This window comes from Lacerta agilis, chromosome 14 (genome assembly GCF_009819535.1).
Source record: "Lacerta agilis isolate rLacAgi1 chromosome 14, rLacAgi1.pri, whole genome shotgun sequence".
Classification (NCBI taxonomy): domain Eukaryota; kingdom Metazoa; phylum Chordata; class Lepidosauria; order Squamata; family Lacertidae; genus Lacerta; species Lacerta agilis.
In genome coordinates, this window is record NC_046325.1 from 129,638 (window position 1) to 190,585 (window position 60,948).

At 46.5% G+C, this 60,948-nt stretch overlaps 2 protein-coding genes, 2 long non-coding RNA genes and 1 pseudogene across 4 annotated transcripts; all 5 read left to right on the forward strand.

Moving 5' to 3' along the window:
• The window catches only part of LOC117058261, a 7,819-nt pseudogene extending 1,396 nt beyond the window's left edge, over positions 1-6,423 (forward strand).
• A 6,225-nt stretch (positions 6,424-12,648) lies between these two features.
• LOC117058266 (gastrula zinc finger protein XlCGF7.1-like) lies at positions 12,649-28,529 on the forward strand (the record flags this gene model as incomplete). The annotated part of the gene is made up of 3 exons (XM_033169324.1): positions 12,649-13,004; positions 13,565-14,109; positions 28,209-28,529. Coding segments are annotated over exons 1-3 (900 nt in total), but the record flags the coding sequence as incomplete, so codon positions are not given.
• On the forward strand, positions 26,780-27,751 carry LOC117058276. The gene is made up of 2 exons (XR_004427851.1): positions 26,780-26,996; positions 27,610-27,751. It is a non-coding gene; the product is annotated as an uncharacterized LOC117058276 (long non-coding RNA).
• A 6,835-nt stretch (positions 28,530-35,364) lies between the features above and the next one.
• On the forward strand, positions 35,365-40,695 carry LOC117058784 (zinc finger protein 260-like). Its single transcript, XM_033170152.1, is given in 5 exon segments — positions 35,365-35,425; positions 35,621-35,703; positions 38,053-38,179; positions 38,807-40,115; positions 40,117-40,695. Coding segments are annotated over 5 exon segments (2,085 nt in total). The 3' UTR covers positions 40,622-40,695.
• A 14,018-nt stretch (positions 40,696-54,713) lies between these two features.
• On the forward strand, positions 54,714-57,448 carry LOC117058275. Its single transcript, XR_004427850.1, has 4 exons — positions 54,714-54,750; positions 54,903-54,984; positions 55,189-55,271; positions 57,411-57,448. It is a non-coding gene; the product is annotated as an uncharacterized LOC117058275 (long non-coding RNA).
• The last annotated feature ends 3,500 nt before the right edge of the window (positions 57,449-60,948 follow it).

The window sequence follows — 60,948 nt, forward strand, 5'->3', positions numbered from 1 at the left end:
GTCACCCGGGGCAGCAAACTGGGGGCTTGTCGGCATACCTACGTGGTACGGCGTTCTACAAGTCGTGCGTACCATGCAGGCTGCCAAGCAGGTTTGTAAGCAGGCTGCGGGGCAAGGCTGCATTGCTCCGTGGCTTGCTCTGGGCCCACCGGCAGGGTTCGGCTTGGGCATCACAGGGCAGGGAGCACGCCGAGTGTCACGTGGAACACGGGGCGTCCCGCCCCCATCGCCCCCACCTCGCTATGCCACTGTGTGAACTTTTTAAGCTGAGGTTGGATGGTCCTTTGTCAGGGATACTTTAGTTGAGAGTCCTGCGTTGCAGGATTTGAATTATCTGACTCTGAGGGTCACTTCCAATTCTTCCAGTTCAAGAATTCTATTATTTTATCAGTCATTTCATCAGTGATCAGGATTCACCTAACCAGCCCCATCAGCTGCACAACAGGGCTTTCTTCCACTGTTTCTACCCTCTGAAAGTCTCCCCTAACCCCATCCCCAAGAGCAGACAGAGAGAGGAGGGAAGGGACTCTTCCATCTGGCAAATGGAAAGCTTGAGCAGACAGTATTGGAGTTCCATCCATTTGCACAAAGATTGATAACTAGCATTAAAATACACAATAAAAGAATTCCATTAAGATGTTAAGATGTTGTGGTTCAGTTGTTCAGTTGTGTCCGACTCTTTGTGACCCCAGGGACCAGAGCACACCAGGCACGCCTATCTTTCACTGCCTCCTGCAGTTTGGCCAAACTCAGGCTAGTCGCTTCGAGGACACTGTCCAACCATCTCATCCTCTGTTGTCCCCTTCTCCTTGTGCCCTCCATCTTTCCCAACATCAGGGTCTTTTCTAGGGAGTCTTCTCTTCTCATGAGTACTGGAGCCTCTACTTCAGGATCTGTCCTTCCACTGAGTACTCAGGGCTGATTTCTTTAAGGATGGATGTTTGATCTTTTTGCAGTCCATGGGACTCTCAAGAGTCTCCTCCAGCACCATAATTCAAAAGCATAAATTCTTTGGTGATCAGCCTTCTTTATGGTCCAGTTCTCACTTCCATACATTACTACTGGGAAAACCATAGCTTTAACTATACAGACCTTTGTTGGCAAGGTGATGTATCTGCTTTTTAAGATGCTGCCTAGGTTTGTCATTGCTTTCCTCCCAAGAAGCAGGTGTCTTTTAATTTCGTGACTGCTGTCACCATCTGCAGTGATCATGGAACCCAAGAAAGTAAAATCTCTCACTGCCTCCATTTCTTCCCCTTCTATTTGCCAGGAGGTGATGGGACCAGTGGCCATGCTCTTAGTTTTTTTTTTATGTTGAGCTTCAGACCATATTTTGCGCTCTCCTCTTTCACCCTCATTAAAAGGTTTTTTAATTCCTCCTCACTTTCTGCCATCAAGGTTGTGTCATCAGCATATCTGAGGTTGTTGATATTTCTTCCGGCAATCTTAATTCCGGCTTGGGATTCATCCAGTCTAGCCTTTTCCATGATGAATTCTGCATATACAGTAAGTTAAATAAGCAGGGAGACAATATACAGCCTTGTCGTACTCCTTTCCCAATTTTGAACCAATCAGTTGTTCCATATCCAGTTCTAACTGTAGCTTCTTGTCCCATGTAGAGATTTATCAGGAGACAAATGAGGTGATCTGGCACTCCCATTTCTTTAAGAACTTGCCATAGTTTGCTGTGGTCAACACAGTCAAAGGCTTTTGCGTAGTCAATGAAGCAGAAGTAGATGTTTTTCTGGAACTCTCTAGCTTTCTCCATAATCCAGCGCATGTTTGCAATTTGGTCTCTGGTTCCTCTGCCCCTTCGAAATCCAGCTTGCACTTCTGGGAGTTCTCGGTCCACGTACTGCTTAAGCCTGCCTTGTAGAATTTTAAGCATAACCTTGCTAGCGTGTGAAATGAGTGCAATTGTGCGGTAGTTAGAGCATTCTTTGGCACTGCCCTTCTTTGGGATTGGGATGTAGACTGATCTCCAGTCCTCTGGCCACTGCTGAGTTTTCCAAACTTGCTGACATATTGAGTGTAGCACCTTAACAGCATCATCCTTTAAAATTTTAAATAATTTAGCTGGAATATCATCACTTCCACTGGCCTTGTTATTAGCAGTGCTTTCTAAGTCCCATTTGACTTCACTCTCCAGGATGTACGAGACCTCCATATCTTTCTGCTATAATTCCTCTGTGTATTCTTGCCACCTCTTCTTGATGTCTTCTGCTTCTGTTAGGTCCTTCCCACTTTTGTCCTTTATTATGGGAATCTTTTGACGAAATGTTCCTTTCATATCTCCAATTTTCTTGAACAGACCTCTGGTTTTCCCCATTCTGTTGTTTTCCTCTATTTCTTTGCTTTGCTCGTTTAAGAAGGCCCTCGTCTCTCCTTGCTATTTTTTTGGAAATCTGCATTCAGTTTCCTGTATCTTTCACTATCTCCCTTGCATTTTGCTTGCCTTCTCTCCCCCGCTATTTGTAAGGCCTCATTGGACAGCCACTTTGCTTTCTTGCATTTCCTTTTCATTGGGATGGTTTTCGTTGCTGCCTCCTGTATAATGTTACGAGCCTCCAGGCACTCTATCCACCAAATCTAAATCCTTAAACCTGTTCCTCACTTCCACTGTGTATTCATAAGGGATTTGATTTAGATTGTATCTTACTGGCCCAGTGGTTTTTCCTACTTTCTTCAGTTTAAGCTGGAATTTTGCTATAAAAAGCTGATGGTCTGAGCCACAGTCAGCTCCAGGTCTTGTTTTTGCTGACTGTATAGAGCTTTTCCATCTTTGGCTGCAGAGAATATAATCAATCTGATTTTGATGCTGCCCATCTGGTGATGTCCATGTGTAGAGTCATCTCTTGTGTTGTTGGAAAAGAGTGTTTGTGATTACCAGCTTGTTCTCTTGATGTTAAGATAAGTATCCATAATTAAAATGAAAACAATCCCATTAAACAATCCCATGAAGACAACAAAGCAATTAACAGACAGAAAACAACAGCACAATGTGTAGTACTTCATTTTATACTGTCTAAGAGGAGGACCTTTTCCTTTTAGGGTTCATTGTGCTTTGAAGATGTCACTGTTCATTTCACAGACGAGGAATGGGCATTGCTAAACCCTGACCAGAGAGCTCTGCATCAGGAAGTCATGGAGGAGAATCGTGGAATCATGGCCTCTCTCGGTAAGGTTCCCTGTTGGATCATTACAGTATATCTGTTTTGAAAGTGCATATGTAATGCACTCTCATGATTTTAATTAACTGCACCACCTACAGCATCTGAAGTCCTAATACCTCCACAGGCCACCTTGAATGGAGGGACTATTGACTGTTTTGTCTGTGAAAATGTTTTGTCCAGTTATGCCTTTCTTAAGAATGATCCGGCTAGCCTAAACTGCCCTGGCCATTTTAAATGTTGGCTTCAGAGTGATTAGGGAAGTGGAGGGAGCTTTTGTCAGGCATTGTGCTTTTCCTTCTGCTGTGGTCAATTTTTGGTTGACCAAAGAGACTACTGACCTTGGAGATAGAGCGGATTCCATGATTGGGCCAAACAAAATCCATTCCAGAGGAAATCCAGGCTTTTCAGGTTCCCATAAATACATCCATGAATGCACGTCAACAAAGGATATGAACCCGGTAGTAGCACCTCCCATGTAAAATCTATTAGTTCTTCCTCAATCACAAGCATTAATCAACATTGTTCATGGAGCTACATTTCTTCCCGAAGTTCTAATCTCTGTCTCTTTTCATAAAGGTGGTTATGAATTGGAAATGAAGAACAAAGGAGACCACAACAAAATCCGCAGAGTGGAGAAACCACATAAATATTGGGGGCATGGAGAGAGCTTCAATCAGAGTAGCCATCTCACTTCTTATCAAGGAATTCATACAAAGAAGAAACCTTATCAGTGCTTGGAATGTGGGAAGAGCTTCAATCAAAAGGGCAATCTCACTTCCCATCAAAGAATTCATACAGGGGGAAAACCCTACAAGTGCTTGGAATGTGGAAAAAGCTTCAAAAATAGCTCCCATCTCACTTCCCATCAGAGAATTCATGCAGTGGAGAAACCCTATCAATGCTTAGAATGTGGAAAGAGCTTCAATCAAAAAGGCAATCTCACTTCCCATCAAAGAATCCATACAGGGGAGAAACCCTATCAGTGCTTGGAATGTGGAAACAGCTTCCGTCAGAAGACTGATCTCACTTCCCATCAAAGAATTCATACAGGGGAGAAACCCTATCCATGCCTGGAATGTGGCAAGAGTTTCAGGCACAGGGTTAATCTCACTTCCCATCAAAGAATTCATACAAGGGAGAAACCATATCAATGCTTGGAATGTGGGAAGAGCTTCAGTCAAAAGGGCAGTCTCAATCTCCATCAAAAAACTCATACAGGCGAGAAACAACATCAGTGCTTGGAATGTGGAAAGAGCTTCATCCGGAAGGAAACACTCACTTTCCATCAAAGACTTCATACAGGGGAGAAACCATATCAGTGTTTGGAATGTGGAAAGAGCTTCAGTCAGAGAGGACTTCTCACTTCTCATCAAAGAGTTCATACTGGGGAGAAACCTTATAAATGCTTAGAATGTGGAAAGAGATTCAGTCAAAAGGTCAATCTCACTTCCCATCATAGAATTCATACAGGGGAGAAACCATATCAGTGCTTGGAATGTGGAAAGAGCTTTAGTCAGAGTGGTCTTCTGACTTCACATCAAAGAATTCATACAGGGGAGAAACCATATCAGTGCTCAGAATGTGGAAAGAGCTTCAGTCAAAAGGGCAATCTCACTTTCCATCAAAGAATCCATAGAAGGGAGAAACCATATCAGTGCTTGGAATGTGGAAAGAGCTTCAGTCAGAGTGGCCTTCTTGATTCCCATCAAAGAAGTCATACAGGGGAGAAGCCCTATCAATGCTTGGAATGTGGAAAGAGCTTCAGTCAAAAAGGAAATCTCACTTTCCATCAAAGAATTCATACAGGGGAGAAACTCCACCAATGCTGGAATGTGGGAAGAACTTCATTCGGAAGGAAAATCTCACTTCCCATCAAAGAATTCATTCAGGGGAGAAACCATATCAGTGCCTGGAATGTGGGAAAAGCTTCACACAGAAAGTCAATCTTACCTTCCATGAAATAATTCATACAGGGGAGAAACCATATCAGTGTTTCGAATGTGGGAAGAGCTTCAGTCAGAGGAACAGTCTTATTTATCATCAAAGAAATCATGGAGGCGGAAAACTCTATCAGTGCTTGAAATGTGGGAAGAGCTTCAGTCAGAGGAACAGTCTCACTTCCCATCAAAGAGTTCATACAGGAGAAAAACCCTACCAATGCTTGGAATGTGGAAAGAGCTTCAGTCACAGAGCCACTCTCACGTCACATCACAGAATTCATACAGGGGAGAAACCATATCAGTGCTTGGAATGTGGAAGAGCTTCACTCAGAGGGGCCATCTCACTTTCCATCAAAGAATTCATACAGGGGAGAAACCATATCAGTGTACGGAATGTGGAAAGAGCTTTAGGGACAGCCGTGCTCTTACTTCCCATCACAGAATTCATACAGGGGAGAAACCATATCCGTGCTTGGAATGTGGAAAGTGCTTTAGTGAGAGTGCCATTCTCATCACTCATCAAACAATTCATACAGGGGGGAAAGCATATCAGTGCTTTGAATGTGGAAAGAACTTCAGTAAGAAGAGTAATCTTACAGCTCATCAAAGAATTCATACAGGGGAGAAACCATATCAGTGCTTGGAATGTGGAAAGAGCTTCAGTCAGAATGGATCTCTCACTTCCCATCAAAGAATCCATAAAGGGGAGAAACCATATCAGTGCTTGGAATGTGGGAGGAACTTCAGTCAAAAGGGAAGTCTCACTTCCCATCAAAGAATTCACACAAGAGAGAAACCATATCAGTGCTTGGAATTTGGAAAGGACTTCAGACAGAGTTCCCATTTCAATTCCCATCAAAGCACTGACAGTGGGGAGAAACCATAGAGTCACGGAATCATAGTGTTGGAATGGACCTATGGCAGATGGCCATCCAACCTCTGCTTTAAAGGTCCCAAGGAAGGGGAGTCTATCAACTTCTGGAGCAGTCCATGCTGCTGTCAAACAACTCTTATTGTCACATGCGCAAGAAAAAGACCTGACCACAAGACTGGCAAGAAACAGTTGAAGAGGAACCTCGTGGTGAACGGCCCAGTGAAAATCACTCCCCATGAGGTCTATGGAGGGTTCTGACACATACAGCAAATGAACCTTGAGTAAGCTGTTTTTCATGGACTGTGGTTAAATAAGGGATGGGGAAGGGTTGGTTTGCCAGAAGGTGCTTCGGTGGAGGATGAACAGCTAATAGGACCAGTTACAGGTAGGTAGCCGTGTTGGTCTGCCATAGTCAAAACAAAATAAAACTAAAAATAAATTCCTTCCAGTAGCACCTTAGAGACCAACTAAGTTTGTTCTTGGTATGAGCTTTCGTGTGCATGCATACTTCTTCAGATACACAGTGTGCATGCACACGAAAGCTCATACCAAGAACAAACTTAGTTGGTCTCTAAGGTGCTACTGGAAGGAATTTTTTGTTTTTGTTTTGTTTTAGCTAATAGGACATCCATTTGTTTATATACGACTTGCCCCAATGGAAATGCTCTTGCATTCTTGAATAAAGTCTGGCTGATGGAGAATCTGGCGTGAGCTTCTCTACTTGAACCACCAAGGGGAGTCTCCCCCCCCCCCAATGGAAACATGCCCCATTGTTCCTTTGAACATGAGAAGAGTTCTGCAGCTGGATCAGGTGAAAATCCCACCTAGTGCGTCATCCTGTCTTTGGATCCAGATGCCCATTGAGGAAGCCCAGAAACACAATTTGAGAGCAACAACACTCCCCCTCACCTGTGATTCTGGGCAACAGATATAATAATAATTAACTTTAATTTAACATTTTGATTGATTGGTTGGTTGATTTATTAATTAGTTAATTATACTTACTGGGCAGCCAGTGTGGTGTAGTGGTTAAGAGTGGTAGACTCATAATCTGGTGAACCGGGTTCGCGTCTCTGCTCCTCCACATACACCTGGTGGGTGACCTTGGGCTAGTCACACTTCTTGGAAGTCTCTCAGCCCCACTCGCCTCGCAGAGTGTTTGTTGTGGGGGAGGAAGGGAAAGGAGAATGCTAGCAGCTTTGAGACTCCTTCGGGTAGTGATAAAGCAGGATATGAAATCCAAACTCTTCTTCCAACATAATATATACAAACACAACAACACAACAGAACATCACACATGAAAAGTGTCCCGATACAGGATTGCCTACAGAAGATGGTATACAGTAATTATTTATCTCTCTGGCATGTGATAGGAGGGTGTTCCACAGGATGAGCATGACTAGCAAGAAGGCCTCTGTCTGGTTCCCTATAACCTCATGTCTTGCAATGAGGGACAGCTGTGAGTCCAAAATGACTTCCGGGCCACACACCTGGTCCTTCAAGGGCACAGTTACCCCGTTCAGGACTAGGGAGTCCCCCACACTCAGACGTCCCCTCTCCGAGAAACAGTACTTCTGTCTTGTTGGGATTCAGCCTCAATCTGTTGACCACTATCCATCCTCCAGACACTCACACAGGACATTTGCTGCCTTCACTGGTTCCGATTTACATGGGTAGAGCTGGGTATCATCTGCATACTGGTGAACACCCTGTCAATTCCCCTGATGATCTCTTCCAGCAGCTTCATATACTGTAGATGTTAAAAAGTGTCAGGGAGAGGACAGAGTCCTGAGGCACCCACAAGTAAGTGCCCAGTGGTCCAAACACTCATCCTCCCACACCAGTTTCTGGACAGTCCAGGAGAAAGGAGCAGAGCCACTGCATAACAGTGCCCCCAACTCCCAACCCCCTTAAGTGGTCCCCAAAGGATATGATGGTTGATGGTATCAAAAGCTGCCAAGAGATCCAGCAGAACCAGGAAACTGCTTTCATATTTGTCCCTAGCCTGTTTGAGAACATTGAGCAGTGCAAACAAAGCAGTTTCTGTTCCATGATGTGGCCTGAATCCCAACTGGAGGGGATCAATATGGTCCACATCTCCCAAACGTGAATGGAGTTGTTCAGCAATCACCTTCTCAATCACCTTGCCTAGGTATGGAAGACTGAGATTGGGTGGTAATTGACCATAATGGCCAGGTCCAAAGATGTTTTTTTAAGACCCTTCTTTAAGTGGGTCCAGGAAGATTTTCCTCACAGTGGGAAGCATTCACCACCAAAAAGAGCCCGTTGCTTAGCCCTGTCTAGCTTCTTTTATGAGCTGGAATGGGTAACGATCAAGGAGATTGGTCAGTTTCACTTGTCCAAGCAGGGGCACAGGGATGCGACCTTCCTTGCATCAGGAGGTTTGGCTTGTGCAAAGAGAGGGGGGCATAGTGCTGAGAGCCACTAGGCCATACATTGAAATGGAGGAGTAACGGAGGCACACAGCTCCCCACTGCGGGGGTAAGGGGGAGTTCCTGCACCTTTTTCCCTAGAAAAAAAGGACTGGTCCTAGAACAGATAATTCTACAGTCCGGTCTGTGAGCATTCAGAAAAAGATGCTGTGATTAATAAGAGCCTGCATGGGTTTCTCAAAAACAAGTCATGCCAGATGGATCTCATTTCCCTTTTTTGGATGGAATACTAGCTTGGTGAATTGGGAATGCTGTGGACACAGTTTATCTTGATTCCTGTAATACTTTGATGAAGTCCCTCATGATATTCTTGCAAGGAAGCTGGTAAAAAGAAGAAGAAGAAGAGTTTGGATTTGATATCCCGCTTTTCACTACCCGAAGGAGTCTCAAAGCGGCTAACATTCTCCTTTCCCTTCCTCCCCCACAACAAACACTCTGTGTTCTCTCTTCACCTGTGATTCATGGCAATGGATATTCAGAAACACACTGCTTCCCCCAGTGATGGGGAGAACATGGCCTTATCCTCTAAAACAGTGGTTCCCAATTAGCTAATTGCTGTGGACCCCCTATTTTTCAAAAGCTAAGCCACGGACCCCCTACTTTTGAAAATTTTGATAACTCTATGGTTGTTACCTCTGCAATGCAATTTTTTGAACAAAATGTGGGATAGCCCCTAATAAACAAAGGATTTTAGGTATACAGTTGTACCTCAGAAGTCCAACGCAAACTGTTCCAGAAGTTCATTCGACTTCCGAAACGTTCAGAAACCAAAGAATGGCTTCTAGTTGGCTGTAGGAAGCTCCTGCAGCCAACCAGAAGCCGCAGAACCCCTGTCAGATGTTTGGCTTCCAAAAGAACATTCGAAAACCAGAACACTCACTTCCAGTTTTTGATTGTTTGGGAGCCGAGGTATGACTGTACTAAAAAACAGACTGGACTGAGTGATATCTAGTTTTCAGCATTGTGATGTATCGGGAAATAAACATCATTATATTCCAATATATCGGAATGTCTGAAACTGGAGATCAGGCGTGGGGCTGAGGGATAATAATAATTTTATCTTTTACAGTTCCAATTCCAGTTTAGCAAATTTTGCAATTGTTATGAGGTGCTTTGTACACAAACCCTGTTTTTGAAACATTTGGCAGCACCCCCAAAACTGACCTCCACAAATTCCAGAAGTGTAGATGTGCAATAAGTGAATGAAAACAGAATAGAGGGGGGGTGTAAGCATTATTTCCACAGATTCCATATTTTAAAAGCCCAGAGGACTTACTGTGCTTTTTGGGATTTCCATTGCATGAAATCCATTTTAGGGAATGCTGCCAAATATGGGATTTTCACTGGAAACCCCCACAATATGACTACAGAGTGAAAGGGACTATGTTGGGCCTTGAGAAGATTCCTAGGACCTGTTTGAGGACCAGTTACTCATGTGGGGGCGGGTTTACAAAACGAATACAAAACCCTAGGAAAGGACTTCTTCAGTACAGGTGTTACTGGTAAAAGTGATATTTCACCAAGAAAGTGCTTTTCATCGGGATAACAGAGCAAAGTGAAAGCATCCTCTGTAAACAGGTGCCTCTGGAGACTTCGTTTCCATTTAACGGAGTCCCGTGATGCAGCCCCACTCCGGATTAACCTGTTGGGCTGCTCTTCAGCTTCCATGGAAATCTCTGGCCATGCTTCCCCGGTACAATACAGCTGAGGAATGTTGTTCAGTCGTTCAGTCGTGTCGGACTCTTCGTGACCCCATGGACCAGAGCACGCCAGGCACGCCTATCTTTCACTGCCTCCCGCAGTTTGGTCAGACTCATCTTGGTAGCTTCGAGAACACTGTCCTACCATCTCATCCTCTGTCGTCCCCTTCTCCTTGTGCCCTCCATCTTTGCCCAACATCAGGGTCTTTTCCAGGGAGTCTTCCCTTCTCATGAGGTGGCCAAAGTACTGGAGCCTCAGCTTCAGGATCTGTCCTTCCAGTGAGCACTCAGGGCTGATATTCTTCTACACTATTCCTCAGCTGAATATCAGCTGAACTTCCATACCAGAAGAATACATTAAGCAATTGTGCTTAAATGCGCGTGCCTGGGGCTATTGCCGGGGCTCGTCAGGAGGGTGATTGGCGGCTGCGCGCGCGAGGGGCTGGAAAAGGAGCCGGGGGAAGGGTGGACTGCCAGCCTGCCTTCCTCCTCCTCTCCTCGCTATCCTCTGGACTAGGAGGAGGAGGAGGAGGAGGAGGATGGGCGCGGGTGCAGGCGCGCTCTGCGTATGCTCGCAAATTGTGGCGGGATTCTCGGATTCTGCGATTGGCTTTCCTGCTTCTTGGCCCTGCAGAGGCCTTCACACACACACACACACCCCAAGCTGCTCCTCTTGTTTCTAAGGGAGGGAGAAGCTCAGCACGTCTGCCAAGAGCCCCCCCCCCCCATAAACCCTCTCTGAGGGTGCGCAACGCACACGGCTCCTGCCGGGCTCCTGTTTGGAAACGGAGAGAGGCCTGAACTGGGTGAGATCGGCTTGCCAAGGGTTAAACGGAACAGAGCTGGGTTCCTAGAGAGGACAGGCAATAAAAGAGCGGGGGAGGGGGATCAGGTCCTCCAGAACCAAAGCTCCCCACCCCCCACCCCCGCCAAGTCCCTTCTTGCCAGAGGAGCGGGGCTCTTTCTCTTTGCTTCGCACATTCTGGGATGCGGTGAGTCTCGTCTCTTCAGCCTTAGGGTGCGCTGGGGAGAAGGGGGGTCCTGGGGCTGCATGGGAGGATGCAGGGGGGTGGGTCTGTTCAGCTCGTTGATTGGGGCGATCCCCAAGTGAGGGAGCAAAGGGAACCTGCCCCCTTCTTCTTCTCTGCAAAGCCACGTAGGTGGTAGTTTGTGGGTGGGCTGCAATTTTCAGGAACATCTACAATGTGTAGTGTAGTTCATTATCAGTGGTCAGTGTGTATGTTTTTGTTTCATGAATTGGTTTAAACAGAAGAATGGGGAGCAGGATTGAGCAGAGTAAACAGAGAACAGCCAACATCGCAGAGCCGACGTCAGCAGCCCTTGTGGTTGTGCAATAGTAATGTTTCCTCTTATGTCACCTATGAAACCATATAAAGTATTGGTCTATTGATGACCGTGGGAGTCAACTTCAAAGTGAAGAAAGTAATTCATGTGTGAATTTAAATTTAGATCAACCCGATTGAGCCAAGTGCTGATGGCCTGTGTGTTCTGGGGGCTTCATTTTTTTCAACAGTCTCCCCCCACCCAGCTTTCCTCAGGTTCTTCTGTTGGGGGACCTAAGTGAAGACCTCCTTAAACTGGGCCCAGAAATGAAGGAACAGCCAATGCAGCTGTTTTGAAACAGGAATTAAGTTTGTTCTCAAGGGTCGTTGTGGGGATTCAGTGAGGAGGGGGTAGACCCAGCGATAGAAATGCCATAATCAAATTCAAGGGCAGCTCCACATAGAGGGCACTGCAATAATCCCATAGGAGGAGCCACAAGCAGATATGGCTGTTGACAGTTAAACAATGTTACTACTACTACTACTACTACTACTACTACTATTCTTATTTACCTGCCTTCACCCTAAGTTCCCAGGACAGATATTAAAACACAACATTAAAAACATCTTTTAAAAACTTACAATCACAAAAGAAGGTGAGTCCTACTTACTTTTGACAGCTGTCTTTTGAGCCTACCCACATGAACTTTGGCCCCTCCCACTTGGCCCCACAGGGTGGGGGGGGATTGGGATCTGGATCTGGCCCTCAGAACAAATAAAAAGTGGCCCTACCTCAGGGGTATGTATTGAGCGCTGGAGATTCCAAGTGCTAGAAGATGAGACAAATGTGCCCTGAAGTGGGGTTGGGAGGGAGAGCAGCTCTTGAAGATCCCAGGAGTGGGAACCCAACTATGGCCAAGCGCCACTGAATAAGGCGCTTGCACATGGAGGAGAGCAGGCTTCTTTTCTCTTGCTTTCAGTGGGAGGACCGAACGAATGGCTTCAGTTCTTGGTTGCAAGAAGGGAGAGTCTGACTAACTATCTTGAAGATAGGTCTGATGCTAAGAGCTGTTTGACAGTGGAAGGGACTCCCTCAGAAAGTGGTGGACTCTCCTTCCTTGGTGGTTTTTAAGCAGAGGTTGGATGGCCATAGATGAGATTCCTATATTGCAGTGGCTTGGGCTAGATGACACTCAGGGTCCCTTCCAACTATGCAATCCTATGATTCTTTAAATCAGTCATTGCATTTTTATTTCTATGTTTATTGTTGAAGACTAAAATAGGCTTCATTAAAATACACAATAAAAGAATTCCATGAAGATGTTAAGCATCCATAATTAAAATGTCCAGCAAAAAAATCCCATTAAAGGGACACAGCAATTAATAAGTAGAAAAGAACAGAACAGTGTGTTTTCAATAATATTGCCTAAGAGGACCTTTCCCATTTTCTTTCAGGGTAAAGCGTGCTTTGAAGCTGTAGCTGTGCATTTCATGGATTAGGAGTGGCATTGCTGGATCCTGACCAGAGAGTTCTGCATAAGAACATCATGGAGGAGAATCATGGGATCATGGACTCTCTTGGTAAGGCTCCCTGTGGGATCGTAATATAAGTATTGAAATACCATAATCCTGTATTTCTATGTGACAAACTTCCCAGATTTGGATGGAGCTCAACAGCGCCACCTAGATAACCTGGGATTCTAACACCCCCACAGCTCAACTTGAATCAAGCGGTATTGACTGTTTGGTCTGTGAATATTCTTACTCCAGTCATGCCTTTGTAAACCATGATCAGGCTGCTCTGAAGTTCCCAGGCCTTTTTAAATGTAGTCTTCAGAGTTGTTAGGGAAATGGATGTAGATTCTGTCACGTTTTGTATTTTTGTTTCTGCTTCTGTCTGTTTTTGGTTGACTAATGAGGTGACTGACCAAGGTGGAGCAGATATTATGATTGGCCCAAACAAGATTCATCCCAGAAAATAGCCAGTTTTTTTTTGGATCTCATGTTCCCATAAATATGTCTGTGGCTACTCACATTTAACTCCCTTAGTTCTTCCTTATCACAAGTGGTCTTTAGCATTGTTCAATAATTGGTGGTCCATTTCTTCCTGAGGCAATAATCTGCTTCTGTCTTTGTTTCAGGTGGTGATGAATTAGAAGAACAAGGGAGACCACAACAAAACCCACACATTGGAGAAGCCATATCAATTCATACGGGGGATAAACCATATCAGTGCCTTGAATGTGGCAAGAGCTTCAGTGAGAGGGCCCATCTCAGGGCCCATCAAAGAATTCACACAGAGGATAAACCATATAAGTGCCTGGAATGTGGCAAGAGCTTTAGACAGAGCATCCATCTCACTTCCCACCAAAGAATTCATACAGGGGAGAAACCATATCTGTGCTTGGAATGTGGGAAGAGCTTCCGTCACACTGCCAACCTCACTTCCCACCAAAGAATTCACACAGGGGAGAAACCCTATCAATGCTTGGAATGTGGAAAGAACTTCAGTCAGAGGGCCAGTCTCATTTCCCATCAAATAATTCATACAGGGGATAAACCATATCAGTGCCTCGAATGTGGCAAAAACTTCAGTTGGAAAAAAAGTCTCACTTACCATCAGAGAATTCATAGAGGGGAGAAACCCTTTCAGTGCTTGGAATGTGGAAAGAGCTTCAGATGGAGCGCCCATCTCACCTCCCATCAAAGAATTCATACAGGGCAGAAACCATAGAAGCATAAATTGTAGAGTTGAAAGGGGCACTGAGGGGCATCTAGCCCAACCCTGTGCAATGCAGGAATCTTAGCTAAAGCATCCATGACAGATGACCCAACCTCTACTTAAAACCTCCAATGAAGAAAAGTCCCACCATTTCTGATGGACTTCATCCACTGTTCAATAGCTCGTACACCAGAAAGTTCTGCTGGGGTTTAGTTGGATTTCCTTTGCAGCTGCTCGTTTGAATAACAGTGGGAAGGTGGTGCAGGGTGGTGCCAGCGCAGCTCTCAGTGAAGGCAGTGGTGGCAGAACATTGGGAGACAAACTAGACCTCTGCATAGGGCATTCTGAAGCATTCAAAGCTCTTCATAAAGACATTCTTACAGTATCCCTATAAGGTGGACCAGCAGCCCTTCCCCAATATTGCAGGAAGTTGAGAGAAGGGATGGAGAGTGGAGAGGGGTTCGAATCATAGACTCTGTTCTCTGCAAGTTGCACACACACAATCCACTCTGAATTGTGTGGCTTATTGACATCTATATTGCACACACACAACTGCCATTGGCTGAACCAGTTTTTGTCTTTCATAATTATTGCTTTCTTAAATTGTGATTTCAAAGTGGGGGTGTTTTGGAGGGGGCATGGAGCTATGTATGCTGCCTTGAGCTGGAAAGGTGGCTGTGACCTTGCTCTAATGTTGGAGCAGAGGAAAGGGAGTTGCCATGAAGAAGGGCAGGCAGACCTCTCCCAGCAGACAGCCTGAGGTCCCAAGTTGGTAGCCTGAATATCCTGGGTGTGTCCCAGGTTCTTTTTCATTTGGTTTTTAGGGACGGCTTTTCATGAGTCCATTCTTGGCCACACACACAATTAATTCAAAATCAGGGATGTGGGCTGGAGACACATTTTTAAATATATTTTTTGTTCTTTAGCTGCATTGCAGTTATACCTATTCCACTTCTCCTGCATGTTGCTCAAAGAAGTATTCATGGGTCTCCTTTTACCAGTGTTGATCTCAAGCCTTGGGTGTCATGGGCCCAGTCCTGTGGAACCCCCTGCCACTAGAGATTCAGGGGGCGCCTTCTGTGTCAGCTTTTAAACACTTGCAGGCCATTAAGATGACATCCATCACAAGCGTATTGATGCTTGTGTTTTAGATATTTATTTTTGCTTTTAACCTGTTGTTAAATTTTAATGATGTTTTGTTTGGTTTATGTTTTTACATTGCTGTAAACCACTGGCATATTGTTCTGATGCAGCTGTCCATGAATATTGACATAAACAAGCAATCCTGTGAGGTACTTTAGGCTGAGAGACAGTGACTTTCTGGTCCAAGGTCGCACAGTGAGCTTTGTGGGTGAGGGGTGACACACTCTTCCCCCCCTCCCAACTCCCTCTTGCTTAATATGACACATAATCTTTAAAATAAATGCATAAATACATGCCGCTAAACTAACAGTTGCAAGGATATCTCTTTGGAATGGCCACAGTCGCATTTGAATCCAAGACCAAAATAGAACACAGTCTTCAAAACAACCACATGAAATCAAAACGAAATGTTTCAGAAGTTCCTGCAAGGATGGAGCATTACTCCAAAGGCAGCGAGGGGGCCGGGTTCTCCTGCTTCCAGAGAGGAATCCCTGAATCTGGACTAAGACACCCAGCTTCAAAACTGGAATGAAACAACCAGTCACAGAAATCATCCTGCTTAGGTAGAATAGGCATTCCAGTTCTTTAGCTCCAGAAATCTGAGGTTGGGGAACCTGGAGAGCCATTGAGACTTTGTCCACCACACATTTAAAGCACCTTTCTTCCCCTCCCCCTGCACCCCATACTTGAATTTTCTTTAAAGTTGTGGGCTTTAAAAAAATGTTCCATTGGTGCAACATGAGTTTTTGGGTTTTCTATATAAGTACTAAGTTATCAAGGCATAACACAGGTATGTACATTTTAAGGTGTCCTGTTACAGTTAGGGATTTGTTTGTTTAAAGGGGAAAATAAACAACAAAACCTGTGTTTCCCAACTTCATCAGGGTCTGACTCTGTGGGTCCCAAATCTGTCATGTTCCAGCAAAGGGAGCACAGCCAAGAAAAACAGCGGCAGCCACGCCAAATCTTTTATTTTGTTGCCACAAAGTTTCTAACCTTAAGCAAAGCAGAGAATAATCAAGATCAAAGGTTACCTCCGTTTTTTAAAATTACCAAAGTTTCCCAGGATACATCTGCAAAAGCATCATGAAAGCCGTCAGAAGGAAGGAGGTGTGGTGACAAACAGGAGCCCCCGACACCCCCTGTCCCTCAAGGCAGGGATTAGACCTCTTTCACCTAGCAGAGAGAGTATTTACAATTCCTTTCGTTATTTTGTATCGCTTGGCACACCCAGGCTTGCTGCACCTCGTCGTGAATCTCCATCCTGAGGTGCCGAGCTCCAGTCTGGCCCTTGGTAAGGGGTGATCCTGGCCGGGGCACGTTCCCAGGATCGTGGCCTCCAACGCCCAATTCATCTCATGACTCAGCCCCCCTCTGCCTCTGCCTGATCATTTTATTGCCGTTGGAACCAAGTAAAAACATTTATTCGGCTATTTCTAATGAGTTTCTGTGCTTCTTCCATTCAAAATGGAAGGAAGGCTTGAGCTTTGGCGCGCGTCCCTTGGGGACCTCCCGCCCTCTGAGCGCCAGGTGATCCTTGGCGGCTGTTTGCAGACTTGGACAGAGGCAATCAATCCGGCCTTTTCTTCGGCTTGCCTGCCATTTCCCCCGAAGGGGCTGCTGATTCGCAAGTGGGATTAAGGTTTAAAGGTCTGTTCTGCAGGCTGTGATTGGTCAGCTGTTCAACAGGAAGAAGATCAAACCTATCCATTCTCAAAGAAATCAGCCCTGAGTGCTCACTGGAAGGACAGATCCTGAAGTTGAGGCTCCAGTACTTTGGCCACCTCATGAGAAGAGAAGACTCCCTGGAAAAGACCCTGATATTGGGATGGAGCGGAGGGCACAAGGAGAAGGGGACGACAGAGGATGAGATGGTTGGACAGTGTTCTCGAAGCGACTGGCATGAGTTGGCCAAACTGCGAGAGGCAGTGAAGGATAGGCGTGCCTGGCGTGCTCTGGTCCATGGGGTCACGAAGAGTCGGACACGACTGAACGACTGAACAACAACCATCAACAGGACGGCTCCTGGTCGGTCCACCCCTTCAGATAAGGAAAAGGCGGTCTTTCCCTCCTGGTGCCAAAAGCTGACGCGGTTGTGCCCGTGTTCTTCGTTTTGCGGAGGAGCCCCTCTCTGCTTTGCGCGTAACATTAGGAAAGGGAACTGAATATTACATTTCCAGGACCAGAATGCCCTTCTACGGATCTAGGGTGCGAGCACACCGGGAATCCTGTGTCAGGTTCTGGTCCCCTCGCCTCAGAGCTGAAATAGTCTTAGAAAAGGGCCGCCCGAATGATCGAGGGCGGAGGGGGGGGGGAGAGAGAGAGAGAGACTTCCCTAGGAAGAAAGACTGCAGCGTTTGCCTCTTTCTGGTCTAGAGGAAAGCCAAGGGAGACGCACATTGAGCTGGGGCGTCGCCTTGCAAAGGTGAAAGGGAACTGAGCTGCATTCCTAGAGAGGCGGGCGGGGAGGGGGAGTCCTTAATCCGAAGCTCCTTCCTGCAAAGGGAAGTGGGGGCTTTCGTCTCTCTTCTCCGCACTTGCTGCCTTGGTGGCGCCTTCTGGAATCCGGTGAGTCTCCTTTCTCTGATTGCGTAGGGTGCATTGGGAGAAGGCAGGGCGTCCCAAGGCTGCAGGGAAGGGTGCATGCGCGGGGGGGGGGGGTGCAGGCGGGGACCCCCAAGTCAGGCAGCTGAAATCCCTGCCCTTTGCCTGCGCAGGAGATCTGCAACTTCATTTGGATCCACTCGCTGCTTGACACTTTGGGAGGGGTCTTTGTTTTTTTTTTGGGGGGGGGGAATTATGTATTGGTAGAGTATTAAATTTCTATACCACTTAATATATTATAATATAAACGGTGCACAGGAAATGGCAGCAACAACAGACAATGTAAACAAATACACATTTCAAAAAGACACCGTTGCATATAAATAGGTTACATTGATAAAAAGCTCCTCTCTCCCTCAGTAGATACATCAATAATGCAAATAAACTCAATTCAGATTGATGTACAAGTCCCATTTATTAACAGGGATTGTAGCCAGACAGAAACATTTGGACTTAAAATATACGCAAGAAATAAAAAGGAAATCCTGACCTATACATTTAGTGAATAAAGTCTGTTGGAAGATGGAGAGCAGAGAAAAGAAAGCGCTTCTTGGTGTGATGCAGACTCAAACCTCTAGAACTCCCTGCCCCAGGAGGCAGGCTGGGACCAGTGCAGGGAGGAGGAGAGGCTCCTGGTGGCTTCATCCTCGAGGGCTGAGCTCTTGTCTCCCCAGCGATGCTTCTGAATCCCAGTTGCTGGGAAGAAGCGCAGGGGGGAGAGGGGGGCTCTTGTGCCCCAGTCTTGCTGGGGGGCTTCCCATTGAGGCCCCAGTGGGAACAGGAGGGGGGAATACAGAGGGGGACCCACTGGCCTGATCCTGCAAGGCTCCTCTCCTCCCTGATGCTGACCTCCTCAAGATGCAAGTCCTCTGTTGTCCTTCAGTTAGAAGTAAAGCTTTCCCAGTTCCCTGGATTCTTTGGAGGAAAAAAAAGCTCTGATCCTGCTTTGAAGATGCTCGGCTTCCTTGAGGCGCCATGTGTATCTCCATGTGTATTCCTGTTTCAAGACAGGAATTCAGTGAGGAGCGAGGACACATGGATGCCGCCTGGAGCTCCTTGGAGAAAATGGGGAGATAGAAAACCCATTGATAAAGAGAGGGAACTGTTTCTGAGTCATCTCCAAGGGCAGCTCCATGTGGAGGGCATTGCAATGATCCCATCAGATCCAGAACATGGAATACCATGGCCAAGTACTCTCTGTCCCAAATGGACTGTGTCAGGGACTAGACACCAGAGGAGGAATGGTGGCGACCATCCTCCCCCTTCTCCTGAACCTTCCCGAGGAGGACAGTATAGATTTACAACGGTGGTTTGCAGAAGGTCATAACTCTGAGACAGAAGAGGGACAAAGCTGGGAGATAATGGGAGAAGAGGGGGTGGATCAGCAGAGCTGGAGCAGCTGGCTGCATGTTGTCATTAGAAAGCATTCCAGGCCCCCCTTCTCCTAGGACCCAGAGAGCAGTGAAATTGGTAGAGCAGTTAGTGAGTAGACAAGGGGCCTTATGCAGCCACTGTAAAAGGGTGGAGCTGCTGACGACTGAGAGGGAAGGTGGGGGGAGCAGATTACGCAGAGCAACGCCATTATCCAAGAGAAGGCACCCTGCATCTCTCTCTGTGAATATTGAATAAAAGACTTTGGTAAGAGCTTCTTGTCTTTCCATTACTGGAAGCCTGCTGTGAGGGAGGGGGGTCAGATTCCCTGAAGCCGGGCACACTGGCTGGTAAACTACCTTTGGCATAAATGGACATAAATCTGATATCAGGAATCACAAGACAGAGAAACCAGTAGGAGAACACTTCCATCTCCCAGGACATTCTGTACAAGATCTCAAAGTAGCTGTCTTAACAAAGGAATTTCTGAAATAGACTGGAAAGAGAATTTGCTGAATTACCAAACTTAAAACCATGGAGACACCTGGTCTGAATAGATACATTGGATTCTTATCTCATTATACATGACAAAGCTATCTTTAGCCATCTCACCCCTTGCTTTTTCCTGTAAGACCAATTGCAGTTGTTAATAGTCGTCAACAGGTTTTCCACACCTATCAGCCAATCACCCATTCCCACCCCCCTTCTGAGTAATACCCCTCCCCACCCCTTCACTAATATAAGGGTCTGGTGACTTCTGTTTCAGTGTTTGGAGGTTCTAGCAGGGGAGCGCAGCTATCGTATACCCTTGACCGAAGAACGGTACACTCCTTCTATCTGGGATGGTCGTCCTCTTCCACCGAGCGCGCAGCTTCGGAAGGGACGCACATGGAGCGGTGAGGGAGGAAGGGGACACCCGCCTAGCCAGCCAGATCAGCCAAATCAACCCTGGCGATCAATGGGGTGACAGATGTCGTAGCCAGATCGCCCTCACATCTGAAGAAGTGTGCATGCACACCAGGGGTAGGCAACCTAAGGCCTGGGGGCCGGATGCGGCCCAATTGCCTTCTAAATCTGGCCCAAGGACGGTCTGGGAATCAGCATGTTTTTACATGAATAGAATGTGTCATTTTATTTAAAATGCATCTCTGGTTTATTTGTGGGGCATAGGAATTCGTTCATTTTTCTTCAAAATATAGTCTGGCCCTCCACAAGGTCTGAGGGACGACCGGACCGGCCCATGGCTGAAAAAGGTTGCTGACCCCTGATGCACACAAAAGCGCATACCAATAACAAACTTAGTTGGTCCCTAAGGTACTACTGGAAGGATTTTTTTATTTTTATTTTTGACTACTGCAGACCAACACGGCTACCTACCTGCAACTAGAACAATGTTAGAAGATGAGCAATTAAATAGTCCTGAGACGGTATGTTTGATGTTGTTGGGGCCAGTAATGGTGTTGTCCGGGTGTATGTGGCAGCAAAATTGCCATCTGGGTTTATTGCAGGCTCTGGTACCAGTGTCCGTGTTAAGTCTGGTTGTTGTATTATTGTGGGTGAGGACAAAATAAAAAATTCTTTCCAGTAGCACCTTAGAGACCAACTAAGTTTGTTCTTGGTATGAGCTTTCATGTGCATGCACACTTTTAAGATTGGGTGGCTGTCTGTAGGCAATGAAAGGTCTTCCTCCCAGAGCTTGAGAAAGAGAACTGTCATTGTCTGAAGTTGTAGATCTCTGATGATGGGTTGTACTGTTTTAACTCGGGAGCTGTATGTGATTACTAGTGGTGTTCTGTTATTTCAGCCTTTGTAGTTTGCAGGAGCTCAGCTTGCAGGCAACGGATTCTGCCCGCTAGGGGCCGCTGTTCGATAACCCCCATTGGCTAGCTGTCAAAATCTGGTGCTTCTGAGTGGTTGGTTCTCGGCAATATGCAAATACAGAGTAGAATCATAGAATCCTAGAGTTGGAAGAGACCCCAAGGGCCATCCAGTCCAACCCCTGCCAAGCAGGAAACACCATCAAAGCATTCCTGACAGATGGCTGTCAAGCCTCTGCTTAAAGACCTCCAAAGAAGGAGACTCCACCATACTCCTTGGCAGCAAATTCCACGGCCGAACAGCTCTCACTGTCAGGAAGTTCTTCCTAATGTTTAGGTGGAAACTTCTTTCTTGTAGTTTGAATCCATTGCCCCGTGTCCGCTTCTCTGGAGCAGCAGAAAACAACCTTTCTCCCTCCTCTATATGACATCCTTTTATATTTGAACATGGCTATCATATCACCCCTTAACCTTCTCTTCTCCAGGTACATTCATAGGTTTTCATACATAACAGTATATATACATGGAGAAAAAGAAACGGGGTTTCTTTTTATTTAATGATATGTTGTGCTTGGTGAAACTAGGGAACAGAAAGGCTTTTCTGAAGGGCTTTTCTCAGGCTCATCGTACCGCACCCTGGGCAAGTGGAAAGGCGGCTAGTGATGGAAGGGACAGCTGAGAAATCCGCTCTTGCACAAGTCCCCCCCCCGGGGGGGGGGGAATTCTACAACACTTCTATCGCCTTCCGCTTTAGCTATTTCATGCATTAATCTCTTAATATATATGGCTCTTCATTTTAATTTTCTTCCACTCATGCAAGAGCCTGGCTGCTGGATCCAGCCCATGGCTCATCTACTCCAGCATCCTCTTCTCACAGGGACAGACCAGATGCCTCTCTTCTCCTGTAGCTTCCAGACACTGATATTCAGAAGCATCGCTGCCTTCGGCTGTGGAGTTGATGCGCATTGAGCATTTATCCAGATTTGTTTGCACAGAGTCTGCAAGGAAGTCAGCAGACCCTCCAAGTGTCCCTTTTTTCCAGGGACGTCCCTTATTTAGAAAAGCCATCCCACTTTCTGATTTGATCCGGGAATATCCTGCTTTTCCTTGCTGTTGCTGTTGTTTAGTTGTTTAGTCGTGTCCGACTCTTCGTGACCCCATGGACCAGAGCACGCCAGGCACTCCTGTCTTCCACTGCCTCCCGCAGTTTGGTCGGACTCATGTTGGTAGCTTCGAGAACACTGTCCAACCATCTCCTCCTCTGTCATCCCCTTCTCCTTGTGCCCTCCATCTTTCCCAACATCAGGGTCTTTTCCAGGGAGTCTTCTCTTCCCATGAGGTGGCCAAAGTATTGTAGCCTCAGCTTCAGGATCTGTCCTTCCAGTGAGCACTCAGGGCTGATTTCCTTAAGAATGAATAGGATTGCAGTCCATGGGACTTCTTGCTTTTCCTTAGGATGTCCCTATTTTCATTGGAGAAATGTTGTTGGGTATGGAGTTATCCGACCACCGATCCGTCCTGAAGGCAAACAGATGGCACAGGGAAGTGTTTTTTAATGTTTAATGTTTTATATGTTTTTATATGTGTGTGAAGCAACCCAGAGTGGCTGGGGCAACTCAGTAAGATGTGTAGGAGGTTATAAACAGTAAAATTTATCGGAGAAATTTTGGAGGATATCATTGGTCTGATGAACCTTTTCCCCTGCAAGCTGCTCCCTCTGTTTCCAATGGAGGGAGCAGCTTAGCCCGTCAGCAAAGAGCCCCCCCCCCAAAAAAAACCTTATCTGACTGCGCAACGCACACGTTTCTCCTGGGCTTCTGCTCTGGAGGCGGTAATGTTGAGGAGAGAAGGGTGCGCTGGGTGCGCACGGCTTGCCAAGGGTTAAAAGGAGCTGAGCTGGATTCCTAGAGAGGACAGGAAATAAAAGTGTCGTGGGGGGGGCAGGTCCTCCCTCCCCCCTCTTCCTGCAAGGGGGAGGGGGCTGTTGTCTGCTTTGCAAATGCTGCCTCGGCGGCGCCTTCTGCGCTCTGGTGAGTCTCCTCTCTCTCTCTCCCCGGAGGGGGCATTGGGGAGAAGAGGGGCTCCCTGCCCACCCCCACCGACCCCCAAATCAGGGAGCCGAGGGTCCTCCCCCTCCATCCTGCAAAGCCAGGGCGGGGGCTCGTTCCCAGGAGGTGTGCAGCTACAGACCCAGGGATGCCCCTTGAGCTCCATCGAGAGAGAAGGGGGGGGGGTATAACTATGGCCTGACTAGAGAGAGGGATCCCAGCGCATAATATCATCTGGCCGCGGGATTGTGGGCCCTTTCCAGCCCGATCCCCTCGGGTCCACAGCACGGGAACTGAGCCCCCCCCCCCGTGTTCAGCTGATCCATCTGGCCAACCCCCCTCCCCCCACGGAGCAGACTTTCTTTCCTCTACCTGCTCCCAAAATCAAGCTCAGCTGCGTTTGTTGGCCTGGACGTTGGCAACAGCAGTGCTGGCTTATGGTATTATTATTATTATTACTTCTGATCCAGGCATCTGGCTGAACTCTTTGGCCCCTGAATGTGTGTTTGTAAATACACATGGTTGTAGTCCTCACATAGGTTAGATCAGGGGTGGCCAATTTCCAAGAGACTGCGATCTACTCACAGAGTTAAAGACTGGCAGTGATCTACCCGCTTTTGGGGGTTCAGGTCAAAGTTGTTGAGCTTTTTTTTTAGGAAGGAAAGCCCTGTTTTTGGGGTTCACGTACAAGTTCAAGTTGTTGAGCTTCTTTAGGGAGGAGGAAAGCAAAATTGAGCTTGTGTTAGGAAGGAAAGCCCTGTTTTTGGTGGGTCGGGTCATTTTAGGGGTGGAAGGCAAAGATGTTGAGTTTTTTAAGGGGAGCCAAAGTTTTTTAGCTTCTTTGGGGGGGAGCCACTGATCTACCAGTGATCTACCACAGACGTCCAGTGATCTACCAGTAGATCACGATCTACCTGTTGGACATGCCTGGGTTAGATTATGTAAAGAATAGGGGTTAAGAAATTCAGTTTATGTTATTGTGGTGATGAAAGTTTTAACTTGGGAGGGTTCTGATTTATTTGGGGGTGGGTTTGTTTTTTTAAAAAAATTGAATGTTGGGTTTTAATTTGAATTTTTGGATTTCTTTTGTATCTGTGGTTTTTGGGTTTTTTTATTAGTTTGCATACACTATAATTTTTAATGGTTTTAATTCGACAGACAAAATGGCAGAAAAAAGAGAGTTTTATTCTGATCTCTTGCAGTCTTCCTGTGAGCACAGATGGATGAGCAAGACCCAGCTGGCCCTGAAGAAGGAAGAGGCCAGGCCATGGAAACTGGAAGCAGTGGGGGATTCTGGGAAAACTCTGTGCACAAGCTCCTGGGTCAGATGAACACCCTTCATTCAGATGCGAAGAGCCAGCAGTTCATGCAGTTCTTCTCCCAGGAGGCCAAACAACCCCGTGAGGTTTGCAGCCGACTCTACTGCCTTGACCATCAGTGGCTGAAGCCAGAAAGGCACACGAAATCTCAGATGCTGGACCTGGTGATCTTGGAGCAATTCCTGGCTGTCCTTCCCCTGGAGATGGAGAACTGGGTGAGGGAATGTGGAGCAGAGACCAGTTCCCAGGCAGTGGCCCTGGCGAAGGATTCCTCCTGAGTCAGGCAGAGGAGAGGAAGCAGGCAGAGCAGCAGGTGAGAGAGACTTTCCTCTGGATACTCCCAAGGGGCTCCAAATAGAGGAGAAAATCCTAAAATACTGTACTAATTGCTCATCCATTTTTAGGAAGCTTCCAAGGCAGGACCCATAAAATATTTGCCTCTACCATTCTTTGTTGCTCTTTCAGGAAAAGGATCTGGTTGCAGAAATGGGCTGCAATTGCTCTGAGGCAGAGAGGACTCTGTTGGACACCAGAGAGAGTTCACTAGGTAAGGAGGAAGGAATTTCTTCTCTGTTTGGTCTTTCTGTTGCTTTTGAAAGTAATCTGTGAGTTGCTTCAATTTTGGGGAGGAAGAAATTTGGGCCCAAGAGCTCAAAAGAGGACAATAAAACTATGCAACTTGCATGACCATCAAAATGTACACCTCAGAGAAGCATGCACTCCTGGCTTACCACTTACCTTTGTCTCTCAGGTGAAAGAAGAATGTCAACCAGACTTCCTCACCCGTCTTTTCATGGTGGTGGAGAGGAAGCAGCAGCTTGAAGCAGATCAGGTAGGAGGAAGGAGCCTTGTGGGGAAAGAGGCTGAGGAGGGGGGCAGCCAGGGTGTCTCTGGGACTGAAGAAATCCCTCTCTTCCTCTTTGCTTTTGTCAAAGCTGGTCCAAACAAAGGCTGAAAGTGCCATTCAAGAAGGTCTATCTGCTGAAAATCAGGAATAGCCTGCTCACCTTAACTAGCCTTCTGTATGTCACTAGTGTTATTTATCAGCATTTGCAGTTTTATTATTAAATTTATGATTGAGTACTACGGTGGGCTTCTAAGCAGTTGACCTAATACAATGCAGGGTCCTAAAAAATGAAGCAGGTACAGCAGCTTCATCCAGTATTATTTACTGAAGGCCAATGAGCTCACGAATCCAGCTCTCTATCAGGGACCATGCTGAGATGGGCTGCGCTGGGGAGGAATGGTGGGAGCCTCCCCCGTCTCCATGCTCCTGATCAGGATCCTGGAACTTCCCAGGAGCAGTGGGACAATATAGATTTGGAACAGTGGTTTGCAGAAGGACATAGTTCGGAAGGCAGAAGATGGGAAGTAATGGATGGGGAACAGCAGGGAGAAGCAGCACTTGAGAGAGAGAGTGAACAGACTCATTGTCATTGGGAAGTGTTCATTTGCTCAGCCCAAGGTCAAGAAGAGCAGATAAGGGGGCAGCACAGAGAGCACAGTGGTTAGGAGATCAGGTTAGAAGATGTGGTAGTGACGTGGGTGACTAGGGCGGAGGTGGGTGGAACCCCTAATTGGGAGCACCTTCATTCCTAGGATATGGATTCTTTGTTCTAACTGGTAGGAAGACTGCTTTCCATGTATTCTGCCTATCTACTGCCAAAGGGGGAGGAAGCCGATTCCCTGAAGCCATCACTACAAAGTTCTTAAGAATCCAGTTGTAGTAAAAAAACAAAAAACTTAAAGACTAAGAACTTAACACTTAGACATACTATGTACAGATCACACCACCAGAAATAAAGAGAGAGAGAGAATGTGAAAATGGTTTATTCTGGCCTATGTTTATGGGCAGCATGGCCTTGAGATAGAAAGAAAAATAACAGGGCAGCTTCAACCAGCTGTACTCAGCTTCTCTGAAGGAATAACCTCAAAATCAGGAACCTTCTGCTTATTTCCAAGCAGAATGGAAAAATTGCTGATCAGCTAGAGACTAGCTGCTTGCAGCCTGCAGCAGCTTCTAGCTTGTGAGACCCAGACAAGTTTCCAGAACATTCTTGAATCAATAGAATAGGAATGATCTCTACATATTAGACCAATACTTTCTATATCAAAATGGCAAGCCTTGTCAGTAATACCTATCCACAAGCCTTGAATTCTACTCCAGATCTTTTGTGGCTGGTCCAAGATCTAAGACTTGTGTACCAGTTCATGATTCAAAGGCACCCAGTGGTGCCCAACCCTCAGAGCACCATCCCTGCAGGGACCAAGTGGTACAGTGTAGTGGACCTTTGCTCAGAATTTTTGAGTATCCCCATTGCAACTAACAACACAGCAATGAACAGGCAGGAAACAACACAGCAAAGTGTAGTAGATAATCTTTAGACTGCCTTAGAGGAGGACCTTTGTCTTTTTCCTTTCAGAGTCTAGTGTGCTTTGAAGATGTAGCTGTGCATTTCACGGAAGAGGAGTGGTGTTGCTGGATCCTGACCAGAGAGCTTTGCATAAGGAAGTCATGGAGGAGAATGATGGGATCATGGCCTCCCTCGGTAAGGCTCCCGGATAAGATCTGTTTTGAAATTCCATAGGCATATATATCAAACTGAAAAACCTGCCAGATGGATGGAGCTCAATAGCATGACCTACAACATCTGGGAGTGCAACAGAGCACAGGGCGCCATAAGTGGAGGGGTAGGATTGTTTCGTCTGTGAAAATTCCTCCTCCAGTTATGCTTTTTTAAACCATGATCAGGCTGCTCAGAACTGCCCAGGCCTTCATAAATGTAGTTTTCAGAGTTCTTAGGGAAATGAAAGTAGATTTTCCCAGGCTTTGTGTTTTTGCTTTTGCTTCTGTTTTGGTTGACCAAAGAGACTATGGACCTTGGAAATGGAGCAACAAACAGGTGACTGACACTAGAGATGCAGGAAATTCCATGATTGGGCGAAGAAAATCCATTCAATAAAAGAGCCAGGCTTTGCATATCTCAGGTTCCCACAAATATGTCCATGAATGCCAGTCTACAAAGGCAGTGAACCCTGCAGTAAGACCTCATGCTAACCCCCTTCAGTTCTTCCACTATCACAAGAGTAAATTAGCATTGTTCAATTATTTGGGGCTTCATTTATTTCTGAGGTTCTAATCAATTTCTCTCTCCATTGAAGGTGGTGATGAATTGGAAATGAAGAACAGGGGAGACCATGACAAAACCCACACAGTAGAGAAACCATATGAATATTTGGAGTGTGGCGAGAGCTCCATCTCCCTTTCCACTTCCTATCAAATAAATCCTATGGGATGAAACCACATCAGTGTTTGGAATGTGGAAAAATTTTCACCCGGAAGGAAAGTCTCACTGCCCATCAGAGAATTCATAAACCAGAGAAACCATTTCACTGTCAAGAGTGTGGAAAGAGCTTCAGATGGAAGTCAAATCTCACTTCCCATCAAAGAATTCATATGGGTGAGAAACCATTTCAATGTTTGGATTGTAGAAAGAGCTTCACCCACAAGAAAATTCTCATTTCCCATCTAAGAGTGCATACAGGGGAGAAACCCTATCAGTGCTGGAATGTGGAAAGAGCTTCAGTCACAGCGCCTCTCTCAATTTACATCAAAGAATTCATACAGGGCAGAAGCCATATCAGTGCTTAAAATGTGGAAAGAGCTTCGGTCGGAGCTCCACTCTCGCCAACCATCAAATAACTCATACAGGGGAGAAACCATATCAGTGCTTGAAATGTGGAAGAGCTTCACTCAGAAGGAAAGTCTCACTGCCCATCAGAGAATTCATACATTGGAGAAACCATTTCAGTGTAAAGAGTGTGGAAGGAGCTTCAGTTGGAAGGCAAGTCTCACTTCCCATGAAAGAATTCATACAGGGGAGAAACCCTATCATTGCTTGGAATGTGGAAAGAACTTCAGTCACAGCTCCCATCTCGCTTCCCATCAAAGAATTCATACAGGGGAAAAGCCATATCAGTGCTTAGAATGTGGAAAGAGCTTCAGTCAGAGCTCCCAACTCACTTCCCATCAAAGAATCCATGCAGCGGAGAAACCATATCAGTGCTCGGAATGTGGAAAGAGCTTCAGTCGAAAGGACAATCTCACTTCCCATCAAAGAATCCATACAGGGGAGAAAGTGTATCAGTGCTTGGAATGTGGAAGAGCTTCAGTCACAGCAACCATCTTGCTTCCCATCAAAGAATTCATACAGGGGAGAAACCCTATCAATGTCTCGAATGTGGAAAGAGCTTCAGAAAAAGCGTCCATCTCACTTTCCATCAAAGAATTCATACAGGACAGAAACCATATCAGTGCATGGAATGTGGAAAGAGCTTCAGTCGAAAGGACCATCTCACTTGCCATCAAAAAATTCATACAACAGGAAACCATATCAATGCTTGGAATGTGGAAAGAGCTTCATTAGAAAGACCATCTCATTTTCCATCAAAGAATTCATACAGGGCAAAAATCATACCTGTGCTTGGATTGTGGAAAGAGCTTCAGTAGAAAGGACCATCTCACTTCCCATCAAAGAATTCATACAGGGGAGAAACCATAACAGTGCTTGAAATGTGGAAAGAGCTTCAGATGAGCAAGCTCACTTTCCATCCAAGAACTCACAGCAGGGAGAATAGTTGAATTGTAGAATCATAGTGTTGGAAGGGACTCTGAGGGTACATTCACATGTATGCGGGGTGCAGAAGGACCCCACACATGCAAATGCCAATCCCAGACTACTGACTGTGATCCAGCCAGACCTTTCCTCTCCAAGGGGGACCTGTGAGTGCCTTCAGTAGTGTATGGGGGTGCTGTGCCCTGTGGGTGGGTGTGTCAGCTTGCATTTTTTAGTGAAGAAAGTATTGATCTTATGTGTAGAGATCATTCCTATTCTTTCCTATTCTACCTAATTTGAGAGGGTTCTGGAAGCTTCTAGAATGTTCATGATGTTTGAGTTATACCTTCTGAGAAGCTGAGTACAGCTGGTTTAAATCATTTCTCTTATCTCTTTCTGTCAATGTCATGCTGACTATAAAAGAAAGGCCAGAAGGAGCCTGAGTTTCACTTTCTCTTCTTTCTGGTGTGGTGTTTGTATATTGTGTAAGGTTTAGTTTTCTTATTTTATTGTAAGTTTAAGTTAAGTGTGCTGTAACTGGATTTCTTATGGATTTCTGAATGTATTGGATTTGTGACAGTTATGCTCATTTGCCTTCAGTAGCAGTAAAGCTCTGCTGAATGAAATATTTATTGCTTTTGGTCTATTTTTTTTAATCTTGCAACATTTAAGTTTTTACTCTGCTAACTATACATTGGAATCTACTCTGGATCACTATTGTTTATAATTTCAATGACAGGTAGTAGCTGCAGTAACTTCTTGCAAGAAGCGTTGGACCAGGCAGAGGGAACTCAGAGGGACTCCTGCTGACCTGAGCCCAAGGCTGCCACATCCTTTAGGAAAGGCAGGAAGTCCAGAACCTGTCCTGCTAGGGGACCTGCCTTCTTCCTACCTGCCCACCTGAGGGAGGCTCACCAGGTGAATTTGTAGATGCTCTGGGTGGGCTGTCTTTGGGAATACCAGGTGGCAGGTGGAAGGTTAAAGGTAAAGGGACCCCTGACCATTAGGTCCAGTCGCGGACGACTGTTGCTCATCTCACATTACTGGCCAAGGGAGCGGCATACAGCTTCCGGGTCATGTGGCCAGCATGACTAAGAGCAGCGCACGGAAACGCCGTTTGTCTTTCCACCAGAGCGGTACCTATTTATCAGCTTGCACTTTGACATGCTTTCAAACTGCTAGGTGGTCAGTCCTAATTCCCTTAGGACCCCAGAGTCTGGAGTTGGACCTCTCCCTGTAGCAAAAGGTCCTTCCTGTAGGGCAGAGGTCAAGTTCTGCAGACCCTCCTTGGGAGCTGCTACAATTATCTCTCCGAGTTGATCTCCTTGCCGTTCCCAGAAGATTATGCTTGCCCATAGAGTTCATTGCTTTTCTCCTATCTCCTTCCATTTTAGCTATTTCATACATTAATGTTTCATATATGTGGCTCTCGCTTTCATTCTCTTCTCTTGCACTCATAGAATCTAGAGTTGGAAGAGACCCAAGGGCCATCCAGTCCAACCCCCTGCCAAGCAGGAAACACCATCAAAGCATTCCTGACAGATGGCTGTCAAGCCTCCGCTTAAAGACCTCCAAAGAAGGAGACTCCACCACACTCCTTGGTAGCAAATTCCACTGCCAAACAGCTCTCACTGTCAGGAAGTTCTTCCTAATGTTTAGGTGGAATCTTCTTTCTTGTAGTTTGAATCCATTGCCGTGTCCCTTCTCTGGAGCAGCAGAAAACAACCTTTCACCCTCCTCTATATGACATCCTTTGATATATTTGAACATGGCTATCATATCACCCCTTAACCTTCTCTTCTCCAGGCTAAACATACCCAGCTCCCTAAGCCGTTCCTCATAAGGCACGTTTCCAGACCTTGACCATTTTGGTTGCCCCTCTGGACATTCCAGCTTGTCAGTATCCTTCTTGAACTGTGGTGCCCAGAACGGACACAGTATTCCAGGTGAGGTCTGACCAGAGCAGAATATAGTGGTACTATTACTTCCCTTGATCTAGAGCTATGCTTCTATTGATGCAGCCAGAATTGCAGTCATGCTGCTGGATCCGGCCCATGGCCCATCTAGTCCAGCATCATCTTGTCACAGGGACTGACCAGATGCCTGTGGGGAAGGACACTAGGACCCAAGTGCAAGAGTCCTTCCTCTTCTGTAGCTTCCAGAATCATCACTGCCTTCGACTGCAGAGGTTGAGGACTTTCATGTAGAGTATTTTTCTGGATTTGTTTCCACAAAGCTTGAAAGGAAGTCACCAGACCCTCCAAATGTCCCTTTTTTCCAGGGACATCCCTGATTTAGAGAAGCTGTCCTGGTTTCTGATTTGATTCTGGAATATCCCGCTTTTCCTTTTGGTGTCCCTATATTCATTGGAGAAATGATGGAGGGTATGGAGTTATCCGACCCCTGAGCCCGGTGAAGGCCACCAGACGGCATAGGGAAGTGGTTTTTATGTTTAATCTTTTATTATATTTTAAGCAGCCCATAGTGGCAGGGGAAACCCAGAAAGATGTGTGGGGTATAAATAGTAAAAATATCATTATGGAATGTGACGTCCCTATTTTCATTGGATAAATGTTGGAGGGTATGAATCACTGGTCTGATCCACCTTTCCCCCTGCAAGGTGCCCCTCCTGTTTCTGTTTCCAAATGTTAGGGGAAATTCCAGGGTGTGAGGATACTCAGCAAGTCCCTCGCAGGTCTCTGCTGTCGGCAAAAGAAGGAAGTTCCAGCCAAGTAATGGAGTAAAACAGTGATCAGTAGACCACGACCTTTATTGTTGCTCAACAGGTCCCCACAAGGATAAGAACCCCGACATAGGTTACATGCTCTTTTAAGACCTTTACCCAGAATACATTTCCAGAAGCATTATCGAGTTGAGTATGTGACTCTCGCTTAGAGAATTATGGAGGAAGGTGATGTCGCGCCTTCCCTTTTGGAGCACAACGTCATTGAAATGGGGAGATTTGGTTTGATTTTATATGCTTTTTCGAAGGTTAGCATTCCATCAGCACTGTCAAATACAAAGGAATACAATTGACACTTTCTTGCAACAATGTAACAAGTTTTGGCAATCGGAACCAGAAGGGATACAATTTACCAGCTTCCTCCATTATATACACACAAGCGGGTGCTCAGTCAGCTCACCTAATTTCCACGCTAGGGGTGGCTGTTTGGTAATACCCGATTGGCTAGCTGTCAGATTTTAGAGCTCCTCATTGATTGATCTTCGGTAATTCACAATATAGAGTTCATTCATAAAACACAGGGTTCAGTCATAAAGCAGTAACATAATCTCAATTATATTTTGAGCGTATATTGATCGATTGAACGTACGGCTTTATGGCCATCGTGTAATGTAGTGCTTATGAACGAAGGTGGCGGCCGGAGCTAATTGTCCCGGGTTTCGGAGGAAGGAGCGGAAAACTGCTCTCTAATATGTGAAACTAGGGAGGGAGCAGCTTAGCACGTCAGCCAACAGCCCCCCCCCCGCCCCGCCCAGAAAACTTCTCTGACTGCGCAACGCACGGGTTTCTCCTGGGCTCCTGCTCTGGAGACCATAACGCAGAGAAGGAGAAGGGTGGCTGGGTGCACACGGCTTCCAAGGGTTAAAAGGAGCTGAGCTGGATTCCTAGAGAGGGCAGGTATAAAAGGGGGGCAGGTCCTCCGGAACACAAAAGCCCCTCTCTTCCTGCAAGAGGGGGAGGGGGCTGTTGTCTGCTTTGCAAAGGCTGCCTCGGCGGCGCCTTCTGCGCTCTGGTGAGTCTCCTCTCTCTCTCCCCGGAGGGGGCATTGGGGAAAGAGGGGCGCCCTGCCCACCCCCACCGACCCCCAAATCAAGGAGCCGAGGGTCCTCCCCCTCCATCTCTGCAAAGCCAGGGCGGGGGCTCGTTCCCAGGAGGTGTGCAGCTACAGACCCAGGGATGCCCCTATAGGTCATTCGAGAGAGAAAGGGGGGGTATAACTATGTCCTGACTAAAGAGAGGGATCCCAGCGCATAATCTGGCCGCGGGATTGTGGGCCCGTTTCCAGCGCGATCCCCTCGGGTCCACAGCACGGGAGCTGAGCCCCCCCCCCCCCGGTGTTCAGCTGATCCATCTGGCAACCCCTTGTGCCCCCCTCCCCCACGGAGCAGACTTTCTTTCCTCTACCTGCTCCCCAAATCAAGCTCAGCTGCGTTTGTTGGCCTGGACGTTGGCAGCAGCAGTGCTGTCTTATTGGGGGGGGGGCTTCCCGAAATGGATTAAGGCACTGAATGGATTCTAGGCACTGACCAGATGAAAAGATCATAGCCTAATTTCTGACGCAGGAACAGAGTTTTGGAAGGTGGCTGAATGTAGAAGTTGTGTGTTTTTGGCTGGTGGGAAAATATTTGTAACGGGAAAGGAAAATATTATTATTATTACTCCTGATCCAGACATCTAGCTCAACTGTTTGGCCCCTGAATGTGCTGCTTGTAAATACACATGGTTGTTGGGGTGTATTTTTATTAGTTTGCATACATTAGAATTCTTAATTGTTTTAATTATTTTTAATCTGTATTTTGTGCCTTTTATATTGTAACTGTGTGTTGTGAACTGCGCTGAGACCTACAGGTGTAGGGTGGTATACAGATACAATAAATAATAATAACAATAGAAATATTTATGAATGAACTGAATTAGAAAAAATGGTGAAATTTTGGATCAAGGAGATCACAAATGTGTGGTATAGAGCCTCATCCATATAAATAGTCTACCAGACATCACATGCCACAAATAAATGTTACTTTGTTTTAAATTAGGTAATTAAATTATCCTTAAATAAAGAAAAATATGTTTTCATCAGAAATCCAGGATGTATGCATATGTACACTCAGTATATTAATAAAACAATGCTGTTGTGGTGGTTATAATCTCGTACCGCACCCATCTGACTGAGTTGCCCCAACCACTCTGGGCGCCTCCCAACACAATATTAAAAACACAATAAAACATCAACCATTGAAAACTTCCCAATACAGGGCTGCCTTCAGATATCTTCTAAAAGTCGTGTGGTTCTTTATCTCCTTGACATCTGCTGAGAAGGAAGTTCCACAGGGAGGGTGCCACTACCGAGAAGGCCCTCCACCTGTTTCCGTGGCAATCTTTGGGGCATCTCAGCCTCTCAGCTGTGCAAGCAGAGTTGCCTTTGCAGCAGAGTCCAAAAACAAAACAGAACTCCACAACCAGGTCAAACACAGGCAGTCTGGATCCCATCCTGACTGAAAGCAAGGTCAGAAAGTAACGCAACCCCAATTCCACTGGGGGTTCATGCAAAGTGCAAGACAGCAAGACAGGGAAGTATTATCAGGAACATGGAGCCAGAAAGCTGTGCTATTTCCATATAATCTCATACAATATGCCCTTCCAGACCACAAACTAGCCATACTTGTCATAATAGAGGAGTTTCAAGGAGTGCTTACTCATGAGTAAACCCCTTGCTCCTGAGGAGTAGAAGGATGCTGGAGCCTGGAGCCAATGGCTATGTTGTCACTCTGGGACCTAAAAATTGTGGTGTTCACAGCCTGGGCTGTGGTACGGTCCAGCCCTGGTTCCTAGCAAGACTCATCCACACTTGCTCAAAGAACATTTCTCTTATCCTGACAATGTGTCAATTTTATAGCGAAAAATGCATCTGCTTTGAAGGATTTGCTAGCACCTCTAATTCAGTTTCCTTCTGATCTCTTGCAGGCTTCCTGAGAGCACAGATGGATGAGCAAGACCCAGCTGGCCCTGAAGGAGGAAGCGGCCATGCCATGGAAGCTGGGAGCAGTGGGGGATTCTGGGAAAACTCTGTGCACAAGTTCCAGGGTGAGGTGGACACTCTTCACTCTGATGTGCGAAGCCAACGGTTCAGAAATCTCTGCAGCCAGGAAGCGAAAGCACCTCGAGAGGTTTGCAGCCAGTTCTACTACCTTGACCGTCAGTGGCTGAAGCCAGAAAGGCACACGAAATTTCAGATGCTGGACCTGGTGATCTTGGAGCAGTTCCTGGCTGTCCTTCCCCTGGAGATGGAGAGCTGGGTGAGGGAATGCGGAGCAGAGACCAGTTCCCAGGCAGTGGCCCTGGCCGAAGGATTCCTCCTGAGTCAGGCAGAGGAGAAGAAGCAGGTGGAGAAGCAGGTGAGAGGGACTTTCCTCTGGATCCTCCCAAGGGGCTCCAAACAGGAGGGAGAAAATCCTAAAATCATCTACTAAAGGACCAACCTTTTTTTGGAAAGCATCTAAAGCATTTTGTCTCTACCACTCTCTGTTGCTCTTTCAGGGAAAAGATCTGGTTGCGGAAATGGGCTCCAATTACACTGAGACAGGAAGGACTCCTTTGGACACCAGAGAGAGTTCACTAGGTAAGGAGGAAAGAGTTTCTTCTCCGTTTGGTCTTTCTGTTGCTTTTGAAAGTAATTCTTTCAATTTTGGGGGGAGGACATTTGGGCCCAATGGCCCAGAAGAGCACAACTAAACTAGGAAATTGGTATCACCATCAAAATGTTCACCTCAGAGAATCATGCACTCCTGGCTTCCCACTTACCTTTGACTCTCAGGTGAAAGAAGAATGTCAACAAGACCTCCTCATCCATCTTTTCATGGTGGTGGAGAGGAAGCAGCAGCTGTAGAAGCAGATCAGGTAGGAGGAAGGAGCCTTGTGGGGGAAGAGGCTGGGGAGGGGGGCAGCCAGGGTGTCTCTGGGACTGAACTCTCTTCCTCTTTGCTGTTATCAAAGCTTTCCCCCAAAAAGGCTAAAAGTGCCATTCAAAAAGGTTTATCTGCTGAAAATAAGGAACAGCCTCCTCACCTTAACTAACCTTCTGTATGTCACTAGTGTTATTTATCAGTATTTGCAGTTTTATTAATATATTTATAATTGAGTGCAACGATGGGCTTCTAAGCAGTTGACATATGGGGAGCAGAAAGAGGAGGTCCTTCCATTTCTGACACTTGAAGTCGTCTTGTAATTATCAAGGTTTTGCTCCCTAAAGATCCAGACTAAGATCCAGACTAGACCTCAAAAATTGTTAGCAGAGTAAACACAATGCAGGGTCCAAAAAATAGACCAGGCACAGCAGCTTCATCCAGTATTATTTACTGAAGGCAAATGAGCATAACAATTCACAAATCCAACTCTTTGGGATTTGCATAGTACTGAAGAATCCAGCTGCAATATAAAAAAATTAACTTGGACTCACATCCATGATGGAGGAATTTTGACCTATTTTTTATAGGCAATGGATTCACAAACATGCTAAAGTGCCAAGTGCAAATACTGAAAGCAAAAGGAAAAATCAGAGATATCTGAACAAATTGGATTGATGAATAATAACAAGTGGCGTGAGTCCAAATGCAGGATAATGACCCCGTGCCGCCACAATGGTGAGGGTGGCACATAGCAGAACGGAGAACAGAGAAAGTTTAAAAACTGTTGTCGTGTCAAACTAGATGGAATGTTTCTCAAAGGGTCTCAAGTTGGAAACTCCAAGCCGTGTAAATGGAAAAGGCGAATCAAAGCCACCACCCAGATGGGGATGAAGACCTGCTTTCCGGATACATGTCAGGTTTCGCAAAGTGCTTCATCTGTCCAAAGCTGCATAGTACAGATAACACTCAAATTACAATGTACGATAAACCAGAAAAAACTATAAAAACAGTATCTCACACTGTATCTTACCAAATAGTGCAATACAGGTTACTCCACATAGAAAAATAAAAATAAAAATAAAAAAATCCTTCCAGTAGCACCTTAGAGACCAACTAAGTTTGTTCTTGGAATGAGCTTTCGTGTGCATGCACACTTCTTCAGATACAATGAAATAGAAGTCACCAGACCCTTATATATGGTGAGAGAGTGAGGGGGTATTACTCAGAAGGGTGGTGGGAATGGGTGATGGGTGTGCAAAACCTGTTGACGACTGTTAACAACTGCAATTAGTCCTAAAGGAAAAAGCAAGGGGTGAGATGGCTAAAGATAGCTTTGACATATATCCAGAAAGCAGGTCTTCATCCCTATCTGGGTGGTGGCTTTGATTCGCCTTTTCCATTTACACGGCTTGGAGTTTCCAACTTGAGACCCTTTGAGAAACATTCCATCTAGTTCGACACCAACAACGGTTTTTGAACTTTCTCCGTTCTCCTATGTGCCACCCTCACCATTGTGGCGGCACGGGGTCATTATCCTGTATTTGGACTCACACCACTTGTTATATTATTCATCAATCCAATTTGTTCAGATATCTCTGTATTTTTACCTTTTGATTTCAGTATCTGCACTTGGCACTTTAGCATGTTTGTGAATCCAATGGTTATCAGCTCATTTCTATTCCAGTAAATTAGGTTTTATAGTCATAGCCAGTTTATGGTGGTGGTGTTTTGTTTTGTTGTATTATTTTCACCACAATTGATACTTGTGTATACTGTTTTTATAAGCAGCATGGCCTTGGGATAGAAAAATAACAGGGCCAGCTTCAACCAGCTGTACTCAGCTTCTCTGAAGGAATAACCCCCAAATCAGGAAACTTCTGCTCGTTTCCAGGCAGAGTGGAAAAATTGCTGACCAGCTAAAGACTAGCCGCTTGCAGCTTATAGCAGCTTATAGCCTGTGAGACCCAGACAAGTTTCCAGAACCTTCTTGAATCAATAGAATAGGAAAGATCTCTCCATATTAGACCAATACTTACTGCACCAAAAGCAAGCCTTGTCAGTAATAACACCTCCCTCTCACCTATCCACAGACCTTGAATTCTACCGCAGATCCCTTATGGCTGGTGCAAGATCTAAGACTTGTGTACCAGTTCGTGATTCAAAGGCACTCAGTGGTGCCCAACCCTCAGAGCGCCATCCCTGCAGGGACCAAGTGGTACAGCGTAGTGGACCTTTGCTCAGGATTTTTGAGTATCCCCATTGCAATTAACACAACAGCGCCATGTGTAGTAGGTAATCTTTAGACTGCCTTAGAGGAGGATCTTTGTCTTTTTCCTTTCAGGGTCCAGTGTGTTTTGAAGATGTAGCCGTGCATTTCACGGAGGAGGAGTGGGCGTTGTTGGATCCTGACCAGAGAGTGTTGCATAAGGAAGTCATGGAGGAGAATCATGGGAATGTGGCCTCCCTCGGTAAGGCTCCCAGTTGCATAAGAATATCTGCTTTGAAATTCCATAGACATATATCAAACTGAAAAACCTGCCAGATGTGGAAGGAGCTCAACAGCACCACCTACAACATCTGGGAGTGTAACAGAGCACAGGCTACCTTAAATGGAGGGGTATGGATTGTTTCGTCTGTGAAAATTCCTCCTCCAGTTATGCTTTTTTAAACCATGATCAGGCTGTGCAGAACTGCCCAGGCCTTCATAAATGTAGTTTTCAGAATATTTAGGGAAATGAGAGTAGATTCTGTCAGGATTTGTGTTTTTGCTTTTGCTTTTGTCTGTTTTTTGTTGACCAAAGAGACTATGGATCTTGGAAATGGAGCAACAAACAGGTGACTGACATTAGAGATGCAGGAAATTCCATGATTGGGCCAAAGAAAACTCATTCAAGAAAAGAACCAGGCTTTGCATATCTCAGGCTCCCACAAATATGTCCATGAATGCCAGTTAACACAGGCAGTGAACCTTGCAGTAAGACCTCATGCCTAACCCCCTTCCGTTTGTCCACTATCACAAGAGTTAATCAGCATTGTCCAATCGTTTGGGGCTCCAATTATTTCATATTTCTAATCCATTTCTCTCTTTATCGCAGGTGGTGATGAATTGGAAATGAAGAACAGGGGAGACCAGCACAAAATCCACACAGTGGAGAAACCATCTAAATATTTGCAGTGTGGAGAGAGCTCTGTCACCCTTTCCACTTCCTATCAAAGAAATCCTATTGGGATGAAACTATATCAGTGTTTGGAATGTGGAAAGAGGTTCACCCGGAAGGAAAGTCTCACTGTCCATCAGAGAATTCATACATTAGAGAAACCCTATCAGTGCTTGGAATGTGGAAAGAGCTTCAACAGGAAGTACAGTCTCACTTCCCATCAAAGAATTCATACTGGGGAGAAACCATATCAGTGCTTAGAATGTGGAAAGAGATTCACCCAGAAGGAAAGCCTCACCACCCATCAGAGTATTCATACAGGGGAGAAACCATTTCAATGTCAAGAGTGTGGAAAGAGTTTCATTTGGAAGGAAAGTCTCACTTCCCATCAAAGAATTCATAAAGGGGCGAAGCCATATCATTGTTTGGAATGTGGAAAGAGGTTTAGTGAAAAGGACACACTTAGAGCCCATCAAAGAATTCATACAGGAGAGAAGCCATATCAGTGCTTAGAATGTGGAAAAAGATTCAGTCAGCGCTCCAATCTCACTTCCCATCAAAGAATCCATACAGGGGAGAAACCATATCAGTGCTTGAAATGTGGAAAGAGCTTCAACCGAAAGGGAAGTCTCAATGCCCATCAAAGAATTCATACACTGGAGAAACCATTTCACTGTCAAGAGTGTGGAAAGAGCTTCAGTTGGAAGACAAATCTCACTTCCCATGAAAGAATTCATACAGGGGAGAAACCATATAAGTGCTTGAAATGTGGAAAGAGCTTCTCCCGCAAGGAAAGTCTAATTTTCCATCTAATAATTCATACAGGGGAGAAACCCTACCAGTGTTTGGAATGTGGCAAGAGCTTCAGTCAAAAGGGCAATCTCACCTTCCATCAAAGAATCCATACAGGGGAGAAACCCTATCAATGTTTGGAGTGTGGCAAGAGCTTCACCCACAAGCAAAGTCTCAATTCACATCAAAATATTCATACAGGGCAGAAGCCATATCAGTGCCCCAAATGTGGAAAGCGATTTGGTCGGAGATCCTATCTCGCTTCACACCAAATAATTCATACAGGGGAGAAACCATATCAGTGCCTCGAATGTGAGAAGAGCTTCAATCAGAGCTCTCGTCTCACATCCCATCAAAGAAGTCATACAGGGGAGAAACCTTTTCAATGCTTTGAATGTGGAAAGAGCTTCATTCACAAGGCCAGTCTCACTTCACATCAAATAATTCATACAGGGGAAACCATATCAGTGTTCGGAATGTGGAAAGAGCTTCAATCAGAGCTCTCATTTCACATCCCATCAAAGAACTCATACAGGGGAGAAACCTTTTCAATGCTTCAAATGTGGAAAGAGCTTCATTCACAAGGCCAGTCTCACTTCCCATCAAATAATTCATACAGAGGAGAAACCATATCAGTGCTTGGAATGTGGAAAGAACTTCAGTTATAGCTCTGGTCTCACATCCCACCAAAGAATTCATACAGGGGAGAAATCCTATCAGTGCTCCAAATGTGGAAGGAGCTTCAGTAGAAAGGACCATCTCATTTCCCATCAAAGAATTCATACAGGGGAGAAACCCTTCCAGTGCTCTGAATGTAGAAAAAGCTTCAGGCACAGCAATACTCTCACTTCCCATCAAAGAATCCATACAGCAAGAAACCATAACAGTGCTTGGAATGTGGAAAGAGCTTCAGAGGGCCAACCTCACTTTCCATCCAAGAACTCAAAGCAAGGAGAATAGTTGAATTGCGGAATCATAGTGTTGGAAGGTACTTTGAGGGTCATGTAGACTAACTCTCTGCAATGCAGGAAGCTCAATTACCGGTTCGTTTTTTCTTTTTCCAACTGGAGCTCACAATAGCAAGGTAGAAGTTCATGGTGTGTTCTGGCACCTTTTTCTGGAAAAATAGCAATGTCTATGATAGATGGCCATTCAACCTCTGCTGAAAAACCTCCAATCAACAACAGTCCAGCACCTTCTGATGAAGTCTGTTCTACATTGTTATCACTCTTACTGTTAGAAAGTTATGCCTGCTATTTAGCTAGAATCTCCTTTCCTTTAACTTGAAGTCAATGGCTTCAGTCCTAACCTCTGCGGCAGGAGAAAACCAGCTTGCTCCATCCTCCATGGCACAGCCCTTTAGGTATTTGAAGATGCCTCTCATATCTCTATGTAATCTCCTTTTGCATGGTAAACATGTGGGAATGTTCAGGGAGGTAGGAGAGGATATATTGTTTAATTTTATCCTTCCCAACATGAGTAACATTCCCCTTTTTAAAACTTGTACAGCGGATGATGTCTTTGCCAGGCTTGTCTAAGCCTCTAAAATAAGTTTCCTGTTAATTCCCTCTTAAAAAGTTCAGACACAACACAGTCTTGTATAAAACAGTTTATTCACAAACATTCTGTTCACAGATGGATCCCAGAAGGCAGACTTAAGTTACAAAATATACACCTGGAATCTATCCCATAAGGAGATAGTTCCTTTGTCCTCTCTTGGCTGGAGAGAGCATCTCAGGCTAAGCAGATGTTGCTTTTTCGAGGAATGCAGTCAGAGAGAGAGATGGCTGCCTCCTCTGTGCTATTTTGTTACCTGAACAGGTGAGGTCACGCTCACCTCTGGTCACATGTAGAGGAAGTTTGTCCCAGCCTAGGAGAAACAGGAAGTTCTGACTGGCTGGTCCAGATATCCCCCTTTATGTCCACTCTAGGAATGTTGTATTTGACTGCTCTGCGTTTCACATCCCACAAAACACCCCCAACACCTTCAACTTTTCCTCATAACGCTTGGTTTTAAGACCCTTCATCGTCTTGCTCGCCCTTGTCTGCATGCCTTCCAGCTTCTCATATCCTCCTAAATTGTGGCGCCCATAAATGAATACAGAACTCCAGGTGTGGTCTGATGAAGGCAGAATAGAGGGGTAATGTGTCTTCCCTTGACCTGGACAATATACTTCTGTTTATGTCCTCAATCTTTTATTGGTGCATTTGGTTCTTCCTGCCTAAGTGCAGAACCTCACATTTGTAATATGACTTCCCTTGACCTGGACACTACACTTCTGTTGATTAAGCCTAGAATAGCATTAGCTTGCTTTTTTGCTGTTGCTGCTGCTGCTGCTGCATCACACTGTTGACTAATACTAAACTTTTGGTCTACTAAAGACCCCTAGATCCTTTTCACATGTGCTACTAATAAGCAAGGTGTCCCCCATCTCATACTGGTGCATTTGGTTCTTCCTGCCTAAGTGCAGAACCTCACATTTGTCCCTACTGCCATACATTTTTAGTTTGGGACCAGTTCTCCAACCTGTTAAGGTCATTTTGAATTCTGATTCTGTCTTCTGTGGCATTAACTACCCATCCCATTTAGTCAACATCCCCCCTCAATTCCTCTGCCCAAGTCATGTATAAAGATGCTGAACAACAACAGGCCCCGAGGAACCATTAATGAGTATTCTTCAGGTTCAGTCCATCAATCCACCTGAGTTTCCATGTTCAGACCACATTTTTACCAGCTTTTCTGCAAGAATATCACACTGGATATGACCAAAAGCCTTACTGAAGTCAGGGTGCATGGCATTCCCCTGATCCACCAAACTTTCAACTCCATCAAAAATAAATAAATAATGAATTTCGTCTGACATGACTTGTTCTTGAGAAACCCAAGCTGGGTCTTAGTAATCACAGCATCCTTTTCTAACTGCTCACAGAGCGACTGTTGAATTATCTGCTCTCGGACATTCCCTGGTATCAGTGTCAAGTTCACTGGTTGGTAGTTACTGTTGGCATTTTCACCCCCCATTGCAAGAATCTGTTGATCTTATGTTATGAGAAAAGTGGGGGCAGAAACTGCTCTTCTGTTTTTCCATCCCTGACACAGAAAAGGTTTTCGCTCTTATCTATGTAGAGATGAGACGGCTGCATGAGAGCTGCTCCTCTCACGTGTGTCTGTTGTGTTGTAGTAACTGTTAGAAATAATTAGGTATGCTTCAAAACCTCCACAGCTTGTTTCTGTTTTACTCTGCTGAATCTGGTGCTCACAATGAGCAGGTGTGAGTCCACTGCACCAGGACCTGTTCTCCAGGAATGTTCCTGTGATCGGATGGTCGGTGAAGGTGCTCCAGTCGCCCAGCCCATGCAAGCGCTTAAGATGTGGGCTGAAGAAGGAAGTTCTCTATTGAATTCTTATCTCATTATACATGACAAAGCTATTTTTAACCTTCTCACCCTTTGCTTTTTTCTGTAAGACCAATTGCAGTCGTTAACAGTCGTCAGCAGGTTTACCGCAGCTGTCAGCCTATCACCCATTCCCGCAACCTTTCTGAGTCATACCCCTTATATATAAGGATCTGGTGACTTCTGTTTCAGTGTATTGGGAAGGAGGTGGAAAACTTTGTTGTTGTTCAGTCGTTCAGTCATGTCCGACTCTTCGTGACCCCATGGACCAGAGCACGCCAGGCACGCCTATCCTTCCCTGCCTCTCGCAGTTTGGCCAAACTCATGGCAGTTGCTTCGAGAACACTGTCCAACCATCTCATCCTCTGTCGTCCCCTTCTCCTTGTGCCCTCCATCTTTCCCAACATCAGGGTCTTTTCTAGGGAGTCTTCTCTTCTCATGAGGTGGCCAAAGTACTGGAGCCTCAACTTCAGGATCTGTCCTTCTAGTGAGCACTCAGGGCTGATTTCTTTAAGAATGGATAGTTTGATCTTCTTGCAGTCCATGGGACTCTCAAGAGTCTCCTCCAGCACCATAATTCAAAAGCATCAATTCTACGGCGATCAGCCTTCTTTGGTCCAGCTCTCACTTCCGTACATTACTACTGGGAAAACCATAGCTTTAACTATACGGACCTTTGTCGGCAAGGTGATGTCTTTGCTTTTTAAGATGCTGTCTAGGTTTGTCATTGCTTTTCTCCCAAGAAGCAGGCGTCTTCTAATTTCGTGACTGCTGTCACCATCTGCAGCGATCATGGAACCCAAGAAAGTGAAATCTCTCACTGCCTCCCTTCATGGATCACTGCCTTGTCGTGGCGAAGGGGCTTGAATTACTCAGGGAAGCTATGGACAGGTCAAGATGGACAGGTCATAGTGGTGTTACGGAAATTACCGGTCGAGAAGGCTCAGCTCCCGGTCCTACGGAGGAAGCCCGTGGTTCGCTGCGGAGGCAATGGAGACCAGCCGGAGATTGGAGCAAAAGCAAAGGAGTTTATTGCGCAACAAGGTTCAGGAGGATCCGAACCCCGAACAAAGGGTGTCCTGGACTTTTAAAAGTTCCCGCGGTAGCCCAGAATACATAGCGAAATACATCACAGAAACGTCAGAGATGGGAGGAGAGAGGAGGTTACAGTAAGATTTGCATAGGGGAAAAACAAGTTTTGCATAACAGGAAGGATGGCAGGAACCGGTGAATGGATCTAGGGTGGTGTAATACACATTGAAGGTTTCTTCTGCGTCAGGACAATAGAAAGCTCCTAGGAGGATGTCTGCTGCCATGGTAGCTGATGGATGGGTGCTTGACTGGATTATCGGGAGGGGCATCTCCTCCTGCGGACGTGACTCGCTGCTTAGGGGATTATGAAAGCCACTGAGTGGAGAGTCCAAAAATTATGCAGTATCGAAATATATACTTCCGATGATCGGAGGATGGCGGGGACCGAGGGGTTAGAAAGGTTATTTTACAAGGAGCAAATAGACACCCGAACCAGGCAAATCGGACACTGCGTTCAGGAGTTGTGGATTTTTACAATAATAAATATTTCGAGCTGTCAAATGGGGCCACCCAGCGTCTAAATTGTCCATTTGATACATTGTTGCAAGTTATAATTAATAGTTTCCTCAACTGGTTACATTTTAGTTTCGATTCCATTGTTCTCCCAGCAGGGAGCCTGTCAAAACCCACTTAGTGTTCAGTCAAGCGTGAAGGTGATGATTGAATCATAGTAGCTGACCTGAACGTTCCATTTTGCAGGCTGAGCTGAATGCATGCTCCTGATTGGCCGGCTTGCCGTTCATTGAGAAAATGGACGATACGAGGAGCGCTTGACAGGAGGCTTCTCGGAGGGTTTTCGGGGCGCAGATCGGAACATTTTGGGGATGCCCTTTATCGCGAGGGCTTGTGTGGTGCTGCGACTTATGTGAAGGGGTACCCGCTCATCGTCGGGGGGGGGAAAGGTAGAAAAGAGGCTTCCAGGTCCCGCATTTGGCAGCGCGGGAGTCCCGCGAGGAGGCTGCGCGGTGGGGGAAGGTGGTGGCTGGAATTTTTCCCTAACAGTCCCGCATTTGGAGATAAGATTTGTATCTGGTTCGCAGAACCACAAATCCTTTTCTCCACACCTACACCTTCGAGACTTGGTACTCACCTTCCCCACGCGCCTGGCTGGTCGTATTCAGGGAGAGCGGGCCGGTCATGGTTAGATGCCAACATCGGGTGCAGGCACGGTGGGTTGTCAAAAGCCAGCTGATCGGAGAGTATGATGAGCTGTCACACGGCTGTCAAAGTAGCAGGTAGTCACACTGGTGAACTGTCAAAGGTGGCCAACGAGGAGACAGGATGTGCTGTCAAATAGCTGTCAAACAGCTGTCAAAGTGGTGAGTCCGAAAATGTGGTGAACTGTCAAAAGGCTGTCAAACGGCAAGCAGTCAGAATAGGGCAAGCTGTCAAAGTGGTAAGTCCGAAAATGTGGAGAACTGTCAAAAGGCTGTCAAAAGCTGTCAATAGCGGCAAGTCCAAAACACGGAGAGCTGTCAAACAGCTGTCAAAGCTGTCAATAGCGGCAAGTCCAAAAACAAGCAGCAGGAACGATGCCTGAAGACTTGGGAACGGTGACACAGGGACTGGGGGCGGTAGACAGGATCTGGGGTACAACGAACAGGAACTGGGGTGCGACGAGCAGGAACTGGGGTGCGACGAGCAGGAACTGGGGTGCGACGAGCAGGAACTGGGGTGCGACGAACAGGAACTGGGGCGACGAACAGGAACTGGGGTGCGACGAACAGGAACTGGGGCGACGAGCAGGAACTGGGGTGCGACGAGCAGGAACTGGGGTGCGACGAGCAGGAACTGGGGTACGCGAACAGGAACTGGGGTGCGACGAACAGGAACTGGGGTGCGACGAACAGGAACTGGGGTGCGACGAGCAGGAACTGGGGTGCGACGAGCAGGAACTGGGGTGCGACGAGCAGGAACTGGGGTACGACGAACAGGAACTGGGTGCGACGAACAGGAACTGGGGTGCGACGACAGGAACTGGGGTGCGACGAGCAGGAACTGGGGTACGACGACAGGAACTGGGGTGCGATGCTGGGGTGCGGTGAACAGGAACTGGGGTGCGTTGCTGGGTGCGTTGCTGGGGTACGAGGAACAGGAACTGGGGTACGATGCTGGGGTGCGGTGCTGGGGCGGTGGGCTGTACCCCCGGGTATACGAGGGGTGGGAATTGAGCGCAGTCCAAAAGGGGAAGGGCTTCAAGGTTCCTGTTGGGGCTCTCCTTATGTTCTCAAGTCGGAAGGAGGGGCTTGAACGAATTGCGGGTCAGTTTGAGCTGGCAGAGGGGCACGGAAAGGATTTGGAGGGTGTGACTCTGCGGTTGGTTGGGCCACCGAGACCTGGGTGCCTTGGGGTGGCCAATTCCCTTGGGGATGAGGTGGCACCATTTGCTGGTTCTCATAGCCCTGGGCCCAAGGGGGGTGCGAAGGAAAGGTGGAGTATGGGGAGTTTCCTCTGGGGAATGGGTAAGAGTTGGTTTCAACCCATGGGCTCCCCGGGTATAAATATGGGCAGTTTCGTCTTAGGTGCCCTGGTTGAAAACACAGATGACAAAGGCCAGTGGATGGGCCCCAGGGTCGTGGCATGGATGGGCTTGCATTCAATCCTCCCCCTCTTTCTCGCCCCCTGCCTCCTCCCTGGCCGGGAACCCTGGAGCTGGGAAGCAAGGGGTTTCCATACTGAGGGCAAGCACTCCCTCTTCCTCTGTCCTGGTGTCCGTCCTTTTCTTTTCGTCTCGATTGTTAAAGACGGATTTTGCAATTGATAATATCTCACTAAAGGTTTTCCCGTCGTAACCCACTAGGAGATTCAAAGTTTTCCTTATGTCTGGTGTTGCTTGGTCCTTAAAGAAACCCTTTACTATTATCTCGTGGTGAGGATTTTCAGGGTCTATTCCACCCCACGTTTTTATGGCCGCCACCAACCGAGAATAATAGTCCGAAGGGTGTTCATTGGGTCCCTGTATTACAGTCTGGACCCTTGTCCAATTTATGGTGCGCTGTCCTGAAGCCTTGATACCATCTAGGATGGCCCTTTTAAACAGGTTCAGGCACCAGATACCATTTGGGGTATTATAGTCCCAGGCAGGGTTGGGTTCGCTCCGGAGGTCTCTAGGTGTTAAAGCCTCCACCCCTTGAGGTCTCCCTTCCTGGTAATTCTCCTGATTTAGGGCTTCTTCAGCCTTACTGAGGATGTCAGCCTTTTCAGCCTCATTGAATAGGGCATTTAAGAGTACGTGGACATCAGTCCAAGAAGGGTGATGGGAAGAGAAAATGGTAGCAATTTGCCGGTGACACTTGTCAGGGTCATCTCTTAGAGAGGGCATCGTGTTAGCCCAGTTAATCAGATCGGCAGTACGGAAGGGTTGATGGGCATAGATCATACGTGGGGCCCCATCCGGGACCGTCGGTGGTATGGGGAAAGCCCTCAGTGGCATCTGGAAGGAGGTCGCCTGGTGACTGTTTCCCCCATTGCTCTTGGTCTTTGCTTTGACGGACTGTCGGTGAACGGATGGGGGGTAGGCGCTATGGTCGCTGACAGGAGATGGAGTGGAGTCGGGATGCATAAGCACGCCGGGCAACACTACAGTCCCTTCCTGGCCGGCGGGGTGAACCAATGCCTGGCCATCCTGAGCCCTCGCTTGGTTATTGGGACTGGCATAGTTTTCAAGTCCCCGGGGCTGATTCTGCATCAGGATTTTATTCTGGGCTGAAGGAGCAGTTGGGGCTGGCCCGGGACGATTATAAGAACGTGCCGGGGCCTGATCCATGGAGTCCTCATTCAAAGGTTCCTCATAGGGGGGTGGCGCATGACCTTCCTTCGGTTTCTTAAGATCTTTTCTAGTGGTTTCAATCGTGGGCATCTGGAGCGACAGGGACGGCTTTAGAGTCTTAAGGACTTGATTCACAGTCTCGAAAGCCTTCAGATAATCAAGCTGACGAGGCTTTTCCTCCAGTAAGAGCTTCCTTAATGTATTTAGTTGATCCTGATGGAAGGATCCCTCCGGTGGCCAGCGGAGTTCAGATGGTACTCTTTCAGTAAAAGACGGCCAGGAATTCCTACAAAGATCTTGCAACTTCTGTCTAGACAAAGTCTCATGGTCCGGAACTATCTTCCAATGATCCATGACAAGCATGAGGGGAGAGTCGGGTTCCGGCTGGGTAAAAGAAGGCTTCCGTGAAGCCTTCTTCCCAGTGGAAGTGCGACCCTGCTTCGAAGCCTTGGCACCCATTGTTCCTTGGGGTTTTAAGAGGAACCTGGGTTTTGGAAAGGAGGGATGGGAAAGGTATCTTAGTAAGTCGGGTTTTCTCACAAAGGGAGTGGGACAGGGGGTTTCTTAACATAAACAAAGTACAGTACACGACGTTCCAATAATCTAGCCTGGTCCCTTGCGTTCACTAGTTCGGCTAGCGGGGCGGCTGACCAGGGGGATCTACTCTAAACTACCTCTTCCTTTCCTTTTTCTGGAGCTCCCTTTTCCTCTTCCTTTCTTTCTTCCGTTTCTTCTCATCTATTCCTATTCATCAACCCCCATTTCCACCCATTACAGGGTACCCCCACCTGGCAACCTCCTGCCTATCGTTAACAGCTAAGGAAGGGAGCCCTACTGGACGCCTGCCACAGCAGTGCCAGATCGGGCAGCCCTTTTGATAGGGTTAAACGGTCCGGAAAAACCTCCCTTGCGTTCGGAAGCGGGCTCACGCACGACCAGCGTGTTTTACATGGCCCGACCGGGGCGGCTGAGGTTTAAGATAGTGCAGAAAAGTCCTTTGCCCCTTGCGTTCGTTAGGATCTTTCACCTACTCGGGGCGGCTGGCAAAGTAGAAAAAAGCCCAGTCCCTTGCGTTCGTTAGACCAGCTAACGGGGCGGCTGACTGGGTATTGGAGAAAAAGAGATAGAGCTCAGGACTCCCCTTTCGAGTTGAGCAGCAGTCCACGGGACAGACTGAGAGACAGGCAAGAAATGATAGGCAAGAGAGCAGTAGATTGCGGTTGCCAGGCTTACCTCCCCCCTCCCCCCAATCACCAGTGCACTGGATTTATACTTACGCGTCTTCCACCGCGATCCGCTGGATCGTTGGAGACGAAGCCGGCTGAACTTTGCCTTTGCTCCCCGGTTGGCTCCCCTTGAGACCTGCAATTACCGCCCAGGATGGCCAGGGATCCGTCGAGTCTCCACGGGAGAAAAGGGTCCCGTTGCCGGCTGAAGGCTCGGTGGGGGTCCCCAGCCACCACGGGAGAACGCAGGTCCCGGGTTTCGGCACCAAGACTGTTACGGAAATTACCGGGTCGAGAAGGCTCAGCTCCCGGTCCTACGGAGGAAGCCCGTGGTTCGCTGCGGAGGCAATGGAGACCAGCCGGAGATTGGAGCAAAAGCAAAGGAGTTTATTGCGCAACAAGGTTCAGGAGGATCCGAACCCCGAACAAAGGGTGTCCTGGACTTTTAAAAGTTCCCGCGGTAGCCCAGAATACATAGCGAAATACATCACAGAAACGTCAGAGATGGGAGGAGAGAGAGGAGGTTACAGTAAGATTTGCATAGGGGAAAAACAAGTTTTGCATAACAGGAAGGATGGCAGGAACCGGTGAATGGATCTAGGGTGGGTGTAATACACATTGAAGGTTTCTTCTGCGTCAGGACAATAGAAAGCTCCTAGGAGGATGTCTGCTGCCATGGTAGCTGATGGATGGGTGCTTGACTGGATTATCGGGAGGGGGCATCTCCTCCTGCGGACGTGACTCGCTGCTTAGGGGATTATGAAAGCCACTGAGTGGAGAGTCCAAAAATTATGCAGTATCGAAATAATATACTTCCGATGATCGGAGGATGGCGGGGACCGAGGGGTTAGAAAGGTTATTTTACAAGGAGCAAATAGACACCCGAACCAGGCAAATCGGACACTGCGTTCAGGAGTTGTGGATTTTTACAATAATAAATATTTCGAGCTGTCAAAATGGGGCCACCCAGCGTCTAAATTGTCCATTTGATACATTGTTGCAAGTTATAATTAATAGTTTCCTCAACTGGTTACATTTTAGTTTCGATTCCATTGTTCTCCCAGCAGGGAGCCTGTCAAAACCCACTTAGTGTTCAGTCAAGCGTGAAGGTGATGATTGAATCATAGTAGCTGACCTGAACGTTCCATTTTGCAGGCTGAGCTGAATGCATGCTCCTGATTGGCCGGCTTGCCGTTCATTGAGAAAATGGACGATACGAGGAGCGCTTGACAGGAGGCTTCTCGGAGGGTTTTCGGGGCGCAGATCGGAACATTTTGGGGATGCCCTTTATCGCGAGGGCTTGTGTGGTGCTTGTGCGACTTATGTGAAGGGGTACCCGCTCATCGTCGGGGGGGGGAAAGGTAGAAAAGAGGCTTCCAGGTCCCGCATTTGGCAGCGCGGGAGTCCCGCGAGGAGGCTGCGCGGTGGGGGAAGGTGGTGGCTGGAATTTTTCCCTAACAGTGGAGAGTTTGGACCAAACGTGATCTACCTGGAGTAGGAACTGGCAAGCCACTCCAGTATCCCTGCCAAGAAAACTCCATGGACAAAGACAACAGGTGGAAAACTGCTAAGATTCTAGTTACAAGTAGGTAGTCGTACTTGTCTGCCATAGTCGAAACAAAATTTAAAATTTAAAATTCCTTCCAGTAGCACCTTAGAGACCAACTAAGTTTGTTCTTGCTATGAGCGCTCTAAGATGTGCCCCCTCCTTTCATTTCCGTAACACAAGGGAAGGAGCAGCTTAGCACGTCAGCCAAGAGGGGAACACCCGCCCTCGCCCCCGCAAGAAAACTTCTCTGACTGTGCGCAACGCAATGGCTTTTTCTGGGCTCCTGCTCTGGACTGGAGCCGAAAACGCAGAGGGGAGAGATGGGGGGAGCTGGATGCATACGGCTTGCCAAGGGTTAAAAGGAGCTGAGCTGGATTCCTAGAGAGGAAAGGAATTAAAAGTGTCACGGGGGGGGAAGGTCCTCCCCCCTCCCTTCCTGCATGAGTTGGAGGTTGTTTTCTGCTTTGCAAATGCTGCTTCGGCGGCGCCTTCTGCGCTCTGGTGAGTCTCCTCTCTCTCTCCCCGGAGGGGGCATTGGAGAGAAAAGGGGTTCCCTGAGGGTCCTCCCCCTCCTTCTCTGCAAAGCCAGGGCGGGGCTCGTTCCCAGGAGGTTTGCAGCTATAGACCCATCCCATGGATGCCTCCTTGAGCTCCTTGGAGAAATAAAGGGAGGGGGGTAATAACTATGCCCTGACTAAAGAGGGAACCCGACGCATAATCCATCCCGTCTTCACGGGCATCTCCACAGAGAGGGCATTGCAAGGATCCCCTCGGGTCCAGAGCCGGGGCTGATCCCCCCCCCCCCACGGGAGGCGCTGTGTTCAGTTGATCCATCTGGGCAACCCCCCCCCCCGGAGCAGACTTTCTTTCCTCTGTTGTTGTTGTTTAGTCTTCAGTCGTGTCCGACTCTTCGTGACTCCATGGACCAGAGCACCAGGCCCTCCTGTCTTCCACTGCCTCCCGCAGTTTGGTCAGACTCATGTTGGTAGCTTCGAGATCACCGTCCAACCATCTCTCCTCTGTCGTCCCCTTCTCCTTGTGCCCTCCATCTTTCTCAACATCAGGGTCTTTTCTAGGGAGTCTTCTCTTCTCATGAGGTGGCCAAAGTCTTGGAGCCTCAGCTTCAGGATCTGTCCTTCCAGTGAGCACTCAGGGCTGATTTCCTTCAGAATGGATAGGTTTGATCTTCTTGCAGTCCATGGGACTATCAAGAGTCTCCTCCAGCACCAGAATTCTACGATACGATATCTTTATTGTCATTATCCCATACAGAACAATGAAATGGAAAAATCTACATCAGACATGCAAAGCCGACAAGCCTACTGTCCTGACAAAGCCTATCGACTCATTCCCCATCCCATCTATGCATAATAATTAACCTCCTAAACTTTAATACCCTACCTGGTATCCCCTAAAAACTCTGATGCCCCACAACTAAATACAGATACTGTCTTAGAGACTGCCTTACGCTGCGTTTAAAACAAAATCGCTTTTGGATAAAAATTGTTTCTCAGGCGGCTAGTCCTGGTCTTTATAACCCTGTACCTTCTTCCAGAAGGCAGAAGCTGAAAGAGATCATTTCTGGGCTGCGCACTATCCTGCACTATCTCTGCAGCTTTCTTATAGCATCTGGAGGCATAGATTTGATCCAAGGTGGGAAGAGGGCACCCAATTTTTCTTTCTGCAGTCTTTACAACCCTGGACAGCATTTTTTTTCCCCTGACCGTGCAACTCCAAACCACACAGAGACCATAAGTTAATAATACACTCTCAACAGTACAATGGTAAAATGCCATCAACAGGTCCTTTGAGAGATTATTTTTCCGGAGGATTCTCAGAAAGTATAACCTCTTCTGTGCTGTCTTCATCAGGTCAATGCCGTTTTCTCCCCAGGTTAGGTCGGCAAGGTGATGTCTCTGCTTTTTAAAATGCTGTCTAGGTTTGTCATTGCTTTCCTCCCAAGAAGCAGGCGTCTTCTAATTTTGTGACTGCTGTCACCATCTGCAGTGATCATGGAACCCAAAAAGTGAAATCTCTCACTGCCTCCATTTCTTCCCCTTCTATTTGCCAGGAGGTGATGGGACCAGTGGCCATGATCTTAGTTTTTTTCATGTTGAGCTTCAGACCATATTTTGTGCTCTTCTCTTTCACCCTCATTAAAAGGTTCTTTAATTCCTCCTCACTTTCTGCCATCAAGGTTGTGTCATCAGCATATCTGAGGTTGTTGATATTTCTTCCGGCAATCTTAATTCCGGCTTGGGATTCATCCAGTCCAGCCTTTCGCATGATGAATTCAGCATATAAGTTAAATAAGCAGGGAGAAAATATACATCCTTGTCGTACTCCTTTCCCAATTTTGAATGAATCAGTTGTTCCATATCCAGTTCTAACTGTAGCTTCTTGTCCCACATAGAGATTTCTCAGGAGACAAATGAGGTGATCCGGCACTCCCATTTCTTTAAGAACTTGCCATAGTTTGCTGTGGTCAACACAGTCAAATGCTTTGCATAGTCAATGAAACAGAAGTAGATGTTTTTCTGGAACTCTCTAGCTTTCTCCATAATCCAGCACATGTTTGCAATTTGGTCTCTGGTTCCTCTGCCCCTTCAAAATCCAGCTTGCACTTCTGGGAGTTCTCAGTCCACATACTACTTAAGCCTGCCTTGTTGAATTTTAAGCATAACCTCACTGGCATGTGAAATAAGTGCAATCGTGTGGTAGTTGTGTGGTAGTTGTGCAGTAGTTCCTCTACCTGCTCCCAAAATCAAGCGCAGCTGCATTTGTTGGCCTGGACGTTGGCCCAGAGATGCATTTTAAATAAAAGGACACATTCTACTCATGTAAAAACACACTGATTCCCGGACTGTCAGAGGGCCGGATTGAGAAGGCGATTGGGCCGCATCCGGCCCATGGGCCTTAGGTTGCCTACCCCTGGCCTGGACGTTAGCAGCAGCAGTGGTAGGTTAATGGGGGGGGCTTCATGAAATGGATTAATGCACTGAATGGATTCTAGGCATTGACCTGATGAAAAGATCATAGCCTAGTTTGTGAAGCAGGAACAGAATGTTGGAAGGTAGCTGAATGTAAAAAGTATGTGTTTGTTTTTTTCTCTCGGGAAAATATTTGTAATGGGAAATGATAATATTGTTGTTATTATAACGCTTATTTTACCCTGATCCAGGCATCTGGCTGAACTGTTTGGCCCCTGAATGTGCTGCTTGGTTCTAGTCCACACATGGTTCTAGTCCACTCATAGGTTGCTTTACATAAGAAATAGGGGTCTAGAAATTCAAGTTATTGTTATAGCAGTGATGAATGTTTTAACCTGGGATTGCAACTACCGAGAAAGCCCTCTGCCTGGTCCCCTGTAACTTCACTCCTGAGCTGTAGAAGGTCTCTGGAGTCTGTAGCCAAGGGCCATGTTTTCATTCTGAGACATGGAGATTGTGGTGCTCACAGCCTGGACTGTGGTACAATTCAGCCCTGGTTCCTAGCCAGACTCATCCACACTTGTTCCTCATAATGTGTCAATTTTATAGTGAAAAAAATTGAATTTCCTTTGAAGGATTTGATAGTACCTTGAATTTGGATGGACAGAAAATGGCAGAAAGAAGAGTGTTTCCTTGGTGTCTTTTGCAGGTTTCCTGAGACCACAGATGGATGAGCAAGATCCAGCTGGCCCTAAAGCAGGAAGAGGCCATGCCATGGAAACTGGGAGCAGTGGGGGATTCTGGGAAACTCTGGGCAGAAGATCCTGGGTGAGGTAGACACTCTTTCCTCAGAGGTGCAGAGCCAGCAATTGAGACAGCTCTGCTCCCAGGAGGCCAAAGGACCCAGAGAGGTTTGCAGCCAACTCTACCAATTTTGGCACCAGTGGCTGAAGCCAGAAAGACACACGAAAGCTGAGATGCTGGACCTGGTGATCTTGGAGCAGTTCCTAGCTGTCCTTCCACTGGAAATGGAGAGCTGGGTGAGGGAATGTGGAGCAGAGACCAGTTCCCAGGCAGTGGCCCTGGCCGAAGGATTCCTCCTGAGTCAGGCAGAGGAGAGGAAGCAGGTGAGAGAGACTTTCCTCTGGATCCTCCCAAGGGCTCCAAACGGAGGGAGAAAATCCTAAAATACTGTACTAATTGCTCATCCGTTTTAAGGAAGCTTCCAAGGCAGGACCCATAAAATATTTGCCTCTACCTATCTTTGTTGCTCTTTCAGGAAAAGGATCTGGTTGCAGAAATGGGCTGCAATTCCTCTGAGGCAGAGAGGACTCTGTTGGACACCAGAGAGAGTTCACTAGGTAAGGAGGAAGGAATTTCTTCTCTGTTTGGTCTTTCTGTTGCTTTTGAAATTAATCTGTGAGTTCCTTCAATTTTGGGGAGGAAGAAATTTGGGCCCAAGAGCCCAAAAGAGCACAATAAAACTATGCAACTTGCATGGCCATCAAAATGTACACCTCAGAGAAGCATGCACTCCTGGCTTCCCACTTACCTTTGTCTCTCAGGTGAAAGAAGAATGTCAACCAGACCTCCTCACCCGTCTTTTCATGGTGGTGGAGAGGAAGCAGCAGCTGTTGAAGCAGATCAGGTAGGAGGAAGGAGCCTTGTGGGGAAAGAGGCTGAGGAGGGGGGCAGCCAGGGTGTCTCTGAGACTGAAGAAATCCCTCTCTCCGTCTTTGTTTTCGTCAAAGCTGGTCCAAACAAAGGCTGAAAGTGGCATTCAAGAAGGTCTATCTGCTGAAAATCAGGAACAGCCTCCTCACCTTAACTAACCTTCTGTATGTTGCTAGTATTATTTATCAGTACTTGCAGTTTTATATATATATTTATGATTGAGTGCTACAATGGGCTTCTAAGCAGTTGACGTATCATGGAAACAGTGGCCAAGATTACCCAACCACCACCACCCCAAAAAAACAGACCACGGGGAGAGGGGAGAGGACGTCCTTTCATTTTTGCCTCCTCATCTGACCCGTGAAGTTGACTTTAGGTCATTGTGAGGTTACCCCACTGCAAAACAGAGCATGGGGAAAGTACAGAGCGGATCCTCATTGCTGGCCTTTCCCCACCTGTAAACCAGGCCAAAACAGGGTCCCAGTGCCATTTCGGGGACCTTGATTGACCTCCATTTTGTCAAGGGGGAACCCCATAGCCAACAAACCCAACTAGTGGCTGAAGATTTTTAAGAAAGCCATCCCAGAAGCCCTCAAAGCTGCCAGTCAGCAGACAGTGTAATGTCTTACAAGGACTACACGATGAACCTCCACCTGAATACTACGACTGACTGGAAGCCGCCATGAAACATAGGCAGGCATTTAATCTGGAAAAGCTCCCAACATGAAGGCATTATAAAAGGGTTCTTTATGGACAAATCCATGTTTGACATCAGGAAAGCCCTAAATCCGCATATTGTTTATGAAGGGGAAAGCATTAGCGAGTTCTTTTCAATAGCCAAATCAGTGTTCCAACAGCTTACCTGTAGATGAGAGAAGGCAAAGGGGACCCCAGAAAGATCCAGGCAAAGTATTAGCCCGTAATCATTAAATTATTATGGTGCTGGAGGAGACTCTTGAGAGTCCCATGGACTGCAAGAAGATCAAACCTATCCATTCTCAAAGAAATCAGCCCTGAGTGCTCACTAGAAGGACAGATCCTGAAGTTGAGGCTCCAGTACTTTGGCCACCTCATGAGAAGAGAAGACTCCCTAGAAAAGACCCTGATGTGGGAAAGATGGAGGGCACAAGGAGAAGGGGACGACAGAGGATGAGATGGTTGGACAGTGTTCTCGAAGCTACTAACATGAGTTTGGCCAAACTGCGGGAGGCAGTGAAGGATAGGCGTGCCTGGCGTGCTCTGGTCCATGGGGTCACGAAGAGTCGGACACGACTGAACGACTGAACAACAACAACATTAAATGCTTAAGTTTGAAGGGATAGTGCAGGGGGCTGAGCAGGAAAGAGAGTTGAGAGGCCTCCCGCTTGTGCTGAAGAACAAGATTCGCCCTTGGTTGTGGGAGCTGGTAACTGTGCAATTCTTGAAGTCTGCCGCAGCAGTCAAATTAAAATACCTCAAAGACCTGCCCTTTCCTTGTTCCAAACATTGGACTCACATCCATGACGGAGGAATTTTGGCTTATGTTTATGGGCGGCATGGCCTTGGGATAGAAAAATAACAGGGCCAGCTTCAGCCAGCTGTACTCAGCTTCTCTGAAGGAATAACCCCAAAATCAGGAACCTTCTGCTCGTTTCCAGGCAGAATGGAAAAAGCTGACCAGCTAAAGAGTAGCCGTTTGCAGCTTGTAGCAGCTTATAGCCTGTGAGACCCAGACAAGTTTCCAGAACCTTCTTGAATCAATAGAATAGGAAAGATCTCTCCATATTAGACCAATATTTACTGCACCAAAAATAGCAAGCCTTGTCAGTATTAACACCTCCCTCTCACCTATCCACAAGACCTTGAATTCTACCGCAGATCCCTTATGGCTGGTGCAAGATCTAAGACTTGTGTACCAGTCCGTGATTCAAGGCACTCAGTGGTGCCTAACCCTCCGAGCGCCATCCCTGCAGGGACCAAGTGGTACAGCGTAGTGGACCTTTGCTCAGGATTTTTGAGTATCCCCATTGCAGTTAACACAACAAAGCAATGAACAGGCAGGAAAGAACAGCGCAATGTGTGTAGGTAATCTTTAGACTGCCTTAGAGGAGGACTTTTGTCTTTTTCCTTTCAGGGTCCAGTGTGCTTTGAAGATGTAGCTGTGCATTTCACAGAGGAGGAGTGGGCCTTGCTGGATCCTGACCAGAGCATTGCATAAGGAAGTCATGGAGGAGAATCATGGGAACGTGGCCTCCCTCGTAAGGCTCCCCAGTTGGATAATATCTGCTTTGAAATTCCATAGACATATATAAAACTGAAAAACCTGCCAGATGTGGAAGGAGCTGTGTAACAGAGCACAGGCCACTTTAAATGGAGGGGTATGGATTGTTTATTGTGAATTTCCTCCTCCAGTTATGCTTTTTTAAACCACGATCAGGCTGCTCAGAACTGCCCAGGCCTTCATAAATGTAGTTTTCAGAATATTTAGGGAAGTGAGAGTATCTGTGGATTTGTGTTTTTCCTTTTGCTTCTGTCTGCTTTTGGTTGACCAAACAGACTATGGACCTTGGAAATGGAGCAACAAACAGGTGACGGACACTAGAGATGCAGGAAATTCCATGATTGGGCCAAACAAAATCCATTCAGAAAGGAACCGGGCTATGCATCTCAGGTTCCCTCAAATACGTCCGTGAATGCCAGACAACAAAGGCAGTGAACCGTGCAGTTAGACCTCGTGCCTACCCCCTTCAATTCTTCCACTATCACAAGAGTAAATAGCATTGTCCAATCATTTGAGATTCCATTTATTTCTGAGGTTCTAATCCATTTCTCTGTTCACCGCAGGTGGTGATGAATTGGAAATGAAGAACAGGGGAGACCAGCACAAAATCCACACAGTGGAGAAACCATATAAATATTTGGAGTATGAAGAGAGCTCTGTCACCCTTTCCACTTCCTATCAAAGAAATATTATTGGAATGAAACCCTATCAATGTTGGAATGTGGAAAGAGATTCAGTCAGAGCTCCAATCTCACTTCCCACCGAAGAATTCATACAGGGGAGAAACCGTATCAGTGCTTGGAATGTGGAAAGAGATTCAATCAGAGCTCTAATCTCACTTCCCACCAAAGAATTCATACAGGGGAGAAACCGTATCAGTGCTTGGAATGTGGAAAGAGCTTTAGTCACCTCTGGTCTCACTTCCCATCAAAGAATTCATACCAGGGAGAAACCATTTCATTGCTTGGAATGTGGAAAGAGCTTCAGAAAAAGCATCCATCTCACGTTCCATCTAAGAATTCATACAGGGCAGAAAGCATATCAGTGCTTTGATTGTGGAAAGAGCTTCAGTAGAAAGAATCATCTGACTATCCATCAAAGAATTCATACAGGGGAGAAACTTTATCAATGCTCTGAATGTGAAAAAAGCTTTATTCACAGGGTCAGTCTCACTTCCCATCAAAGAATTCATACAGGGGAGAAACCCTATCATTGTTTGGAATGTGGAAAGATCTTCAGTCATAGCGGCTCTCTCAGTTTACATCAAAGAAGTCATACAGGGCAGAAGCCATATCTGTGCTTAAAATGTGGAAAGAGATTTGATCGGAGCTCCACTCTCACCAACCATCAATTAACTCATACAGGGGAGAAATCATATCAGTGCTTGGAATGTGGAAAGAGCTTCACCCAGAAGGGAAGTCTCACTGCCCATCAGAGAATTCATACATTGGAGAAACCATTTCAGTGTCAAGAGTGTGGAAAGAGCTTCAGTTGGAAGGAAAGTCTCACTTCCCATCAAAGAATCCATACAGGGGAGAAACCTTATCACTGTTTGGAATGTGGAAAGAAATTCAATCATAGCTCCAATCTTGCTTCCCATCAGAGAATTCATACATTAGAGAAACCCTATCAGTGCTTGGAATGTGGAAAGAACTTCAACAGGAAGTACAGTCTCACTTCCCATCAAAGAATTCATACAGAGGAGAACCATATCTGTGCTTTGATTGTGGAAAGAGCTTCAGTAGAAAGAATCATCTGACTATCCATCAAAGAATTCATAAAGGGGAAAACCCTATCAATGCTATGAATGTGGAAAAAGCTTCATTCACATCATCAGTCTCACTTCCCATCAAAGAATTCATACAGGGGAAAAGCCATATCAGTGCTTAGAATGTGGAAAAAGATTCAGTCAGCGCTCCAATCTCACTTCCCATCAAAGAATCCATGCAGGGGAGAAATCATATCAGTGCTTGAAATGTGGAAAGAGCTTCACCCGGAAGCAAAGTCTCACTGCCCATCAGAGAATTCATACAGGGGAGAAACCTATCAATGTTTGGAATGTGGAAAGAACTTCAGTCATAGCTGGAATCTGGCTTCCATCAAAGAATCCATGCCGGGGAGAAATTGTATCAGTGCTTGGAATGTGGAAAGAGCTTCAGTCGAAAGGACCATCTCACTTCCCATCAAAGAATCCATACAGGGGAGAAACCCTATCAGTGTCTGGAATGTGGAAAGTGTTTCATTCGGAAGGACCATCTCACTTGCCATCAAAGAATCCATACAGTGAGAAACCATAACAGCTTGGAATTTGGAAAGACTTCAGAAGACCAAGCCCACTTTCCACCCAAGAACTCTCAGCAGGGAGAATAGTTGAATTGCAGATAATAGTGTTGGAAGGACTCTGTGGGTCATCTAATCTAACCCATGCATTGCAGGAAGCTCACTAAAACATCCATGACCAGGGCTAATATTTTTCAACTGGAGCTCACCAGAGCTCTGTTCTGGCTCCTCTCAGGTGGGTGCATTGCCATTCTAGGAGAACAACGGAGAAGTTAATGGTGTGTTCTGGCACCTCTTTTTCTATAGCACTGCCTGTGACAGGTGGTCTTTTAGCATCTGCTGAAAAACCTCCCATCAAGAACAGTCCAGCACCTTCTGATGAAGTCTGTTCTACATTGCTACTCTTACTGTTAAGAAAGTTATGCCTGCAATTCAGCTGGAATCTCTTTCCTGTAACTTGGAAGTCAATGGCTTCCATCCTAACATCTGCTGCAGGAAAACCAGCTTGCTCCATCTTCCATGGCACAGCCCTTTAGCTTTTAGAAGATGGCTCTCATATCTCCTCTTAGTCTCCTTTTCCATGATAAACACCCCCAACCCCTTCACCTTTCCTCATAAGGCTTGGTAATAATAATAATATAATATAATAATAATAATAATAACCCCTGGCTGGGTTTCCCCAGCCACTCTGGGCGGCTTCCAACAAATATTAAAATACAATAATGCTTAATACAATACAATAATGGAATAATTAAAATACAATAATTCTAGACCCTTGATCCTCTTGGCCCCCCAACATTGTACAACCTCCAGATTCTCAATATCCTCCTTAAATTGTGCTGCCCATCAATGAACACAGAACTCGACGTGTGGTCTGATGAAGGCAGAATAGAGGGGTAATGTGACTTCCCTTGACCTGGACACTACACTGTTGATTAAGCCTAGAATAGCATTAGCTTGCTTTTTTTGCTGCTTCTGCTGCTGCAGCAACAGCAGCAGCAGCAGCAGCATCACACCGTTGACTAATATTAAGCTTTTGGTCTACTAAAGACCCCCAGATCCTTTTCACATAGAATCATAGAGTTGGAAGAGACAACAAGGGCCATCCAGT